At 47.4% G+C, this 72,089-nt stretch overlaps 1 pseudogene; it reads left to right on the top strand.

The window, feature by feature from the left end:
• Positions 1 to 30,460: 30,460 nt before the first annotated feature.
• Positions 30,461 to 38,625, top strand: LOC134968688 (homeobox protein OTX1-like; annotated as a pseudogene).
• The last annotated feature ends 33,464 nt before the right edge of the window (positions 38,626 to 72,089 follow it).

The following is a 72,089-nucleotide window of genomic DNA, read 5'->3' as shown; positions in this document are numbered from 1 at the left end:
CTCCCACAGACTTCAACAATCTTAAAATGCTAAAGCTCCCACTGATGGTAATGGCATGTGACACAAGCGGGAAGATGTCATATTGGATTGCTCTCAATACAGATCTTTATGGCATTAGACCAGCCCTGCCAGAGGGACATTAGTGAATTATTTGTTTTTATTTAACATGTATTAGTTTTTGGGGTGGTAATTTCAAATGTTGAAAGGAGAAGAACAATTGCATTGAAAATCCTTTCAGTATTAGCGCACACACCTAGCCGCATGATAACGTGTACATGTCATTATCCCAGCTGTGGGAATTCTGTTATCCATCAGAGCAGAGGAAGAATGAGACCTTGAACTCTCCTGCTGTGTACTATCATATAACCTTCACTAACAGGCACACACATGTGACATCTAGCATGCTGGGATGGGATGCCCTGGTGAAACAAACTATTTCCCTTTTTATGCGATGCATGGTTGCTGCAGATCTTCCATTTGGAGAATAGTGAGTGAAAGTGTACAGGATAGACTATGCAGTGGGCATATGGAGCAGGATGTAATGAAGGCAGATGAGTTACTGTATATGGAGCTATATGTATCAGTTTTGCAGCTGGTGCCTTGTCCTGGTCAGTTGGCATGGGAATGGATATTGGGGGTCATTCCGAGTTGATTGCTAGCTGCCGTTGTTCGCAGCGCAGCGATCAGGCTAAAAATCAGCATTTCTGCGCATGCGTATGCACCGCAATGCGCAGGCGCGTCGTACGGGTACAATGAGCATCGTGGGTTTACACAGAGTCTAACAAGAGATTCCAGTCGCATGGCTGAACGCAGGAAGATTGACATGAAGTGGGTGTTTCTGGGTGTCAACTGACCATTTTCAAGGAGTGCTTAGAAAAATGCAGGCATGCCTGGAAAAACGCAGGCATGGCTGGGCGAACGCTGGGTAGGTGTGTGACTTCAAAAGCCGTCCCTCTGTCATTGGAATCAACGCACACGAAGAGTAACTACAGGGCTGGTCTTGTTTTGCACAAAATGATTTCGCAGGAGCTCTGCTGCACAGGCGTTCGCACTTCTGCAAAGCGAAAATACACTCCCCGGTGGGCGGCGACAATGCGTTTACACGGCTGCTAAAAGTAGCTAGCGAGCGATCAACTCAGAATGACCCCACATTGTGTTGCATCGAGAGAATACTTTTGCTATTGGATAATAATAAATCGCTTGTTGAGAAACATTTATAAAACTTAGGGGCAGATATAACAACGAGTGATATTCTTGTTATCACTTGTTACGAATGTTAAATGGTGCCCAAGACAATAAGCTCCTAACTGTCATATTTCAAATACATGACACTTAGGAGCTGATTGACTGGAACACCTATTATTGGTAACGAGTGTTAACAAGAATATCACTCTTTGTTAAATCTGCCCCTCATAGTCTAAAAGCATTTTAAACTTCCAACTGTAACATTATCATTTGATCAACGTGTAATACTTCCGCTCTTTTGTCTCTGGGGATGATGTATTAAGCAGTGAGAAGAGTGGAGAAGTGGTCCAGTGGAGAAGCTGCCCGTAACAATCAACATAGCACTGATCAAGATAATAGCAGCTGATTGGTTGTTATGGATAACTTTTCCATTGGTCCATGTCACTCTTTTCACTGCTTGATACATCAACCCCGCTATCTGGTATTTCCACTCTCTTTGGCTTAGCTATCCAATTTAAAGAAAACTGATCAGCTGTTATCAGGGACGTAGAGATCTGTGCCAGACCTGGTTACCATGGGGGGATGTGGCGCTACACACCACACAGGGAGGTGCCATGAGCCCTTGAGCTAGGGGCAGATCCAGTCTGGGCGCAGACAGAGGAAACTCAGGAGACTGCTGCTGCGCTCAGCGTCAGCAGCCTCCCTGGACCCATCACAGTCCAGCAGACAGTATCGTGAGGCGGGCTACGGAGAGAGGCTGCTCCCTGCCGTAAGAGGGAGACTTACCCTGCCTCCCGTTGTGCCCCTCTATCAAGCCTGGGTAATTAGTACCTGCCCCCTACTTGGCACCCCTGGCTGCTATACAGACACCGCAGTTTGCTCAAACTAGGCTGCATATTCTTATGTTTAAGGATAATTCTACACAAAATTTAAAAGGAGTATCTCATTTGCAACCTAGTCCAAAACAATTACTTACACACAAATGACAGGCATTGTGTGCAGTTACTTACCCACAGCCCTCACCCTGAGAATATGGTGCCTGTGCAGAAGATAACTAAGACTCTATAACACTGATGCCAGAGCATTTACTATCTTCTGCACCAGAGACATATTTATGAATACATCAGTGGAAATGGCGAGAGTCCCTCATTACCTAGAAGTAGCAGCGATAGCACTAATATGGTAATGCAGCAGGACTTGTCAGGCCTCCTGCAGCATTACTGATTCAGTATCAGATCATCTATGACACCAGTAGCCGGCTGCATGACCCATGGGGTTGCGCAAGCCAGCCGCTGCATTTGCTACACAGAGATCAGGAGATCTTTGTACTCTGACGGAGATCTTGGCCCCTTCCTTACCTGCAATGCCAGCAACACACCTCCATTTTAATTAACGGAGGCCAACGTCATCACCTCCCCATCCTCAAATGGCATCAGACTGTCCATCACTGACAGTCTGATGCCGCCCTGTGTCCGCTGTCGCAGACCCGTACTGCACAGGCGCAATACGAGTCCAGTGCATGTACAAAGTACCGAGCATCTGTACTTTGCTGCATGCGCTACAGATCCGTCGGGATCTGAATGAATGAGCTGTGGAAAGTGTACTGAGTGGCTGAAAAAAGGCCAGGCCAGCAGTACTGAGTGTAACAAACAATGCTGGACGCAAGACCCCTGGTAGTAACCTTTTGAGACCGAGCACTCATAACTAGTGGCAATACTTAACACACAGAACTCGGTCACATCTCCACTTGTGGCCGAAGGCCGTAACTGGGTAGTAATGGGACATTCGCACATAAGCTAAATTCAGGGACAATGTGTTGATGCAATGGTGTGCTAAACAGGGTTGTGCATACATGTATATATTATACACCTGTGTTCATACATACTTTTTGCACCAAGAACAAGATTGTGCATGTGTCCACTGATGATAGTTACAGATATAACACCAAGCATACGTATCAAGGCTGATGTGCCCTACATCTGAGTAAATATAGACATTTAATTCCGTGCTTGCAGTTTGTTAGTAAAGTTCCTGCACCTCTATTCTTATTATTTTATTTATATTTTATTAGAATTATTGACGTTTACATCTGCAATCTTTTCCTTCTCTATATCTCCTGCATGACTGCCATGCCTGTGTAAAATAATTACCTGGCTGTAGAACAAATCCTTCTCATATGTCACCATTGCCTGGGGACAGAACATGTATTGCCAAATTCTGAGAACTTCCTTTCATCAAACTCCTAAAACATTTTATTAGCCTTGTCGCATTCACCTGCCTTTATATAATCAGAGCTCGGTGATGTTCTTACATTCTAATAATCTTGTAACAATAGTGTGTACCCAGTGTCAGAACTACGGTGCAGCTTCTATGGGCCCTGGAGGGTGCCCGGCAATGCTGGACCTTACCTTCATTCCCACTTCTGCTATTCTGAGCATGTATGGGGGCCACTTGGGGCTTCATTGTATTTGTCTCATCTAGCATGTTCTTCTAAAAGTGTGTTTCTGACACATACTGTGTGCTCTCAGTTGAGAGAAATGTCAATATCCACTGGCCAGCTATTATATTAGAAGCATGTTATATATATATATATATATATATATATATACAATAGGAGACAGAGTGCGCTAAATATATACACAGATCAAATAATATTCGATTCAGTTCACGAATCGTGATTGAAGATTCTCTTGAATACCGTTCCTCTTAGTGATTTCCCATTCGGGGCCTATAAAAAAAAACCACTCACCAAAGAGAACTATTCACCCGACAAAAATTACAGTCAATTAATGACAGAACTTGATTAAAAACGTCTTTAATACATGATTTTACATAACATGTCTTTTTAAAAACATATACAGTCAATTAGACCCACATCAAAATGCTTGGATGGTACAGTAGAATAGCCTCCTCACCTTAACGGTGTGAGCTCAAGGGAGGGTATTCAAAGCAAGATGATAGTGTACAATAATCGATAAACCTTACGTGTGGCTTAGAAGTCCCGTTGGTGACGCGTGCGTCTCACTCTTTGTAGAGGCGCGCGCGATCACCATGTATACCAAGCGGTGACGCAGGCGCTCCACTGGAGGTGCTGCACGCGCAAACTTAGGGAGGGATTGTTCTTCAGTGCGGTGCGGACCTCCCATTGTAGTTGGAACGCACGCGCCATGCAAGGGTGGAACGCAAACGGGAAGCACAATCTCGTGCTCCTGTTTAAAGCCCAATATGTAGTTTTTCATACTTTCGAATTAATATTCCAACTTTTCACTAAATGTAAGGGTATGGTAGAGCCCCACATTTTAGTGAGACGCAATCTAGAACATTAGAAGAGCTAATTAGACTCCATCAATTTTTTGCTAAACAGGAAATTATGTAATATATCAATCTCAGTATAAGGAGCTTTTTTGAGCTCCTAGATCATTCCTCTCTTCCTGGCTGATGTGAATGGCCGATCCAGTGATATGCTGCAGTAGAGTAAGTCTCTTCCAATGCTGTTCTATTTTCCATTTTCTATTCTGACCTCACTCGTGGCTATTTGTGATATATATATGATTTCCAGGTCTTCTCTTGTTGGTAGACTTAACTATATGTAGACAAAGTCTTCGGTCTAATTGTTATTATCCCTATTGGGTTTAAATATGTCATAACAATACTTCTGTATAAGATGCAGCTGATGCATTATTATAGAACCTTATGCACTGAAAAATATTGTTCTATTTTTTCATTCTTAATAATATTATCCTATAGCCATGTATTCAAAGAAATATTGGCTAAATATTTCATGTTTATATATAACACTGATTAATATATAATAACATGGAATTGGATGTCTTTAAAGTGACCGTGTTAAGATTTCTACTATTGAATTAAAAAATATATATTGTTTGTGTTTTTTAAGGTGCTAACCATTGGACTGTTGTTCTTGTACACACTTCTGTATACAAAACTTTAATGCTGTGGTATGTATGTTATGACTTGAGTTTTTCAATTGGTTTATAATAAATCGATAAACCTTACGTATAAATGTTTCTGTTATAGAGAAGAGAGGTTTTTGCCATAGAGTCCCCAAGATTTTCGATTGGGTATGGTTTTGACCTTCTATTGTAGATACAGACCTTGGAATATCTATTGGTACGGTCATTCATTTATTATTTTTTCACACACATTTATATATTTAAAAAAAAGAAAAAAAGTGTCCTTTGAATCACACACAATTCATTTATTATCTTTTTTTGTTTAGTGAGACTCTCCACTTTTTTATACTGGTCTAATCTTAGACCCACTATTAGAGATGTCCGCTTTGGATCTCCTTTAGGTATGGATACACTATATTAACTTCAGTACACACTTATGTAATACACTTATTTATATATATTTTTCCTCTCTTTTAGAGGTAGGAATTACTTCCAAAATCACTACAGGTTGGGACTTCTAGTGGGTTATAAGATTCGAATAACCCTTGTCCCAAATCTTTAGGTTAGTATGAAATTCAATTATTATTTTTCTAAACTATTATCAGTACCATTAGAGATAGAGATATCATGAATTTACTTTTTTTTATTACAGAGGTGGTCATCAGTCTCAATAACAAACTAGGTCTGAACCACACAACTAATTCTATTTGAGTCCGATTAATTCAGACCGGACTCGCATTGGAATATTTTAGGTTAGTATTAATTACTGCTATTATTGCTACAACAACATACGTATTTACACATATTAACTAAATCCATATTTATTAGATCTGTCTATATGCACCATATCGGTCATCTTTGAATAAAAAAACTGGGGTTTTCCTTTATGGATCTCCATCTATAAGGCTTTAGGTGGGTACTGGTTCCCTAGACACATCCTCCATTTCCCCTTTCTGTATAACAATTTTTTAATTATAATTCATATTTTTTATTCCTTCACCCAGACATTATTTTATCCCCTGAAGAAGTCCGTTAGGACGAACCGCGTAGGGTTTATCGATTATTGTACACTATCATCTTGCTTTGAATACCCTCCCTTGAGCTCACACCGTTAAGGTGAGGAGGCTATTCTACTGTACCATCCAAGCATTTTGATGTGGGTCTAATTGACTATATATGTGTTTTAAAAAGACATGTTATGTAAAATCATGTATTAAAGACGTTTTTATTCAAGTTCTGTCATTAATTGACTGTAATTTTTGTCGGGTGAATAGTTCTCTTTGGTGAGTGGTTTTTTTTATAGGCCCCGAATGGGAAATCATTAAGGGGAACGGTATTCAAGAGAATCTTCAATCACGATTCGTGAACTGAATCAAATATTATTTGATCTGTGTATATATTTAGCGCACTCTGTCTCCTATTGTATATAGCTATTTCTAAATCCCCACTAACAGGGGTATTTTCAGTAGTGCTGCTCACCATCAGCGCAGGAAAGGTATTCCCTTTTTTTGTCATATATATATATATATATATATATATATATATATATATAGTGGTGATTTGTTTACATTCTGTTGGGATTAGCCCCCTCCAAAAAAACAAGTCCTGCACATTCTGCATCTGCAGAAATAATTTGGAACTCCAGGCTTTCTGGATTGCACTGCTCCAAGTAGAAAAATAGAGGTCTGGGTTTTCCAGCTCACCCAGAGATAGCAGGAAGTCAGAATCAGGAGAGGAGTTTAAAACTCCCATACACCCACTGCATGGTGCACTGATGCCTGTTAGAGACCAGCGAGTAGACTGAAGTGCCAGGGACTGTGGACGTTGGCTTTGACAGGAGATCATGGCAGATGGTGGCTGCAGGTCATTGTAGCAGAATTACTGTTGAGCACAGGGAGTGCTAAGACTTTACTTTCGTTTGTTAATTTTGAGTTTAGTACCTGTGTGACCAGGCCCAATCCTGTGTATACTATTTCCAGTTTCTGATACCAGTAAAGAGTTTACTGGAAAACTGGAGAAATGACCACAGATCTTCGGTGTATGTAGGCTTACTCAAATCTTTCTATCTCTTCATGTAATTCCAGACAGACTCGATGATGTTGAGGTCAATGCTCTGTGGGGGCCATATAATCACTTCCAGGACTCCTTTTTATCCTTTACACTGAAGATAGTTCTTAATGACATTGGCTGTATGTTTGGAGTCATTTTCCTGCTGCAGAATAAATTTGGAGCTAATCAAATGCCTCCATGTTGCCTCTCACCTGAATTACCCACATTCCTGTGGGATCAGCTCCCTCCAAGTCCTGTGCAATCTGCAACAGCAGTGGAGGTTTGGAACTCTGGGTTTTCTGGATTGCACAGGTCCAGCTGGAAGTCATCACTGAATGGCAGGAAGGGTTTAAAATCCTCATCCGCCGGTGCTCTGGGCACTGATGCTGAATAGTGGCCAGCAAGTAGGCCAGAGTCTCATTAGTACCAGGGACTTTCTGAACTAGCTGTAATATGGAATGCAGCAGATTGTTGCTTCATTCTACCATAGCAGACTGAATACTAAATACAGCACTTTAGTGCTGGGACATTTACTTACACCCGCATGTCTTATTAATGTGCCTGTTTGTCCAGACGGGTCCGGTATGTAATACCAGCGGTCAGGATCACGGCGGTCAGAAGACCAACATCCAGAATCCCGGTGGGGTGGGAACTCTGGGCTTTGGTCGGGATTCCGACCGGCGGCATTTTGCCAGCTGTCAGGATTACGGCGTCGGTCTCCTGACTGCTAGGATCCCGACAGCAGGTAAATTACCTGCATCCCATCCTGGCTTCTGTGTGTGTATATTAAAGTGCAGTGTCTGTTACAATTAAAAGGCACTGCTTTACAGTGAACCTGTCTATCGTGTGTCTATTTTCTACAACCCTGTTACATATGGTTGCCCGTGTGGGGATCCTACGCTGATGTGTCCCAACACAGATGCCAGACGCCTCCTGTGTGGCTAAGGAACTAACAAGGAAAAATGTTCCTGTATATGTGAGTATGGTTGGTGAGCCATATAAACCACAGTTGTATCAAGAACCTTGTATGAATTTCCATGCACTGTGGGAAAACATGTTGTGTTTCTTTACTTTACAGTGGTGCTTAATTCATGTTTTACTGATATTCAGCTAACCATTGCACTGCTGAAGAGGAAAAGGTCAGTACTTTTCTTTTCCCTAATATGGTGCTTGAAATATGGTGAAAAAATTGGCAAGTATCATACGACCTTAGACCTCATGAAGGGGTATTGGAAAATCCCCTAAGTAATACTGCCAAGGAGAAGACTGCCTACTCAATGCCAGATGGCCTGTATCAATATAAAGTACTTCCTTTTGGACTTCATGTGACATTCCAACGCGCCATAGATCGCCTACTACGGCCATTTCAGGGGTATGCCATAGCCTATTTAGACAACATTGTCAATTGTCATATATACCAAAGATTGGGAAACTTACTTGCCCAAAGTCCAAAGAGTGCTGGACAGCGTAAGACAGCACGGGTTTAAGGCTAATCCAGTCAAGTGTACCATCGGACATTCAACAGCCAATTACATCGGGTAATGGACAAGTGAAACTATGGAAATTGGAGGCAGTTAAGTTCTGGCAAAGATCCTAAACCAAGAAACAAATGAGAACTTTCCTTGTGCTATTAGGCTATTACCTCCATTTCATTACGCATTTCGCGGCTTTACCTTCGACTAAGACCCTTAAAAACGCTCAGCCAGAAAGAATCCTTTGGTCCTAAACAGCTGAGGCAACCTGGGTAGATATGAGTATGGCTCTGTGTTCCAATCTGGTTCTACAGGTACTTGATTTCCAGAAACCCTTTGTCCTGCAAACTGACGCCTATGCAACAGGCTTTGGCGCTATTTTGTCACATTCCATTGTGGGTGAGAAGAAGATCCTTTACTTAAGAAGGAAACTGGTGCAACGCGAAACAAAGTACGCTATAGTCGAGCTAGAATGGCGATAAAATGGGCAGTAGAAATCTTAAGGTATCACCCAGTGTGGGACTGGGTCGTGAAGGGCCCACCGAGGAAATGACGTGATAAGGGTCCGTGCTTAGAGGCTTGGCTAACCAGTAGTGCACAGTGGCGTAACTAGAAATTTTTCTCCCCCAAGCCAAAACATTCTCTGGCGTCCCCCCCCCCACCTCCCTCCATAATTGCCACTAGTAAAGCGGCAATAAGGGGCGTGACCTTGCTGAAATGGGCGTGGCTTTGCATAAAGGGACATGGCGTTGCAGGAAAAGACTACCTTATGCCCCAGTTTTGCAACCTGCATGCCCAGACTTTGGCCACCACAGGAAAAAAAATTATCCTGATTCATGCCCCTTACATTATTTGTAATTTTTCCTCCTTATAGTAATGCCCAGTATACATTATGACACATACTGCAATGGCGCTTAGACATTATGCCACACACAATAATGCCCATGACACAATATGCCACACACCATAATGCCCCAGATACATTATGCCTGTGACACATTATGACACGCATTGCAATGCCCGTTATACATTATGCTACACACTGCAATGTCCCTGATACATTATAGCACATACAATGCCTGTGACACATTATGACACACACCGCAATGTCCGTGATACATTATGCCACACACTGCAATGACCCTGAGACATTATACCACATACCACAATGCCCGTGATATAGTATACCACACACCGTAATGCCTGTGACACATACCACAATGCATGTTATACCCTATGCCACACACCGCAATGCCCATTATACATTATGCCACACACTGCAATGCCCCTGAGACATTATACCACATACCACAATGCCTGTGATATAGTATGCCACACATCGTAATGCCTTTGACACATTATGACACACACCACAATGTCCGTGATACATTATGCCACACACCGCAATGCCCATTACACATTAAGTCCTACAGTAAGGCTTCTGATTACTTTTAAATTACCTGCTCGTTGCCAGGGGTTTCATGCTTTTGGTTCCATGCAAGGTGCCAGGGGTTTTCATGCTGAGGGTGTCATGCTCGTTGCCAGGGGTTTCATGCGGTAGGTGTTATGCTTGTTGCCAGAGGTATCATGTGCTGAGTTTCAAGCTTGTTGCCAGGGGGTAATATTTGTTGCCAGGGGTTTCATGCACTGGGTGTCATGCTTGTTGCTAGGGGGTAATGCTTGTTGCCAGGGATTTCATGAGCTGGGTGTTGTGCTTGTAACCAGGGGGTAATGCTTTTTGCTAGGGCTGTGCTTCCAGTGGCACATATGCCCCCAGTGCCACATATTCCCCCACAGTGCCAGATACACATATGCCCCCAGTGCCCCATATGCCCCCCCAGTGCCAGCTAAACACATACCCCTAGTGCCAGGTACATATATACTCCCAGTGTCAAATATGCCCCCCCAGTCAGAGCCGGATTAAGGGGGGGGGGACATGGGGTTCAGTACCACGGGCCCCCGCCCAAAGTACACATATGGCTCACCAATTTTTTTAATAATATATAATATATAAAATAAGAAATTATATCAAATAAACAAAGCATGATGTGACACCTGGTGCTACAGTGGCCAGGCAAGATGTGAGTAGGAGGGCAGTGAAGCAGCATTTGCGGTGAAGGTCAATCTGTTTGTCCCTGTGCCCGGGAGTTTTGACCATCGGCACCTGATACATGTGGCACTGTGACCTGTTGATGTGCGCTGTCCGGCATTAACGGAGAACACTGAGCCGGTGATCTTTTATTAAGATGTATGTGAGCTTTTGCTCGTATAAAAAGTGTATATGTCAGTTACTCTTACTTGCGCCCTCCATTTTCTTTATATAGATATATGTGTGTGTGTGTACACACACAATGTAGGTCAGACGTCACTCACAGTAAACACGTTTTAGGTGCCCAGTGCCTTCGACAGTTACTCACATACATTTTGGTGTATTTGCATTACTTAAGTGCCGCGTTACTGCGGCCTGTGGCTGGGAAAGGCACAGGGCAGGCTGCTTTTAAGGTGATTATAATAGCTGTTACATATCTTTCCCCCCCCAATATATTTTATTAAGTTTACAATTGGGGGCGAGCTGAATGACGAGGGGAAAGTCCGAAGGAGTATGGATGGGCCCCCTTATCTTAAGTTCCCCGGGCCTCCCCAAGGCTTAATCCGGCCCTGCCCCCAGTGCCAGGTACACATGTACCCCCAGTGCCAAATATGCCCCCCCATTGCCAGGTACACATATACCCCCAGTACCAAATATGCCCCCCCAGTGCCAGGTACACATATACCCCCAGTGCCAAATATGCCCCCCCCCCAGTGCCAGGTACACATATACCCCCAGTGCCAAATATGCCCCCCCAGTGCCAGGTACACATATGCCCCCCCAGTGCCAAATATGCCCCCCAGTACCAAATATGCCCCCCCTCCAGTGCCAGGTACACACCCTCCCGAGTCCCCGGCTCCCCCGCTGCTGTACGTTTTGGGAAGGACACGGAGGGCACAGTGCGCGCCTCTCCTGTGTATACCTCCTCTGTCTCCAGCGGCGTTTGTCAAATGAAGTGCTGGTTCGTGAGCCAATCAGAGCTCACGAACCGGCACTTCATTTAACAGACACGCCGCTGCCGCTGGAGACCCAGGAGGGACACACAGGAGAGGCACGCACTGTGCCCTCCGTATCCTTCCCAAAACAGCAGCAATCAGTGGCGGCGGTGCCCCCGCAGCCCTGTGCCTCCAAGCGACTGCAGTGGCTGCATGGCCTAGTTACACCACTGGTAGTGCATGTTCTGGGCCCCTTGATAAATATATATATAGCAAATACTGCCAGTGCATGTTTGATAATGTACCAGATTAATAATGGCAATGCACTGTAGAAAGTACACCATAGTCCTGTGCAGTATAATATAACATATGCATAATGTGTAATTCAAGTGCAAAATATGATCCCTAGGGGAGGGGGTGGGGCCGCAGGCAGTGTGGCCCACCGAGGGTTTTCCTATGAGCCCCTGTGGGTCAGTCCGACCTTTATATCATCTCCTGTGAAGAGAGTTTGTCCTAGTCACAGATCACGTACCCTTGAGGTGGATGCGCCTCCACAAAGAGGTCACATTGGTTCTTGACCATTGAACAATATAAATTGGTCATACAACATTGGCCACATTAACCTCTGTGATTATACTTTGATGAGAGGGAGGGAGTGTCACATGTTGAGTTGCTACCTGGGAAGGATACGTTTGTGAAACCATGTTGTACACACCCTTTTGTAGCAATGCTAACCTGCTAATCCAATATACTCCTTCTCAGAACCCGTTCTTGCTCATATGTGACACTGGCATCCTTCCAGCCTAAGGTCATGATCTCTTGTTCTGTCACTTTTGTTTTTCTGCAATATGTTTTACTTGTTTGTCTCAGACAGGACATGAGTCTTTCCTGAAAATGACTGTGCTTCTTTCTAATAACTGTTACTTGTACAGTCTCTATTGTGTAACTATCCAATCCCCTCCACTCTCCAGTACTTCTAAGTTCTGGTGATGGATTTTGCATTTATCTTAAATATCCCAGTGGGAAGAGAATATATTTTCTGCCTTCCAGATGGATATTTTAGATCTGAGCTAATCTAGGGGGTTATTCAGGTCGCATTGCTTAGCGCCACCTAGCAATGCAACCGCAATAACCCCATCCTCGGCGGCAGTGCGCACGCGCAGGTACCGTCCTGCATTTACACAGCTGCAGAATGCGTTTGGGTCAAGTTAGTGCGAACGCCTCTGCCTGATTGACAGGCAGAGGCGTATGCGGGGCAGTGTGGCGACAGAGCATCGTGTGGCAGCTGCGTCATGGGGGAAAATGGGGGCTGGTTGGCGGCAGTTGCGGGGCAGCTGCATGACATCAGCCGCTCCAACAGGTAAAATGGTGGTTGACCACCTGCATATGCAGCCTAGCTGTAGCTGCAGGGGGTTGTCCACAATTGCTGCGATCACAATGTAAATTGCTAAATGGCAGCCTTGCACTGCGATGGGCAGCCCACAACATGCAAAAGAACGGATTACAAATTCTGCTTTTTAGCAGAATTAGCAATCCGTACTGAATACTCCCCCCTAGCCTTAACTCATCAGCTGCCACAGCAAATGAGCCACTGGAATCAGCCATTCATTTTAACCTTTGTAATGCCAAATCGCTTACAGCACTTCCATAGAGAATCACTATATGGGTCGGTAGACGATAAGGTTGTACGACACATGCTACACATAGTCATTATTACATGGCAGGAAGTGACAGAGATACAGCCCAGGGCATAAGGAAGTAAGTGTCAGAGTGCAGTCTCAGCGAGACTGCATGTGTCGTCACATGAGGGAGCAGATCAAAGGGCCCTCTGTTACATATTATCCCTGTGTCTCTTACGTCACTCTCAGCCTGGGGCTCATCTTATTAAAGAGAGCTCTATTGTCGTGTGAACAAATACTGGGGAATAAAAAGAATGGAGAATTTCACACATTTTTAGAACATGAGCTCTTAAATTAAGAAAATGCAAGCAAATCAATTGGACTCCACAATTTTGAACTGTATTGATTATGTAACCTCTAGTGTCTGGATGGAGTCATAGAGAGTCACTGCTGTAATGACTGCTATTCCATGAATGTGTGCAAGAGAAGGAAGGAGGGTATATACAAACTACAGGTGAACCATGGGCAGGGGTGTAGCGAGGGTGGCTCTAGTGGAGCGCGAGCTCCGGGCGCCGGTAAAGTTAGAGGGCACACCACCACCTGCTCACCCCCTCCTTCTGCCCGCTATAGCACGGGCCGCTGTACAGGAGGAGAAGCAGAGGGGCGCACACTGACTCGGGCTTTGAGACTAGGTAGGGACCAGGGCAGGTCAGAGGAGACAACAGGAGACAATCACAGCCAGCACATTCCGGAACTCTGCCCACCTTCTTTATGTCGCACTGTCTGCTTGTAGCTGTGCAGCAAGGTTACTTCTGTCCTGCAGCACCACTCTCTGTCCTGGCTGCTGCAGCACTTCTTTCTGCCCCGGTTGCTACAGCACCTCTCTTTGTCCCAGCTGCTGCAGCATCTCTCTCTGCCTCAGCTTCTGCAGCACCTCTTTCTGCACCAGGTGCTGAAGCACCTCTCTCTGCCCCGGCTGCTGCAACACCTCTTTCTGACTCAGCTGTTGCAGCATCTCTCTCTGTCTCAGCTTCTGCAGCACCTCTTTCTGCCCCGGCTGCTGCAGCACCTCTTTCTGACTCAGCTGTTGCAGTACCCTTCTCTGCCCCAGCTGTTGCAGCACCCCTCTCTGCCCCAGTTGCTACAGCACCTTCCTCTACATTGATGCTGCAGCACCTCTCTCTGCATTAGAAGCTGCAGAGTAACATGTATAAGCGGCTCTTCTGTGGTGCTCCTTTGGCGCGCACTGTCCCTGTTTTAAACATGACGGGCATCCCAAAAAAACTTTCACCTTGAGGTCCACAAGGTCTATAACTGACCCTGTCGCCAATTTCGGATTTTTCAGTATTTTTTATTTTCAAATGTAACATGCCCCCAATTCAGTACAGGAGAGGGGGCACCGAAACATGCCCTTGATCCAGGCACCATGGCACCTAGCTACACCTCTGACGATGGGTGGGTTTTGGCAGATCAGACTGGTTATATCTTGATGTCTTGATGAAGCTTAAAGACGTAGATTCTAACCTGCTGATGCTTTGGCTTTGGTCTTTTCTTGCCGTCTTGTCACCAAGGTGCTACTTTTATCTACGCTTGCCATGGGGGTGACACAGTTATAAACACTGTACAAAAACCTACTGTAATTGAAAAAAACAAAACAAATAACCAACAACAATAGCAGAAGTGCAATCAGTGGCTGAGCGTCTGATGTCAGATGTCAAAATAATGGATTTCTGTCGATAGAATCAGAAGCAACACAAAATGCATACAGTATGTGCCACATTTACTACAGGAACACTTACCCCTAAGTAGCACATTTACTGGCATGGGCCCTCATTCCGAGTTGTTCGCTCGGTATTTTTCATCGCATCGCAGTGAAAATCCGCTTAGTACGCATGCGCAATGTTCGCACTGCGACTGCGCCAAGTAACTTTACTATGAAGATAGTATTTTTACTCACGGCTTTTTCTTCGCTCCGGCGATCGTAATGTGATTGACAGGAAATGGGTGTTACTGGGCGGAAACACGGCGTTTCAGGGGCGTGTGGCTGAAAACGCTACCGTTTCCGGAAAAAACGCAGGAGTGGCCGGGGAAACGGTGGGAGTGCCTGGGCGAACGCTGGGTGTGTTTGTGACGTCAACCAGGAACGACAAGCACTGAACTGATCGCACAGGCAGAGTAACTCTGGAGCTACTCTGAAACTGCTAAGTAGTTAGTAATCGCAATATTGCGAATACATCGGTCGCAATTTTAAGAAGCTAAGATTCACTCCCAGTAGGCGGCGGCTTAGCGTGTGTAACTCTGCTAAATTCGCCTTGCGACCGATCAACTCGGAATGAGGGCCATGGTTTCAGTGTTGTTATTTCCTTTCAAAGCCCTTCATGTATGGAGCTTTTTAAATAATTTTATTAGAATTCTTTTACATATAACATTTTTTATTAAAGACTAAGGAGTTGATGTATCAAGCAATGAACAGAACGGAGAAATGTGATAGTGGACAAGTTGCCCATAGCAACCAACTTAGAGGCATAATCTATCAAATACATTCTTTAAAATGATAGGCTTATTTGTTGCTATGGACATCTTCTCCACTATCTATAAGTAGTAAAGGCTGCGTTATGATCTCCCATTTATTATTATTGTTTATTTACATATAAATATTAATTATGCAGTGCAGTTAACCATCCTGCAAAATATAAAGTTGACTTTCTTTTTATCATGAGCACTATGTACTAACATACTTGTCGATTTCTCAGTAGCATGCCACTACAGGGGCATGGGACTATGATCACATCATTGTAGCCCCGCCATTGCTATAAAAAGGCCAACTAAGATAAAGCAGGGGTGGGCCAAGATGCGTCAATTTGGCTCAAAATGCGCCATAAACCGCCTGGACCGACCACTTTCTTCTTGAGGTGGGTGGTCAGAAGTGTATTCCAGGAGACTTGCCTGCTCCTCCCGGAGTCCGGGAGACCCACACAAGATTCTGGAGTCTCCCATACGTTCCAGGAGAGGAGGCAGGAAAGACCACCTTAAATGTCTCATTGATTCTTACTTGTGCCAAGTCTCTTTGCTGTACAATTATGTATTTTATCAAGGAGATAATTCTTGAAAGGTAGGTATTGTCATAAATTGTACATATGATCTACTCGATATTTGCCAATGTTTTTAGGCTACACTGGCAGAGTAGGGTGGACTGCTGATCTCAACTTGAAGTGTATTTGTCACTATCATTACATTTGCCTGCTTGAACTACTTTTCAGTAAACCATTACAATGTGATTATATTATTACAGAAGGCCGAGGCTCACAAAAGTAGACTGCATCCTACATTCTCAAGAAACCAGTAAAGGTTTCCATAAGGACAAATTATGCTACATAGGGTTCATTACATATTTTTTTAATTGGAAGACTTAAAGTTTAAAGCTTGAGCTGCATTTATAATTAGGACTCATGGATAAGAGCTGTGTCTAATATTAGTTAAGGGTAAATTTGGAGCTCATCTGCATTTAGGATTTGGGCACTGGAAGGTTAGATATGGCTCCATGTGGCCCTCAGAGCCTTCACCTGCAGCCTCAGTTTATTCCTGATTTATTCCCTATCAGGTCTAGATTAAATAAGAACTACAGCAGGTCATAAAACAGAGTATAGACTAAACGTGATATAATTCTTGCCTGGAGCAGTCAACTGCCACATCATGTATCTTCCTATGTACAATGCAGGGAGGTCACACAGTGCCAGCGGCACATTAGAGATGAAAGAAGGAGTGATGTGTTTGTCATCTGATCCAAATGAGTCTCTCCTTCCTCCGTGGGAAAGAGCTGTGTGATTCCTGCTTACTTTATTAAAATAAGGTTAGGAATTATTTAGCAGGTTCTCGTATGATCAGTGTGCTGCAAAGTTGTCGCCTATTGCTATTTTTGGTTCCACAGACATTCTCTATCATTGGAAACAACAAGCTCAACAGATTGACGGATGGAAACATCCCTGCAGAATTGTGTTGTACCTGTTCCAACACTTAACTTTCTAAAGCTGCCGGACAATCTGGTCACCCAGAAGTAACACTAAATTGTTAGATATTTGTTATAGCTTTTAACACTTATCACACATTAAATTAGTAGTTATATGTTTCTAAAGATTTGTGTCCATTTTATTAAATGTATTGCTTTAACTTAATAGTGAAACTAAGGGCTCTCTTAATAGAGATCTTCTATCGCCACAGTTTAACAAAAAAAGATCATTAGAGTAGCAGAATAAAAAAAGACAAAGATAGATAGATAGATAGATAGATAGGTAGATAGATAGAAACATAGAATTTGACGGCAGATAAGAACCACTTGGCCCATCTAGTCTGCACCTTTTTTTTTATCCTTTAGGCAATCTCAACCCTTTTTGAACCTTTATTCTTTGTAAAGATATTCATATGCCTCTCCCAAGCATGTTTAAATTGCTCTACAGTCTTAGCCTCTACCACCTCTGATGGGAGACTATTCCACCTATCCACTACCCTTTCTGTGAAGTAATTTTTCCTTAAATTTCCGCTGAACCTCCCCTCCTCCAGTCTCAGTGTATGTCCTCGAGTTCTAATATTTCTCTTCCTTTGAAGAATGTTTCCCTCCTGAACTTTGTTAAGACCCTTGATATATTTGAAAGTTTCTATCATGTCCCCCCTTTCCCTTCTCTCCTCCAAACGATAGATAGATAGATAGATAGATAGACAGACAGACAGACAGACAGACAGACAGACAGACAGACAGACAGATAGATAGATAGATAGATAGATAGATCTGGCAATGGTGGTAGGAGGGAAGTCAGCAATACAGGCATACAGCAGTACGTTTGCCAGTGTCACCTGGCTGATGATGTTTAAGCTCATTTATAATTGATTTTATTGCAGTTCTATTGGGCAGTGGCCCCTATGTTTATCGTGCCAAGGGCAATTCCTTCTTTGGACTGTTAATAAAAATATATTTGGACTATGTTTTATGATTGTCACAATACATGTTCCTCAAATCATATTTTCTAGAGTTACTATCCAAGAGTTTCAGAGCAGTGAAATAAAAATGATCTTGCTAAATTAAGTATTTCTCTAACGTCCTAGAGCAGGGGTGGGGAACCTCCGGCCCGCAAAGCCGTTTGGTCCGGCCCACCCGCTCCTCTCAGTGAGACACGCCGCCGCACAGTCCGGCGGCAGCGTGTCTCAGCTGTCACCACACGGAGGAGAACGCGGCTATTGTCGGGCGGCGGCGGCGTGTAGGACTTGAAACCAGCCGCCAGTTCGTGAGCCAATCAGAGCTCGCGGACCTGCAGCCAATCAGGAGCCGTGGCTGCCGGTCCGCGAGATCTGATTGGCTCTCGAACCGGCGGCTGGTTTCAAGTCTTACACGCTGCCGCCCAACATAGCCGCGCTCTCCTCCGTGTCCCCGCCAAAAGGAGCGGTAAGCGGGACGGGGGGAGGGGAGGGGGGGGTCATCTGTATACCTGGCACTGTGGGGGTCATCTGTATACCTGGCACTGTGGGGGGATCTGTATACCTGGCACTGTGGGGGCATCTGTATACCTGGCACTGTGGGGGCATCTGTATACCTGGCACTGTGGGGACATCTGTATACCTGGCACTGTGAGGGGCATTTGTATACCTGGCACTGTGGGGGCATCTGTGTACCTGGCACTGTGGGGGCATCTGTATACCTGGCACTGTGGGGACATCTGTATACCTGGCACTGTGGGGGCATCTGTATACCTGGCACTGAGGGGCATTTGTATACCTGGCACTGTGGGGACATCTGTATACCTGGCGCTGTGGGGACATCTGTATACCTGGCACTGAGGGGACATCTGTATACCTGGCACTGTGGGGACATCTGTATACCTGGCACTGTGGGGACATCTGTATACCTGGCACTGTGTGGACATCTGTATACCTGGCACTGAGGGGCATTTGTATACCTGGCACTGTGGGGACATCTGTATACCTGGCACTGTGGGGACATCTGTATACCTGGCACTGTGGGGGCATTTGTATACCTGGCACTGTGGGGGCATCTGTATACCTGGCACTGTGGGGGCATCTGTATACCTGGCACTGTGGGGACATCTGTATACCTGGCACTGTGGGGGCATCTGTATACCTGGCACTGTGGGGACATCTGTATACCTGGCACTGAGGGGCATTTGTATACCTGGCACTGTGGGGACATCTGTATACCTGGCACTGTGAGGGGCATTTGTATACCTGGCACTGTGGGGACATCTGTATACCTGGCACTGTGGGGACATCTGTATACCTGGCACTGTGGGGGCATCTGTATACCTGGCACTGAGGGGCATCTGTATACCTGGCACTGTGAGGGGCATTTGTATACCTGGCACTGTGGGGACATCTGTATACCTGGCACTGTGGTGGCATCTGTATACCTGGCACTGTGAGGGGCATTTGTATAACTGGCACTGTGGGGACATCTGTATACCTGGCACTGTGGGGGCATCTGTATACCTGGCACTGTGGGGACATCTGTATACCTGGCACTGTGAGGGGCATTTGTATACATGGCACTGTGGGGGCATTTGTATACCTGGCACTGTGGGGGCATTTGTATACCTGGCACTGTGGGGGCATCTGTATACCTGGCACTGTGAGGGGCATTTGTATACCTGGCACTGTGGGGGCATTTGTATGCCTGGCACTGTGGGGGCATCTGTATGCCTGGCACTGTGAGGGGCATTTGTATACCTGGCGCTGTGGGGGCAATTGTGGATCTGGCACTGCACTATTGGGGGCATATGTGTATCACGTCCCATTTTAACTGGCCACACCCATTTTTTTGGCGCGCGTGGGGGCAGACTTGTATGGCCCCCGAAGGATTTTATAAATATCCAAATGGCCCTCGATAGAAAAAAGGTTCCCCACCCCTGTCCTAGAGGATGCTGGGACTCCGTAAGGACCATGGGATAGACGGGCTCCGGAGGAGACATGGGCACTTTAAGAAAGACTTTGGATCTGGGTGTGCGCTGGCTCCTCCCTCTATGCCCCTCCTTCAGACCTCAGTTTGATACTGTGCCTAGTGGAGACTGGGTGCTTTCAGGGAGCTCTCCTGAGTTTCCTGTAAAAGAAAGTATTTTAGTTAGGTTTTTTATTTTCAGGGAGCCTGCTGGCAACACACTCCCTGCATCGAGAGACTGAGGAGAGAGAAACAGACCCACTTCTCTGAGTTTCAGGGCTCTGTTTCTTAGGCTACTGGACACCATTAGCTCCGGAGGGATCGGTACGCAGGTCTCACCCTCGCCGTCCGTCCCAGAGCCGCGCCGCCGTCCTCCTCGCAGAGCCGGAAGAAAGAAGCCGGGTGAGTATGTGAGGAAAAGACTTCAGAGGCGGCAGAAGACATCTTGATCTTCATAGAGGTAACGCACAGCAGTGAAGCGGTGCGCCATTGCTCCCATTCACCTCACACACTTCAGTCACTGTAAGGGTGCAGGGCGCAGGAGGGGGGGGGGGGGGGGGCGCGCTGGGCAGCAATAAACACCTCCTGTGGCAAATACACATATATACATGTACAGCTGGGCACTGTACATGTATAAAAAGAGCCCCCAGCATGTTATTAGAGAATTTGAGCGGGACAGAAGGGGCGGGGCTTCTCCCTCAGCACTCACCAGCGCCATTTTTTCTCCACAGCACCGCTGAGAGGAAGCTCCCCGGACTCTCCCCTGCTTGACACACGGTGAAAGAGGGTTTTAAAGTAGAGGGGGGGGGGGCACATAATTGGCGCATATACATGATACATAAGCGCTACTGGGTAAACATTCTGTGTTTTTTCCTGGGTCATATAGCGCTGGGGTGTGTGCTGGCATACTCTCTCTCTGTCTCTCCAAAGGGCCTGGTGGGGAACCTGTCTTCAGAAAAGAGCTTCCCTGTGTGTGTGGTGTGTCGGTACGCGTGTGTCGACATGTCTGAGGTTGAAGGCTCACCTAAGGAGGAGGGGGAGTGTATGAATATTAGGTCTCCGTCGACAGCGCCGACACCTGACTGGATGGATATGTGGAATGTTTTAAGTGCTAATGTTAATTTATTGCACAAAAGATTAGACAAAGCTGAAGCTAGGGTACAGTCAGGGAGTCAACCCATGTCTGTCCCAATGTCGCCGAGACCTTCGGGGTCTCAGAAGCGCCCACTATCCCAAATAGTTGACACAGATACCGTCACGGATTCAGACTCCAGTGTCGACTACGATGATGCAAAATTGCAGCCAAGGGTGGCTAAATGTATTCGATATATTGATTATCGCAATTAAAAAAGTTTGGCATATTACCGAGGAACCCCCTGTCCCTGACACAAGGGTACACATGTATAAGGGAAAGAAACCTGAGGTCACTTTTCCCTCTTCACATGAGCTTCACATGAGCTGAACGATAAAGCGTGGGAAACTCCAGACAAAAAACTGCAGATTCCCAAAAGGATTCTAACAGCGTATCCTTTCCCGTCACAGGACAGAATACGGTGGGAATCCACCCCTAGGGTACACAAAGCTTTGACACGCTTATCAAAAAAGATAGCGCTCCCGTCCCAAGATACGGCTACCCTCAAGGATCCTGCTGACCGCAAGCAGACTTCCTCAGCAGACACGACCTGCATCCAGGAGAGTGGGGACTTCATCAGGAAGTCTTCGCACAGATTGCAAGTCTGTGGGGATTGCCCCAAATAGACATGATGGCGTCCCTTCTCAACAAAAGCTACAAAGGTATTGCGCCAGGTCAAGAGATCCTCAGGCGGTAGCTGTGGACGCCCTAGTGACACCGTGGGTGTTCCAGTCGGTCTATGTATTTCCTCCTCTTCCTCTTCCTCTCATACCCAAGGTGTTGAGAATAATAAGAAAAAGAGGAGTGAGAACAATACTCATTGTTCCGGATTGGCCACGAAGGACCTGGTATCCGGATCTGCAGGAAATGCTCACAGAAGATATCCGTGGCCTCTTCCTCTAAGACAGGACCTGTTGCAACAGGGTCCCTGTCTGTTCCAAGACTTACCGCGGCTGCGTTTGACGGCATGGCGGTTGAACGCCGGATCCTAGCGGAAAAAGGTATTCCAGATGAGGTCATTCCTACGCTAATAAAGGCTAGGAAGGACGTGACATCTAAACATTATCACCGAATATGGCGAAAATATGTTTCTTGGTGCGAGCCCAGGAATGCTCCTACGGAAGAATTCCATCTAGGCCGTTTTCTTCACTTCCTACAGACTGGAGTGAATTTGGGCCTAAAGTTAGGCTCCAATAAAGTTCAGATTTCGGCCTTATCCATTTTCTTTCAAAAGGAATTGGCCTCTCTGCCTGAAGTACAGACTTTTGTGAAGGGAGTACTGCATATTCAGCCTCCTTTTGTGCCTCCGGTGGCGCCTTGGGACCTTAACGTGGTGTTAAGTTTTCTTTAGTCACATTGGTTTGAACCACTTAAAACAGTGGAGTTGAAATATCTCACTTGGAAGGTGGCCATTTTGTTAGCCTTGGCTTCGGCTAGGCGAGTTTCGGAATTGGCGGCTTTATCACATAAAAGCCCCTATCTGGTTTTCCATATGGATAGAGCGGAATTGCAGACCCGTCCTCAATTCCTACCTAAGGTGGTCTCATCCTTTCATATGAACCAACCTATTGTCGTGCCTGTGGCTACACGGGACTTGGAGGATTCCGAGTCCCTTGATGTGGTCAGGGCTTTGAAGATTTACGTGGCCAGAACGGCTAGGAACAGAAAAACAGAAGCACTGTTTGTCCTGTATGCAGCCAACAAGGTTGGCGGCCCTGCTTCAAAGCAGACTATTGCTCGCTGGATCTGTAACACGATTCAGCAGGCGCATTCTACGGCTGGATTGCCGTTACCAAAATCGGTTAAGGCCCATTCCACTAGGAAGGTGGGCTCGTCTTGGGCGGCTGCCCGAGGGGTCTCGGCACTACAGCTGTGCCGAACTGCTACTTGGTTGGGGTCAAACACCTTTGCAAAGTTCTATAAGTTTGATACCCTGGCTGAGGAGGACCTCCTGTTTGCTCAATCGGTGCTGCAGAGTCATCCGCACTCTCCCGCCAGTTTGGGAGCTTTGGTATAATCCCCATGGTCCTTACGGAGTCCCAGCATCCTCTAGGACGTTAGAGAAAATAAGATTTTAAACCTACCGGTAAATATTTTTCTCGTAGTCCGTAGAGGATGCTGGGCGCCCGTCCCAAGTGCGGACTATTTCTGCAAGACTTGTATATAGTTATTGCTTTCATAAGGGTTATGTTATAGTTTCGTCGGTTTTGGACCGATGATATGTTGTTGTTCATACTGTTAACTAGATTGTATATCACAGGTTATACGGTGTGATTGTTGTGGCTGGTATGAATCTTGCCCTTAGATTAACTAAAATCCTTTCCTCGTACTGTCCGTCTCCTCTGGGTACAGTTTCTCTAACTGAGGTTTGGAGGAGGGGCATCGAGGGAGGAGCCAGTGCACACCCAGATCCAAAGTCTTTCTTAAAGTGCCCATGTCTCCTGCGGAGCCCGTCTATCCCATGGTCCTTACGGAGTCCCAGCATCCTCTACGGACTACGAGAAAAAGATTTACTGGTAGGTTTAAAATCTTATTTTTATGAATTGGTGAAGTTTATGCAGGAATGTATTCTTTCTAATGGTAACCCCTGCTACTCCTTAACCTCACTTCAGATCTGTATGTAGTGGTCCATGTCCAGGGATTAACTTTACACCAGTCAGACAAATGGTTATGTCCTATTCTCACCCGTTAGTGGAAAGTTACAGGAAGTACTGTACATAGCAATAAAAGTGGAACCATCACCTCAGCTTTTGTACAGAGCACAATTTAGTATGCATCCTGTCTGGCTGGGTGTAATGGTCACTGTCAATTCAATAATTAAAAAATAGGCAAGCTCCAACCCATAATTGTCCAAGAGCAGTGCCGTGACTAGACATTTCAGCACTGTGTGCAAGAAACAGCATCGGCGCCCCCCCCCCTGCTTATTTACAATAGGGCCAGGGGTGTGGCTTCATGGGGAAGGGGAGTGGCCACAAATTAATACCAATTCATATCACGCTGCACAGTAGTCTCCATTGTTCAAATTACAACGCACAGTAGCCCCACTACACCATGTAGAGCCCCTTTTACACATTACACCAGGTAGAGTCCCCCTTTTACACATTACGGCATGCAGAGCACCCTTTTACACATTACGGCAGGTAGAGACCCATTTTTATACATTACGGCTGGCACAGTCCCCTTTTTACACATTACGGCAGGCCAGGGGCGTAAGTACATACCAGGTGCCCGGAGGCGAAAGAGACAATGGTGCCCCCCCTCCCCCGAACACATAACCACATATATGCACCCAGCCACATATATACATATACACACACAGCCACATATATACATATGTACACACAACCACATATATACATATATGCACAGTGCACACAGCCACATATATACATACAGTATACATACACACACCCAGCCACATACTGTACACACACAGCCACATATAAACACACACACACAGCCACATATAATCATATACAGACAAAGCTACATATACAGTATATATATATATATATATAGAGAGAGAGAGAGAGAGAGACATTCAGCACTCCGTCATATTAAAACATTTGCCCGGTGCCTTCTCTTGCGGAGACAAAACCCTGGTAAACAACAATATTGCTGAGCGGCACTCACAGGACTTCACTTAGAAATAATGTGACCTCAAGCCATATATATATATCAACAGATGTAAGCAACCGTGCGCACCCTCTTGGTAACCGGGTAAAAAAAGGATGACAGATTCAAATACCACAATGTTACACTATTCCCTTTTTCTGCTGGGATCTCTAGTGTTCCAGTCCAAATACAGTCTCAACAGATGGACTCAAATGTAGGTTATCTTGTTTCTTGATCTTGATTCTCTCCTTTCTCCCAATAGGAAACCAATTCCACGTGAACCCAAAAATTGGAAGAGAAAGGAGGATATAGAGTAGTATTGTTTTTATTCAATAATTTCACAAAAATAATGTTAAGTATTCCCACAAAGAATTAAAAAACTGAATATCATATACAGCAATCCACCACAGATTAGGCTATAATGCGTACCGGATTTCGTGGGGTGTCATGAAAAATCCACCCAAAACAGCATATTAATATACCAAGGATTCCCCTCGATCTTTCCAGGTGCTGTATCCGTCTCTGGATCTGCAGTATCCAGGAAGTTAGATACCGGTTCAATGCAGTCTCCCCAATCAGATCACCAACGCGTTTCTGCTCTCTAAGGAGCCTTTTTCAAGGTGTGAGGTGGAATATACTGCTCTGGGTATTTATGCCCCCCAGAGTGATCTGATTGGTTAGAATTGTGCAAGGCCTGTTAGGTGTCTATGCTCGTTTGTATTCTATTATTCTTCTTCCACTTATACTATAAGGGTGCATGATGTTTATAGATAATCCTAATGGATATTAAGAAGGTCGAAACAACCATTAAAATGTATTAATTTAGCTCATTTGCGGCGTGCGTTCCAAACCCTGGAACGCACGCCACTTCCGCTTCCGGCCTCGGACTTTTAACCCGGCGTGCGTTTCATACCTTGAAACGCACGTTACTTCCGCTTCTGCCCGTACTCTCACATCCCGGCGTGCGTTCCAACCCCGTGGAACGCACGCCGCTTCCTGTACCAGTCTATTTGGTTTTTCATCGCGGCTCACTATAGCGGAAGTACGTCATTGAAACGCACACTTCCGCATTCCATCTTATACTGTATAGTGCGATCACCCTTAATAGACCTGGCAAAAATCAAATAACAATGCATACAAATACAAAGACTGGGCAAGCAAACATATAAATAGCATCGATACATAATAAATATACTATACTGATAAAACATTGTCATAATCAATAAAAGGATATATTAATAATGTAAAACTTGTCATTTAAACCACAGTTGATGATAAATTATTTTAAAAACATTTGAAACAAGGTCATAAGAGCACGTGATCATCAGATTCAAGGGGAATTTTATAAAAACCATTTGAGTTCAAATTCTAAATTTAAACCTTTAGGTGCTAATGTCCCCATGTCAAAAATACATTTCATTTCCGCCTGTGCTAATGCTTCCTCTATATTTTGTTTCCTCCAATGATTACTTACTGTTTTGATCCCTATTACACTTTTTAGAGATTTGTGGTTGCAGGCATGTATCTCTTTAAAATGATTAGATACTGAATGGTTAGGATAACCTTTTTTAATATTCCGCAGGTGTTCTGCCCACCGCTCTTTTAAAGGTCTGGACGTACGCCCTATGTATTGCAGCCCACAACTGCACTCTATCAAATAAATGCAATTCTTTGTATTGCATGTTATAAAATAAAGAATGCGGTGCATTTTACCCGTGGATTTCGATTGTACCTCTTCCACTTTACTAATTTGCATGGTGTGGTGTCTACACATATTGCAGAGTCCACACCTGTGAAAACCCTTTGTCTTTATTCTTCCTGATTTTTTCGGACCCATAGCACTCTTCACTAACTTCTGTTTTAAGTTCGGGGCCTTCCTATAAATAAATTTCAGTTTAGACGGTAAAATACTTTTTAAAATTGGATCTCTATTCAATAAATGCCAATGTTTATAAAATATTTTTTCTACTTCTTTATGTTGGCTGTTAAAAGATGTAATGAAAGGTAAAACCATATCCTCTTTTTTATCCTTAATATTTGTTTTTAAAAACTCTTTTCTTTCTATAGCTCCAATTTCTGCAATATATTTGTTCAAGGTTTCTTTATCGTATCCTTTTGCCATAAATTTTTGTTGTAAACTTTTTGACTGGTCCTGGAACGTGCTCTGATCTGTACAGTTACGCCTCATCCAGCTGAACTGACCTTTAGGTACGTTTCTTATCCAATTATGATGGTGATTACTTTTTGTAGAGATGTATGAATTACTGTCTGTTGGTTTAAAATAGGATTTAGTTTTCAATACTCCATTCTCTATATATATCAGGAGATCTAAAAATTGTATCTCAAGAGGGCTGGTATTAAATGTTAAAATTATATTAAAATCGTTAATATTTAAAGAAGTGCAAAAGGAATTCAGAGATGGGTCATCACCTTCCCATATAAAAACAATGTCATCGATAAAACGATGCCAAAGCCTGATATTCTTCAAAAAGGGATTGTTTTCCGACCAAATGTATTCGTCCTCCCATAGTCCCATGAACAAGTTGGCATATGCGGGAGCAAATTTCGTGCCCATGGCAGTTCCTTTCTTTTGTTGGTAGAACTTCCCGCTGTACCAGAAAAAATTGTTATTTAAAATACATTTTATGCTATCTAAAATGAACTGGATTTTCTTTCCCTCCAAATTACTCTTCGAAAGATGGTGTTCTGTAGCTTTTACTCCTTTATTGTGATCAATAATAGTATATAAGCTACTAACATCTGCAGTACCTAGTATAAAATTTGGCTGCCATTTTACTTGTTCTAATCTTTGAAGGATATCCCCTGTGTCTTTAATATAGGATCTTAATTTTAAAACTTCGGGTTGGAGGTGATGATCCACATAATGAGACAAATTTGATGTTACTGAATTAATTCCCGCTACAATAGGTCTACCAGGGGGATCTTCTAAATTTTTGTGGATCTTCGGTAAGACATAAAAAACTGGAAGTATCGGATCTTTTACGTTAATAAAACTTTCTTCTTTCTCTGTTAAAACTTCTTCTATCTTGTACTTCAAAGAAAAATTCTTCAGTTCTTTCTGGATCCGTTCGTTGGGGTTACTTCTTAGAGCAATATAGGTGTCTTTATCATTCAATTGTTTCTTAATCTCGTTGTCATATTTGACAGCATCCATAATGACTACCCCACCCCCTTTATCTGCGGGTTTAATGACTATATTTTCATTACTACTGAGGGATTGAATTGCTTCCCTCTCCTTTTTAGAGAGATTCTGACTATTACTCCATTTTGATGGAATCTCTTCTAAGTCCGCCATGACTGCCTTGCCGAAACTTTCTACGAAACACCCCCTTGCGAAGGTCGGGTTAAACGTGGACTTAGGACGAAATGGATCTCTATTGACAGAACTTTCACATTTCTGATTGATGAAATATTTTTTCAGCGATATTTTCCGGATGAACTTCTGAATATCTATATAAGTTTCAAACTTATTCAGTTTATTATCTGGGGCAAATTTTAAACCGCGTTCCAATGTATTAGTTTCATCCGTTGACAGGATATGTGTACTCAAGTTGAATATTTTGGTTTTTTTCAACCTCCATTTCTGTACTTTGAAGAGATCTGTCTTCCTTCTTATTTGTTTTCCCCTTCCCTCGTTTCCCTCTTTTCTTCTTTTCTCTTTTAAAGACTAATATCTTCTGTAGCGATTCCTGTTCCGACCTAAAAAATCCTCATTGTTCATGGCTGCAAATCTATTTCTTGTATTCGGTGGGGAATAGTTTCTTTCACGTCTATTCTCATTCCACTCATCTTTAATATAAAAACCTCTTGTTCTATAGGATCTTTGTTTCTGTCCTCTTTCTCCATTCGGTTTTCTCCAATTTCTCTGATAATTTCTTTCTCTTGAATGAGATGTTTTTCTTGTTCTAAAAGTGGCTTCATTCCGTCTACTGTTATAATTCTTCCGTCTCAATATCGGACTAGGTCCATATTTGCGCAGGATTTCTTCTGTTTGTTCTATTTGTTCTCCGTTAACACTTCCTTCCTCTTCTATATCCTCTATATTATCTTCTCTTTCTTCTTCTTCTTCCTTTACCCTTTTGTCCCTAATATACTTCCTCTTTTTTCTTAAAATAATATCTTTTTCTTTTCTAATAATTCTTGATTCCATTTTCCTTTCCAGCTCACTATATTCCTCCATATCTCTGTAAGGTATAAGGTCTTTAGTAAATGTATCTATCTGTCTTTCTAATTGCTCTAAATTCTTCTTTCTTTCTTGTATAATTAATCCCATTAGAGACATTGAACAATCTTCTAGTATTTTTTCCCACTTAAGGTAAAATTCATTACTTTCGTTATCAGAGGAGGGTTTTTTATCTAATTTCAAATCTTTCGGGATAAGTTTTTCCGCTACATATTTCTCTAAAGTTGTGGCTTCCCACCATACTTTACTCTCTCCAATAAGCACATATTCTAATTTCCTCATAATAATTTCAGCTTCCTCTATAGTTCCTAAATCCGTTTTTTCTTCCCCTTCATGTCTATTTACATCAAATTATTGAATAAAAACAATACTACTCTATATCCTCCTTTCTCTTCCAATTTTTGGGTTCACGTGGAATTGGTTTCCTATTGGGAGAAAGGAGAGAATCAAGATCAAGAAACAAGATAACCTACATTTGAGTCCATCTGTTGAGACTGTATTTGGACTGGAACACTAGAGATCCCAGCAGAAAAAGGGAATAGTGTAACATTGTGGTATTTGAATCTGTCATCCTTTTTTTACCCAGTTACCAAGAGGGTGCGCACGGTTGCTTACATCTGTTGTTATTGTCTTGTACTTTTGGTGATTGGGATCACCTTAGCCACTGCTGCTGCACTTTTGAGTTGGGGCGCTGTTTTTTGCAAACTTGTATTCTACCATATATATATATATATATATATATATATACTAGCCACATATGTACTCTCTCTCTTTATCCCCACCCCGGCATTTTCCCTTGTCAGTCACCTCTCTTCTCATCAGTTTCTCCTCATGCAGCTACTGCTGCCGCTGCTGGACCTGCCTCTGCGTGCGGGAGCTGGTATGTAAGGTGGCGGGAGCCAGAGGGTGGGTGCGGGATCCATATACCCAGAGTGTAAGGGCTGGAGCCGGGCAGCGGAGGGTCAGGAGGCGGGAGCCGGAGTGTAAGGGTGGGAGCCGGGCAGCGGGGGGTCAAGAGGCAGGAGCCAGCAGCTGGAGTGTAAGTGCGGGAGCTGGGCAGCGGCGGTCAGGAGGCGGGCACACTGCAAACATCTCCCCTTTGGATGCTCGCTCCGGCTGCAGCACACAGTACAGGCTGCTTGCAATGAGTCAGTCTGACTCATTACAATGCTGCAGACTTTGGGGATGCGGGCAGTTGCACCCTCAGTGCGACTGCACTGTGTGCCAGGGACTGCTGGCACACACGCAGTTATGGCACTGTCCAAGAAACGACCTTATTTCAATATCCAGCAGCAGGTGTACAACAATCATGTGCAAAATAAGCAAAGATAGAGCTACAAGTACCTTCAATGGTAATAGCAGTCGGGATGTTCAGGTCTAGTTACCAGCACTAGTCCAGATAGATGTATTACAACACTTCACAGGAACAATATTCCCTCCTGGTAGATGAATTGCGCCTAGTTGTATGATGCTCCATGACATATCCCTTTCTCCTATTTGGCAGATAACCACCCTGCAACACTCCACATTAAAGATTGGTTAAAAAAAGGGTGACCCGGGTCTTGTTTAAAGCCTATGGAGAGCTGGATCACTGACGCTTGGAGATGATGCCATCTCCAAGCGCCAGCAGAACAGAAACACTACACAAAGGTGCAGTGTGAAAGTTGTCAACCCAGGAATCACGCGAGTTGAATATGCATCGTAAACGGGGGTTTGACCTAGCTCAGACCATGTTCAAAAATCTGGGTTCGGCCCAGTTCGTTGGTGGAAAAAGGGTATTAATATGCAGCCGAATAATACTGATACTGGAGAAATGCATCACAGGGGCAAATGCAGTATTTCAAGAGGGGGGTTTACAAAATGTATTCCACAATCTCCCACTCGGCTGAATATCGGAGCAAGTGCAGGAGTTTGGGAAAGTGGTAGTGAACCTTACCGACCCTTATATATACATTGCTCTTTTTATACACTGAATATATAGATGGTCTATAGTATAGGCTGTATCAAACATACTTACAGGGATATTCAATTTGGCCCGGGGTGCCGGGTGATAAGTATCGGCCGGCGGGGGCTATTTAATTGGCGCGTGCCGCGGCTTATGGGGGGTTTTGCTTCACCTGCCTCAGGCAGGCGAAGCAAAATGCCTGATAACAGCAAAAACGGGGCTATTTCACCCGAAAACACACAGGTTTCACTGAACCTGTGTGTTTTCGGGTGTAAGAAGACTCGTTACCGGCCGAGTGAATTAAATAGCCCGACCAAAGCACCTGAAGAAACATCGGGGTTTTTTACTCCCAATGTCTCTTTGGGCCAAATTGAATATCCCCCCAAATATAAATAATGTAACTGGTCAGGAAAAGGTTAAACATCCCATAATATATAAATAAACATACATAATAGAACGTGAAGGAGACAGACCTGAGCTTTACAAGCTCACATTCTCCCATCTCATGGTAAGGCTCCTGTCTCTTCTTCCTGGCAGCTACTGTCTTGTCCTGTGCTCTAATTGAGAGCTCAGACCCCCCCCCCCCCCCACACACACACACACAAACAGCAAATGGTATCCGGTCTATAAATCTACACTAAAGAGGTCTACAGTCAATAGGTCGACCACTAATGGTAGACATGCATTACTTCAACAGCGTCAAGAGGTCGACATGTAAAAGTTAGACAGTTCAAAATGTAGACAGTTCAAAAGATGGATTTAATCCAGAAGAGTGCTAGGCTTTGAATCAAATTTATTTTAATTTTTAAAATCCACCCATTTTGGGATGAAGATGATGGTGGTGCTTCACCACTCATGAATTCTTTAATGCCTCAGAACATATAAACATTTCTTCAACTTCATTTTTTTCTACCTTATCCTGTTTTGCTTTAAGGAGAATAAAAATTATATGGTAATTTATGATCCCTGGTGCTTTACTATTGATCTGTTTTACCTGGGTTGTTCTCCCTGGAGTATATTTCGTAGAAACTCGGTAACCAAGGTACATGAAGATTTCTTTTAGAAACTGGAAGAGATAGCTCATAAGGACACTTGACATTTCAGAACAATAGAGTCTCTCACTCGTTCCATGCCATTAATACAATAACATGGTCCATTTGCTTTTGTACTGTAGTTTTTAAGGCTGAGCAATTTTGTAAGTTACTGTATGACTTAGAACAGACCCTCGAATGTTTCCAACAATGTACTCTTTTGTGTGAGGAGTAATAATAATAATAATAATAATAATACCTTGTCACTTGGGGCAAATAAATGGGACCGTGCTTTCCAATTATTGAATTATGTAAATTATTTTGAGTCAACTGACCAATTAAATCTAGTCCAAAACATATTGCAAATCTTTTTCCTCTGGGGAGCTTCTCTTGCTATGATTCTGGCAACAGATCAAGAATGTCCCAAGGCTTCCTGCCATATAGAAGTATATTTAAAGGGACAACATAATAAAGTTTGATCTACAAATTAAGTTGAAGTTACCACAGAAGTAAATGATTATTTCAGACATATGTTCCAAACGGAATACAAACGATATCCTTACAGATGGGATGATGGCAGTCAATATACTGACAGCGGCATCCCGTCTGCTGGATGAGTCCCTTCGCTGGAACGTTGCGCTCGCCACACATCGAGCCCAATGGTTCGCTGTGCTTGATACAGGTTCTATTCCCACTTGGTTTTTGGCATGAATCCACCAACCAAGTGGGAATCGCGGGCCAGTGTTGGGGTTCTGACTATAGGTTTATCTTCGGTCTCCTGATCCCAACAGCCGGTAAACTGATTGGATTCCGTTCCATACACTGCCTAAACAACAAACAATAAATGCAGGTGCAGCACAGCTGCAATTCTGAGAGTCTGACCATATTTTTAAAGTAATAATTATTTAAAAGGAAAAAACAGTTTTTGCATCTCGCAGACTACTACATAAGATTCTATAACTAAGTGGTGCTTTTTAAACACAGCTGAAATATCCTATATAATAAAAGGCTAACACTATTTCTCACTGCTATGTGGGGAATTCAAGTGTTTTGTGTGACTGATGGAGCAAATCAAGTGTCGCGGGGTGGCAATGTGGTGGTATGGGGGAACGCAGATGAGTCTGGGACTTTTTCGGGGCAGGGAAAAATGGCAGCGGCCAGAATGCACAGGCAGGAGGGCTTCACTTATTCAATTTAATTACAGTCACATTGCTGGTGACCATTAGTATGCTGGGCGGCCTGTCCTGTGATGGGCAGCCCCGAGCATGCGACCGCAAGCACTTGCAGTTTTTCTAATTTAGCAAAACTGCATCTGAAGATGAATAGGGTCCATAGCACACAGAGGCTGATTTATCAAAGGGTGAAAAGCCCTTTTCTTGGATAAAATGGATAGTGTTTTTTTTTTTGCTGGCAGTAGAGCTTATTTTTCACTTTGCGCTATATGATGCTGCCATAAAATATAATCCCTACTGAGGGCACTTAGATTTCAAGCATCAAGGCAGTTCTCCTTATACTGCTTTCAGATCAAAATCCACGGTCCAACCCGAGATTTTGAACACTAGGCCTAATTCAGACCTGATCGCAGCAGCAAAATCTTTCTCTAATGGGTAAAACCATGTGCACTGCAGGTGGGGCAGATATAACATGTGCAGAGAGAGTAAAATTTTGGTGGGTTATTTTGTTTCTGTGCAGAGAAAATACTGGCTGCTTTAATTTTACACTGCAATGAAGATTTCAGTTTGAACACACCCCACCCAAATGTAACTCTCTTTACACATGTTATATCTGTTGGCAGAGTATACTGGGCTATCTGGTACAGTGACACCAGTCCACACACTTGATGACTTAAACAGTAATGCAGGTTTATTTAGTGTACACAGGTGACTCAGATGTAACAATGATAGCGGTAATCAGGAGCCCATATATCACACAAGGTAACAGCATTAGGTAGTGGTACTTATCAGGAGATGTCTGTGGTGGTGAAGCATGGAGGACTGCACAGCTGTGCAGTCTGACTCCCACTGTAGAGAAGATGATGCATGCACTGGAACACTGTGAGTCTCTGTAGCTGAGATCTGCTCCCAGTCTCAGCTCTGCACACTTGTACCCTAGGACTCTGTCTCTCAGTCTGTGTGTGTGTCACACACACGCCTCACTCTCTCTGAGATGGAGGAACAGGAACTACATCATATAACTTCACCTCCGAGTGACTCCTGGCACTAGAGGTCTGACACTAGGGGATGCACTCATAGACCAATACACAGAAGGAGACAGGTACAGAGTGCACAATATCCTAACAATATCTCCAACACCTGCAGTGCACATGGTTTTGCCCATTAGAGAAAAATGTTGCTGCTGCGATCAGGTCTGAATTAGGCCCAGTGGGGCAGATGTATAAACCTGGAGAAGGGATAAAGACGGGATAAAGCAGTGTTAAGTGCAAGGTGATAACGCACCAGCCAATCATTACGCATTTGAAAATGAGCTGACTGGCTGGTTTTATAATTTCTTTATCCCTTCTCCAGGCTTAATACATCTGCCCCACTGTTTGAAGCTGGGTATCAAGCCATGTTCAGAAGTACATATTCCTTTCACACTGCAGGATGGACCTGGGTTATTCTTGGGTCAACGCCTTTCACACTGGACCCATGTCTGCCAGTGTAGCTAAAGAGGATGCCTGGAGATGACATAGGCCCAAATGTAGTAAGCCTTAAAAAGTGATAAAGTGGTGAAGGATAAAGAGTGATACATGGCCAGCCAACCAACTCCTGTCATGTAACAGGCTGTGTTTGAAATATGACAGTTAGGAGCTGGTTAACTGGTCATTTATCACTCTTTATCCATCACTACTTTATCTCTTGTTAGGGCTTAGTACATTTGGACCATAATCCCTAAGTGTTCCTGAGCCACCAATCCGCTCATTTTAGGCATGATTCGGGTCATGCCTTTCACACCGCAAGCTACCTGGGTCAGTACCAGGATTAACCCTGATCTTGACCGGTGTCAAGATCCTGGGACACACAACCTTTTCACACCAAGCGAGGACCGGGGTTGCGCCGACAATATCCCGGGTCAGAGGCTTGGTCTGAAAGAGGTATTACTTTGGCAAAAGTACCCAGAATAGAAGCATTAACAAAAATGTTCTATTTATGGAAAAAGGGGCCTAATTCAGTAAGGATTGCAAATTCTACTAATTAGCAGAATTTGCAATCCTTTGGAGCGCAAGCTGGGGGCCGCCCATTGCTGGGCAAGGCTGCCCAGCATACTGACCGGAGCCTCCCCCGTTGAACAAGCAGAAATTGTGAACGCATCGCAATTTCTGCTTTTTAGCAAAAACTAAGGAAGCCTCCTGCCGGCGCAGGAGGCCAGCCGCCATCTCCCTGATTGCGATGGCTGCTTGTGTCGTCACGCAGCCGCCGTGATCACGCCCCTGCCATGCCCTCAAATCACTGCCTTCTCCCCCGCTAGTGCCGCACCGCCCCAGCAACGCTCCGTCTCCCCCCTGGGAACGTAGCATTGCCCGCCCCGCAAACGCCTCTTCCTGATTGACAGGCAGAGGTGATTTCATTTTCTGCGCCCCCCCCCCCCCGCAGAAAATGCGAGCGTATGCGCAGGATGGGTGCTGTGCATGCTCCCTCATCTTTGTCTCAATAATTCCGGTTGGATCGCACACTGCAATCCAACCTGAATTAGGCCCAAAGATTTTTTATTTATGCAGTACTGTTAAAATAATATTTATTCATTTATAAAAAATAAATATTTACTTGATCATTTATTTTTTTACTTCCCAACAGGTACTAAAAGAGTTACCAATGCTCGCCATATTAATAACTGCCCCCCCCCCTCCCCCCCACAATAGTTATTTGAAGACTCTGAACAAGGGACGGATTGGGAATTGACGTTTGAGAAAAATCTGAAAGTGACCTCATGTAGCCAAACTAACTGTAGACAGGGCTAACATAAAGTAGGCAGGGTTAGCAGACCATTATTGCGTGTATCACAGGGGTTTTCAACATGCGCCCCTACAGTTGCGGTGGAAATACACATCCCAGGATGCCATGCCACAGATTTAGCATGCCTGATAGCAAAAGTGTCAGGGCATGCAACAAAGTGAAGTTTCACAGACGCTGGAGGGCCAAATGTTGAATACCCATGGTGTATCGAGTAGCAGAAATGGTAGGCATCTTTGGTATCTACAGGCGTATACAATACAGGAAGCATACTAAAAAACATTTTTGCCACCTATATACTGTAGAGTTTTTGTGGCCGCCACAGAAATCAGAAAGTTGTCTTTAACCTGCACTACTATTGTTATGTGTTTTATTATTTAACACCATGTGGTTGGAACCATGGGAGTATCTATAATGGGTGCAGGGTAGGTTGTACAGACAAGCAGGCTAGCCTTCAGGGGTGTCCTGGGCACAGCCTCTCTAAAAGAGAGGGGAGGGCCCGGGTCGCTCATGCCGTCACCCGCCCACCACCATCTTTGTGCCTGTCCACCCGCTGCCGCTGTCATCCGCCCGGCACTCTCAGGCTCTATTGAAAATGTCTTTCAAGATGACCGCCGTCTCAGAGGAGACAGTTATTAAAGATAATAGAGGAGGCTATAGTATCTTTAATAACTGTCTCCTCTGAGGAAGCGGCCATTTAGGGAGGGTCTTTTTCAATAGTTTTTATTTGAAGCAGACTGGGTCCAGGGGGTCCACATTGCACACCCTGTAGCCATAGTCATCGCCACAGGTATCACCGGAAACAAAGCACAAACACCATGTTTCCAGAAACCTGCGCCGCACATATTACTGGAAACAAGACACAGACACCATATTTCCGGAGATCTATAGAAATCACTGGGGAAATGGCTGCACACGGGTCCTCCTCTGTCTTGATCCGCCCCGTTAGTACACGCTGCAAGACCTTAGTCCATAGTAAACACAGTAGTGCTCAAGACCAGGGCCGTAACTAGGTGTGGGCGGAGTTTGCCACCACACATAGTGCTGCTGGCTAGGGGGCACTGTTGGCAGCACCTGTCAGTTATCTGTTTTAATTACTTTCACATGTAGCTTATCCCCTTTTTGAAGCCCAGAATCTCCTCTACCGCTTCCATCCCTAACACCTATACCACATTCATGAACTTAACTTGAGAGCTCAGTCACACTTTCCTTTATTACATTTCAAGCTGATGATGACGTATACCCAGGGTTCGTACCCATTGGCTGTGGCATTGCAGACAGACACTTTATTGATTGAGCTATCTGCCCTTACATAGAAAACTAGAGAATTCTAACTATTTGAAATTTTCATGTACTTAAGTTATCAATGAGTTGGATGTAAATCGACATTTAAAAAAAATAATTAATAGTATTTTTTTTTTTTGGGGGGGGGGGGTGTCCCCAGTAGCCCTAATCCCCAGCTATCCTTTCTGTTAAATTATATTGGGTTATATTTCTCTGTGCAGGGTAAATACTAGCTGCTTTTGCATGTAACCCACAAATATTATACAGCTTTATTCGACTTACACTGCAATTTAGATTTCAGTTTGAACACACCCCACCCAAATCTAACTCTCTCTGAACATATTACGTCTACCCCACCTGCAATACAGCATGGTTTAGCCCAGTTGCTTGCTGTTTTGCTTTACTTACAAACAAGAATCAGGCCCTTTGTCTAGTCCCACAAAGGGCCTGCACAAAAAGTTCCGGCTGTAATCTTGCCAGTTCTCATGCATGTGTTACCTCAGACAAGGGAGAAAGCAGTGAAAGCAGGGGCTTCGGAACTGGGGGGGCAAGGGGACAGCTTGTCCCCTCCAAATATGACAGAGGCGCAGGGGAGCGCTTACCTCCGAATCCCTGCAGGCGGCATCTCCTTTAAAAACATCCTGCTTCTCTCCTAGCTCCCCGGGATTATACAACAGGGCAGGGCAGCAGCGGTGCCGGGGGAAAGTGCCGTCCGGCAAAGAAGAAGTGCCGCACGCCCTGGGAGAGCTCGGGCTCGGAGAGCAGCGGCCAGTTCATCCCGCCGGCGGCCGTGTCCAGCTCCGGCGGCTCCTCCAAATTCAGCCTGGGCGCGGCGCTGACCTGTAGTGCACCCTTTGCCTCCTCCATCTGGAGCCTGGCCTCCATCTCCCCGGGCACCGCCCCGGCCTCTGGCGTAGATCCCCTGGGCCCTGACAGCGCCTCTTGCATGCAGCGCTTACAGCCACCTCCTACCCCATGTCCTGTCCTAAGGCCAGGCCGCCAGCTACAGCCAGAGATACCCGGCCCCTTCCTTCTCTTACTTTGGGGATGTGAACTGTAGCTCGTACCTGGCCCCCATGCACTCCCACCACCACCCCCAACTCAGTCCCATGGCCCCCCCTCCTCCATATCCGGCCACCACCTGAGCCAGAGCTCCAGTCACCACCCCCATCACCACCACCACTAGGGCTATGCCGGCACAGCGCTACCCTTCAACTCCTCTGACTGCCTGTACTACAAGGATCAGGCTACCTGGAAGTTCTAGGTGCTGTCAGCCCTGGTGCTAGCGGGAAGGTCAGGGCATGGCTCCCCTGTGGCTCTGCCTGGTTCCCAGTAAATTGTGCCTTGACCAGTGGTCGAAGAGGGGTGGTATACGGCGCCACTTCTTCCACTGACCCGGAAAAGCGGAACTGAAAGTGCAGCAGGAGGCGATGGAAGTGGCCATCCTGCTGCACATGTTGCTCCCCGTCCCTGCGCGGCGGCTGGCGGCTGTGTAGAGCACTGTACTAGTTCACAACCAACCACCGCCCGCCGCTCACTGCCGCCAGCAGCCCACCGCTCACCGCCGCCAGCCGCCCACCGCCGCCAGCAGCCCACCGGTCACCGCTGCCAGCCACCAGCAACAAATGAGGTAATGTTCCCCTGCTGTCACGTCTCTCCCTGTCATTACCGTCCCTGTCCCTACTGTCACTCTCTCTCTCCCAGCTGTCACTGTTGTCACTCTCTCCCTCCCTGCTGTCACTGTCGTCACTCTCTCTCCCTGTCGTCACTCTCCCTCCCTGTCGTCACTCTCTCACTGTCGTCACTCTCTCTCCCTGTCGTCACTCTCTCTCTCTCCCTGTCGTCACTCTGGCTGTCCCTGTTGTCACAATTTCAGCTCATTCAGTGTGCTACAATGTGAATTTCTGCTCATTTAGTCAGGGCCGGTGCAAGGTTTCTCGGCACCCTAGGCAAAATTTCTGCCTACTGCCCCTTCCCCCTAACCGGCCTTCAGGTGAAAAGCATACTGCTGCCCTCCCCCAACCCCAGTCTGTTGCATGGCTGCTCTCTTCTCTCCATCTCCATAGTCTGTGTGGATTCCTGCTGCTCTCACCCCCCTTCCCCTACTCTTTTAAATGTCTTCTGTTCTATCCCCTCTACTATCTGTTTGCATGTTGCTGCTCATCCACCCCAGATAGTGTGCATGCCTGCTGCTCATCTCAGCACCCGCCCCCCAAGACTGCTGCTCTCCCCTCTTTCCTCATCAAATGCGGACAGTGCACTGTGTAGCCACCCAGGGGTGTATCTTCCTATTGGCCAAGATGGCACTTGCCAGGGGCGCCGGCCGCAGAGGGTGGGGGTGGGGGGGGGGGGTTGGGGGGGGGCGCCTGGCAGTGCCACCCGCGCCAGGGGGTAGAATGACATAGTAGTTCTCACTGTGTACATCCCTTAGCAGTACTCATCCACTGCCGGACTCTCAGAAGCGTATTGCACTCTGACACTCTCTGTGACTACGGTCACAATGATGGTGAATATAGCCGGGGAGCGGGGCACTTCCAGGTATGGGGAGGGGCGAGGCACCTCCTCTTCCTCATCCACTCCCCTTCTCATTGGTCCAACGCGGTCTGTCACCAAACAGCAGCCACTACAATCAGCACCAGTCTGCAGTGCAGCATGAGCATACCTGTACATTTTCTGCAGTACCGTAGCTGCACTGCATGGTCTCTCCTGGCAGTCTGGATCACAGGTTACAAAGAGCTCTGTATGGAGAGGTATCTAGACCAGTGACTGCCTGTCCAGCTGTGTTGAGACTACAAGTCCCAGCACTCCTTGTCTACTGGATTTGCTGGGACATGTAGTGCCATCACACCTAGAGAGGGGTTTTTAACTGTATGTATGTATGTGTGCATATATCCCCTCGGTGTCCCTGTCCGCATCCTCCTTGTAATTCCCACTCAGTGTCTCTGCCCGCACCATCCCTGTAACTGCTCCCTCAGTGACCCTGGCTATACACTCCTGTAATTCCCTCTCAGTGTCCCTGCCCGCACCCTCCCCGTAATTCCCTCTCAGTGTCCCTACCCGCACCCTAACCGTAATTCCCCCTCAGTATCCCTGCCTGCACAGTCCTCATAATTCCCTCAGTCTCCCTGCCTGAACCCTCACCATAATTCCATCTCAGTGTCCCTGCCAGCACCCTCGTCGTAATTCCTCCTCAGTGTCCCTGCCTGCACCCTCCCCGTAATTCCATTTCAGTGTCCCTGCCCGCACCCTCATCGTAATTCCTCCCCAGTGTCCCTGTCTGCACCCTCCCTGTAATTCTCCCTCAGTGTTCCTGACCTCAGCCTCCCTGTGACTCCCCCCTCAGTGTCCCTGCCCGCACACTCCTGTAATTCCATCTCAGTGTCCCTGCCCGCACCCTCCTCGTAATTCCTCCTCAGTGTTCCTGTCTGCACCCTCCCTGTAACATACCTCCCAACTGTCCCTATTTTCGCGGGACAGTCCCGTTTTTTGGGGACTGTCCCGCTGTCCCACCCGCGGGCCGCAGTGTCCCACGGTGGAGGGCTCAGTTGGGAGGCTCTGTCTCTCGCTGCCCTGCTTAGCATGTCTATTCAGGGGAAACAGGAGGAGAGGGGGCATGCCAGCAGCTCACAGAGCGCTGGGCATGCCCTCTCAGTGATGAAAACAGGGGCGTGGCTAGCGACCGCGGGTCCTCCTGCGAAGCCACACCCCTTTTTCATAGGCCACACTTCCTTTTCGGACGGGGGGGCGCGTGTGTCCCTCTATAGAACAGAAGAAAGTTGTGAGGTATGCTGTAATTCTCCCTCAGTGTTCCTGACCTAAGCCTCCCTGTGACTCCCCCCTCAATGTCCCTGCCCGCACACTCCTGTAATTCCCTCTCAGTGTCCCTTCTCGCACCCTCCCTGTAATTGCCCCTCAGTGTCCTTGACCTCAGCCTTCCTGTAGGCCCTGCCTCTCATTTTCCCTACCCGAACCCTCCCTGTAATTCCCCCTTAGTGTCCCTGACCTCAGCCTCCCTGTGACTTCCCCCTCAGTGTCCCTGCCCGCACACTCCTGTAATTCCACCTCTGTGTCCCTGCCCGTACCATCCCCGTAATTCCCCCTCAGCAGAGCCGGCCATAGGCATAGGCAAACTAGGCAATTGCCTAGGGCATTTGATATACCTAGGGGCATCAGCAGCTTCTGCTGATTAAAATATGCGGCATGCCTATATTCTGTGTGTAGCATTTCATATGTAGATACAGCCACAGTCTCACACAGTATATAGGCATGCTGCATATCATTTTAATCGGCAGAAGCGGCTTGTGCATCCTAGCCACATAGCAATGCAAATAAGATGAATTTTCATTACAAAAAAAAAGGTGCCTGACGTTAACATTGAGGCAAGATTTATGAGGACACATCTGTATCCACGCAGAGGCAGAGGTCACAGTGTTAGTGGCAGTGTGAGTGCTGTGTGCATGTGAGTGGGTTGGTTGTGCAGTAGTGTTCAGAATATGTGTAAGGAGCATTATGTGTGTCATGTAAAAATGCATTAATAATGTGCAACATATGTGTAAGGGGCACTATGTGTGTCATTATGTGTATAAGGGCATTAATAATGTGCGGCATATGTGTAACAGGGTACTACTGTATGTGTGTCATTATGTGTATAGGGGCACTAATAATGTGCAGCAAATGTGTAGGGGCACTATGTGTGCCACTGTGTGTATAAGGGCATTAATAATGTGCGGCATATGTGTAAGGGACATTATGTTTAAAAGGGCATTAATAAAGGTTGTCATAATGTGTAAGGCGCATTATGTTTATAAGGACATTAATAATGTGTCTCATATGTGTAAGGGGCATTATTGTGTGGTATTATGTGTAGAAATACATTACTAATGTGTGGCATTATGTGTATAAGGTGCTCTACTATGTGGCGTTTCGTATAGAAAGGGCACTACTGTGTCGTCTAATGTGAATAAAGAGCAATAGGGTGTGGTGTAATGTGAGTAAGGAGCAATTCAGTATGATGTTATGTTAATAAGGAGCTCTACCATGAGGAGTAAAGTTTATAAGGTAAAGTGATACTACTGTGGGATGTAATGTGAATTATGGACACTATCTCATGATTAAATGTGAATAAAGTTGCAGTACAGTGTGGCGTAATTTGAATTGGATGCACTATTGTGTGGCCATGCCCCTTGCCAGCAAAAACGCACACCTTTTTGTGCTGTGCACCAAATGTGCGACCTATTCCTATTTAAAATATAGGGGTACAAACACCAAAATAAGGACTTTTATGGGTGAACAGTGATGGTGCTGGGAAAGAGGTGCAAGGTCAGAGGTGGTACCAGCGGTGGTGCTAGGGGGCACCAGACAAAATCTTGCCTAGGGCATGTTGGTTAGGTCCGGCTCTGCCCCCTCAGTGTCCCTGCTTGCACACTCCTGTAATTCCCCCTCAGTATCCCTGCCCACACCCTCCCTGTAATTGCCCCTAAGTGTCCATGATCTCAGCCTCCCTGTAAGCTCTCCACCTCATTGTCCCTACCCGCACCCTCCCTGTAATTCCCGCTCAGTGTCCCTGACCTCAGCCTATCTGTAACTCCCTCCTCTGTGTCCCTGGGTGGGGGAGGTGGGGGTTGCCAGTTCACTACTTTGCCAGGGGCGCTCAGACCCCTAGATACACCCCTGTAGCCACCTCACCTGCAGGCTGCGATGCAGAGATGGGACTGAGTAGTCTGTGAAAGAGCCTGGAATGAAGAGCAGCATCGCATGTCACCTTGCAATACAGGAGCTTGGCAGTCGTGGCTACTGTAGATATGAGTGCTGGGGGGATTGCGGCGGTTGTGAGAGGTAGGACCACGCTACCTTTTTCATGTAGCTGTAGCAGGCCGCCCCCTCATGTCCCGACGCCCCTAGGCAGCTGCCTAAAGCTGCCTAGTGGAAGCTCCGGCCCTGGATTCAGTGTGCTACAATGTGAGTTTCGGTTCATTCAGTGTGCTACAATGTGAATTTCGGCTCATTCAATGTGCTACAATGTGAATTTCGGCTCATTCAGTGTGCTACAATGTGAATTTCGGCTCATTCAGTGTGCTACAATGTGAGTTTCGGTTCATTCAGTGTGCTACAGTGTGAATTTCGGCTCATTCAGTGTGCTACAATGTGAATTTCGGCTCATTCAGTGTGCTACAATGTGAATTTCGGCTCGTACAGTGTGCTCTAATGTGAATTTTGGCTCGTACCGTGTGCTACAATGTGAATTTCGGCTCATTCAGTGTGCTATAATGTGAATTTTGGCTCGTACCGTGTGCTATAATGTGAATTTCGGCTCATTCAGTGTGCTACAATGTGAATTTCGGCTCATTCAGTGTGCTACAATGTGAATTTCGGCTCGTTCAGTGTGCTACAAGGTGAATTTCGGCTCATTCAGTGTGCTACAATGTGAATTTCGGCTCGTACCGTATGCTACAATGTGAATTTCGGCTCGTACCGTGTGCTACAATGTGAATTTCGGCTCGTACCGTGTGCTATAAGGTGAAAGGGGCACCAGTACTAGATAGTATAAGATTATGAAAAATAGTTTCTATAAGATCGTCCTGGGTGACCATATGTTGTGGGACTTGAATGGTGGTATTGTCGTTGAAATTGGGGTTTGGTGGGAGGGTTCCAATTCCAACTTGTAGAAGCCATGTATTGTGTTCCTCGTCTCCCTCTGTGCGCATGTTGGTTGTAAGAGTGAGTTGAGCGAAATGTTTCCACAGGTGGCTTGCTTTAATGCAGCATTCAAGAATATCAGTTTGGGTGCCTCGTGGAACAACTGGAAGTGTTTGTCGGAAATCCCCCCCCCCAAGACGATAACTTTGTTGCCAAATGGTATGTTTATGTTCATGATGTCACGTAGGAGTGTGTCAATACAGCGTAGTCCATGTTTTGGGAGCATAGTAATTTCATCAATAATGATAAGGGTTGCTTGACGTAAGATTTGTGCTTCCGGTGAAGTTAGGCGCAGGGAAGAAACGGAGGTATCAAGCAGTGGTACAGGAAGTTTGAATCCGCTGTGAACAGTGCGTCCTCCTTTGAGTAAGGTAGCGGCAATTCCAGTGGTTGCAAATGGCAGTACTGTGTTCCCCTTTCCTCATATGTATGCTATGAGTGTGGTGTAGAGGAAGGTTTTTCCGGATCCTCCAGGGCCATCCAGATAAAATTGGTGGTTGGTAAAATGGCTGTTATCCACTGCCATGATAATTGTGTTGAAAGCATGTAACTGTTGGGGGTTGAGCATTGCAAGGCGTTTCTGAGCTTCCTGTGACTCTTCAGTGAGATTATAGAGGTCTTCAGGTGGTGGCTGGCCCTGTGGAATAGGCAAACCAAGCACTGTACATGAAAATCCATGTTGTTTTAGAATAGTGTTAATTTGGTGTAATGCTTTGTTTTGTGCAATGTTTGCAGAATTGTGTTGCATAAAGTCAAGAGTAAGATCCAGTATGTGATCTTCCCACAATTGTAGTGGTTGTGTTGGCTGACAAAAGCAGCAGATGTATGAGAACATTTCCCTTAACTGTTTAGGCATAAGGTAGGTGGCTCCATCTGTTAAGCAGTGATGCCATTCGTCATCGGATGCAAGTAGTCCGCGAGCAAAAGCAGCGGCTTTAAAGGTTTCATAGTCGACATTATTGACTGTGCGCAATGATTGAAAACTGATTGCACCGGGAACGTGCAGAAGTAACATGCGTAGGTAGAAGCGTTCTTCATTTTTGAGACTGACGGTATACATTCTTGCCACGATTTTATCACCTCCTCGTTTTCTTTTTTGCCAAAGTCCATGTGTATAAACGTAGTAATGTGGAATGTCAGTGTACAGCCATTGTTGTGCATGGGGGTCATGTGCATTGAGGTCAAACCAGGATTCAAGTTTAGTTTTGCCAATTTGGGCTGCAAGGAGTGCTTCTTCCTCGTGTCCGTGTTCAAAGATGATTGTTTGCTGGTGAGGTAGATGTACTGGAAGTCTTATTACAGCGTGTGATCGTTTGTGCATGACATAATCTCGTAATCGCCAAATAGCTTCAGGAGGGCTTACATAGCGACAGTCAATAAAATGTTGTATTTCATTGTACTGCTGCTCTGGCTGACCATGTGGATTTATGACCACATTAGCACAATCAAAACCCTTAAAAATGTACTTGTAGATGTACTTAATAGCGTAAAGGGATGTGCAAACTTCCACATTTATGTGTGCATTGTACTTTCGGGCTAAGTATGGATTGTATGGTGCAACATTTTGATTGGACATAAGTACGCCTTGAACTTTAACAGTTTGTTGAGATCGACGTTGGTACACAGGATATGTATGACGGTGTATGATGGTGTTTTCATTGAAATCTTTTGAAAATTGCTTGGTACATTTGCCATCTTTCATGCAGGGTGCTCGTGGATTAGATGTGCCGCATGGACCATGTAGCATACAGCGGGTAATGATTTGTCTTAAAATTGGAGTGTGCACATGTGGTATTTCTGCGGAAACAAATTTTCAATTCTTTCTGCAGTGGTAAATTTATCTTCAGCTCTTAGTGCAAGCAGTATGTGAGCGTGTGGAAGGCCTCTTTTCTGAAACTCTATAGTATAGACAAAGGATTTTGTTTGTCCAAAAAGGCAATGCTTGGTGAGGTCATCCATAAGTGCATCAAGTTTGATTTTGAAGATGCGTGCAACTAAGTCAGGTCTCTCCGAAGTTTGTTCACCTGGTTTTAAGTTGTCTATTATTTCCGTCCATGTTGGATTAGCAGTGAAAGTTATGAAAACATCTGGTGCTCCCCATTTAGAGAAAATAGACATAGCGTCACAGCAACGTTCACGCATATGTCTTGGGGATCCCTCAAAGGTTGATGGTAGAATAATGGGAACACCAGGTGGTATGTGATTATAGTCTGCGATGTTTGCAAGGTGGTCAGCTAGTCCTTGATACTGTTCTGCACGTAATCTTTTTTGATTGTGGCGAATGTAGTTTAATCGATTTGCCTCAACCTGAAGATAGTAATCGACTAACCACTGTTGTGTTAATTTGCCTGCTGACATTATGGGGCTGAATTCATCTCGAATAGCTGTTAAAGCGGCTTTGTATTGCAACATGCTAACATACTTGCGAACTTGATTGAGTTGTGCTCCACTGTAAGAATGACATTGCCAATTCGGTTGCCATCCAGGTTCCCCATAAGGAAAAAAAAGTGCATATGTCATAGGATCCATGTTTGGGCTTAGAATGTTAAGGTTAATGAATGGCTGGTTTGGATCTTTAGGATTCGTAGGATATATTCTTATGTCTCTTTGGAAAGGTGGTTCCCCATCTTCGTTGACAAAGATCATGGCAACTTCGTGGGAGTGTTGTATCGTCTGTAATCAGAGTGGCGATCACGTCTGAGGGCCATGCTAACGACTGGAACTTGTTCTCCTGTTTGAGCTGCAAGTAGCAGGTGGTGTTTATGAATGTTACTAATGAGCTGGTAGCTATGTGCAAGGCGATTGTGTTTGCGAAAGAATCTATCAATTTGGTCCATGATTTGTGGTCGACAGTCATCATTAGCGGCATGTTCCTCACGAAAGTTGGTAGCTTGTGTGCTGTCTATAACATATAGCTGTGCAAATTGTGGAGCTTGATTGTTGATGGGTTGTAGGTGTGAAGTGCGATGATATGTTTGTCCGTGTACTTTGAAAACGTAAGGGCCTTTTCCTGGTAAAGTAACAATTATAGCTCCCATTGAAGCAAAGGAAACAGCACTGTTGTAAGAGCGTATGTTGTCACGAAAATGAATGCGATTGGGGTTAGCTATGTCAGACAGTAATTGACATAGAAAATGTGGATACTGTAAATCAACGTCATTGATGTCTTTTGGCTTTGGCAACTTAACTTTCCCTTTTTGGCAACAGCTTGTAAATTTCCCATCAGATGGGCGTTCGCTTAGAAAATTGTGAGCTCCACAGAAGTGGCACATGACGTTAAAAGGTCCACAAGTGTGTGAGGTGACCTGATGGTGTTGTAACGTAATGTTTTGATAATGTATAATGGGAGTGTTTAACTGCGGAGCGTGTAAATGGATTTCAGAATGTGTGAAAGGTGTTGGTGTAGTTGGGGGTATAGTTTGGGGAGTGCGGCTAGGCTGCTGATCATGTGCATGTGCATTGTGGCGTAAAGTGGCTGTTTCTAAAGTTTTGTCTTGGAGTCTTCTTTTGTGATGTAGTGCATCTGTAGTCCGAAGTGACTGAGCCTGTATTGAAGTTTGTTTGTGACGTTGAAGGCGTTGAGAGTTTGCATGTCTAGCTCTTTGGAGTGTAGTGGTCTCCAATGTCTGGCTTAGTACTCTGGCTCGTTGAGATGCAGCTTTGGTTTGTCGACGTGTTGTTGCTTGTTCCACTGTTTGAAGATTATGTATTTGTTGGCGACATAGGGGCAGATGTATTAACCTGGAGAAGGCATAAGGAAGTGATAAACCAGTGATATGTGCAAGGTGATAAAGGCACCAGCCAATCAGATCCTAACTGTTAATTTACATAATGGAGCTGATTGGCTGGTGCCTTCATCACCTTGCACATATCACTGGTTTATCACTTCCTTATGCCTTCTCCAGGTTAATACATCTTCCCCATAGTGCTTTATTGGCTAAAATGGCACTGCGCGAGGCTTGGCTTTGTTTAGCTAGCCATCTTGCCTGGCGTTCTTTGTTTTTGCTTTTTTTTCGTAATACGGGATCCTCATCTGCATCCATAGTAATCTACTGTTGAGTACATAAAAATGTTAGTGGTGAAAAAGATTTGTGTGGGCTTAGATGTGTGTAAAGTAGAGTGTTTTGGATGTATTTATTTTGTGTGAACTGCTTGATAATGGGGAGTCGAAGGGGAAATGTAGACAATAGAGGGATACACACAATTTACTTGGTAGTACAGTGTGAAGAATTGAGGAAGGTGCAGAGACATGGTATGTAGGATTGTTGGAGTAGCATGGTGATTGGCAGGGGTATGGAAATGGCAAGAGAATAGACAGAGACAACTTGTAAGGCAGTGAGGTGGGTTACAGAGGGTGACATGGATAGTAGCAAGTGAAGGTGAAAGTGAAGGAGTGGAGAAAGATATTTGTGCTTGTGAAAGAGGACATAATGGAAGTAGGTTAGTGTTTTTATGGGGAGACTGAAAGTGGGAATAATACTGATGTGATATAAATGCAGGTTGTTATTGCAAGCATAGTCTTGACCTGTTAGGAAGTGTAAAGATTGGAAAAGTTGTGATGCTTAGGTGATGTTAGGAAGATGCATTGTGGAAAGTAGTGTTATAAGGTGTTACAGTCGAGAGGTTATAGGTTATTGTGTGTGTTATATTACTGTGTGTATGGAATGGTTTTGTGGGTGTTAGTGTAAAAATGAGATGACTGATACAGTGTTATTTGTGGATGAATGAGAGGGAGGGCAGTAGAGAATGTAGTGGAAAAGGAAGGCTATTAGCTAGGGAAGGAAAACATAGGGTTACGAAGGTACATATGGAGAGTTGGAGTATGTTGGACATGGTAGGTGCAGTAATGAAAAGTATGGGGTAATGGGTAAGGATAGGTAGTGGGTTGTAAAGAGTGTAAGTAAAAGAAAAGTGGGACAGAAATGTTGAGGTGTGTAAAGTATGTAGACGTATATGATTGTGGCTTAGGTTTACATTTATGGGCAATATTAGGGATATAGAGGGTCATTCCGAGTGGTTTGCTAGTTGCCGATTTTTGCAACGGAGCGATGATGTCACACCTCGCGGGCAGCGGCGGCCACGCTTGCCTCTGCGGGTGTCCTGGATGGCCTGGCGCCTCTCTCCTCCGGCGGTCTCGGGGATCCGGCGTCGGGTCAGTGGGTCTCCCCGGTGGCTTCCCGGAGCGAGGGCGCCGCCATATTGAGTGAGGTCAGGTAGGCGGAGCGGGGCTGACGTCACCTGCCCGCTCCGCCAATCAGGCAAAGGCGGGAGGTTCAAAGCCAGACGCCGGGCAGAGATCCGGCGCCTGTGTATCATCAATTCTGCCTGTCAGAAACTGTGATCTTCAGAGCTCCCTCGTTCCTGCTACTACCGTGTTTCCAAGCATATCCGTGCCTCCAAGCACATCAGTGCCTTCAAGCGCCCGAGCGCCACCACACACCTCAGTGCCTACAAGCGCCCGAGCGCCTCCACGCACCTCCGTGCTTCCACGCACCTCCGTGCCTCCAAGCACATCAGTGCCTCCAAGCGCCCGAGCGCCACCACGCACCTCAGTGCCTACAAGCGCCCGAGCACCTCCACGCACCTCCAAGCACATCAGTGCCTCCAAGCGCCCGAGCGCCACCACGCACCTCAGTGCCTACAAGCGCCCGAGCGCCTTCACGCACCTCCGTGCCTCCACGCACCTCCGTGCCTCCACCCACCTCCGTGCCTCCAAGCACATCAGTGCCTCTAAGCGCCCGAGCGCCACCACGCACCTCAGTGCCTACAAGCGCCTGAGCGCCTCCACGCACCTCTGTGCCTCCACACACCTCCGTGCCTCCACGCACCTCAGTGCCTCCAAGCGCCCGAGCGCCTCCAAGCGCCTCCGCGCCTTCAAGCACCTCTGTACCTCTAAGACTCCACAGTGTCTCCAAGCACCCAGTGCACGTCAGCACAGTTTGACCCTCCAGCACCGGGTATTCTTCTCAGATTTCTCAGCCTCTTTCAAGCTTTGTCTTTCAGGAGACCTTTAGCGTCTACACGTGCCACCTGATTACTGATCTAATACTGCATGAGGAAAACTTACATTCGACCATCCCTGCTGCGGCCCAGTTGCGGTTCCTCTTCCCGATCACCGGAAGAAAACCCGAGTCCACAACACTCTCAACCCAGGTCAGTGATAGTATACACAGGCCACATGGACCCGGGGGATCGGAACCCAGAGGCGAGTGCCATCCAGGATCTGGTTTCCCGTGTTCAGAGTCAAGAGGCGGCGCAAAGCCAGGTGATGCGGTATCTCCAAGAACTATCCGGCAGGCTGGATCAAATTCAGTTTTCCCTGGCTTCAGTAGTTCCGGTTCCAGCTCCGGTGCCCGCTCCGGTAGTCGCTCCCGATAATGCTCACGCTGTGTCCGGAACCAGGTCACGCCTTCAGCTTCCCACTCCCTCTCGCTACAACGGCAATCCGAAGAATTGCCGTGGTTTTCTTAACCAGTGCGAGGCACAGTTTGATCTCCTCGCACACAACTTCCCCACGGATCGGTCCAAAGTAGCATACATTATTTCCTTGCTTGAGGGCTCAGCGCTGGAATGGGTGTCTCCGTTATGGGAGCGATCTGATCCTTTGGTTTCCAGCTACACCAATTTCATCTCATCTTTCCGCAGGATATTTGATGAGCCTGGCAGAACGACCGCTGCCTCTTCAGATCTACTCCGAGTTCGACAAGGCTCCCGTTCAGTAGGTCAGTATGTGATTCATTTTCAGACCATAGCCTCCGAATTGCGCTGGAATAATGATGCCTTACGGGCCGCTTTCTGGAACGGGCTGTCCGACCGTCTTAAGGACGAACTGATTACAAGGGATTTGCCAGATTCTTTGGAACAGTTGATCTCGCTCTGTGTGAAAGTGGATCTCCGCATGCAGGAACGAGTCGGCGAACGTACTCGGTCTGATCGATGCAGATTCAGGGCTCTTCCGGCTAAACAATCGGTTACGACAGGTCCAGACAAACCCATGCAGATTAATCGGTCTTGGCTGTCTCCAGAGGAGCGGCAGCGTCGGCGTGAGAACAGACTTTGCCTCTACTGTGGAGCCGCGGATCACTTTCTCAAGTTTTGCAAGTCTCGCCCGGGAAACGGGCAGTCCTAGCCTGTTCCGGGGAAGTCAAGCTGGGTGTGGTTTCTCAATCTTCTCCAGTAGTGGACTGTTTACTCTCAGTATCTTTGTCTACTGAAACAGAAGTCAAAACTGTTATGGCTCTATTGGATTCGGGAGCTGCGGGGAATTTTATTTCTCTCTCCTGCGCCCAGAGTTTGGGCTTGAAGTTACAGTTGGTCGAGCGACCTATTACGATCACAGCTATTAACGGTGTCCAAATTCCTAACGCCTTGATTACGAGTCAGTCTGAGTCAATTCAGCTACAAGTGGGGGCTTTGCACCGAGAACAATTGGAGTTTCTGGTTATTCAGGAGATGTCTCATGATCTCGTTTTGGGTCTTCCCTGGCTCAGGCTTCACAACCCTCATGTCGACTGGGGGTCGACACAAATAATTTCTTGGAGTCCCTTCTGTCAATTAAATTGTCTTACTCCTGTCGTTCCACTCCGTGCATCGGCCAAGTTGGACGTGGAGTCTATTCCAGAGGCTTATCGAGAATTTTTAGATGTCTTCTCGGAACAGGCGGCTGATAAATGACCTCCTCATAGGCCCTGGGACTGTCCTATTGAGCTTATTCCTGGAAAAATGCCGCCCCGAGGTCGCACTTATCCTTTGTCGGTTCCAGAGACACAAGCTATGTCAGAGTACATTAAGTCTAATTTGCAGAAGGGGTTCATCCGTCCCTCCACTTCCCCAGCGGGAGCTGGCTTCTTCTTTGTAAAGAAAAAAGATGGAGGCCTGAGACCATGTATTGACTATCGTGGTTTAAATGAAGTCACCATTAAGAACAAGTATCCTCTGCCGCTCATCACAGAGCTTTTTGATAGAGTGCGTGGAGCTCGAGTATTTACTAAGCTTGACTTAAGGGGAGCATACAACCTGATACGTATCCGACAAGGGGATGAGTGGAAGACGGCTTTCAATACTAGAGATGAGCATTACGAGTACCTGGTAATGCCTGGCCTCAGCAACACCCCCGCCGTCTTTCAGGGATTCATTAATGAAGTCTTTCGGGACATGTTGTATCTGAATGTAGTAGTCTATTTGGATGACATTCTGATATTTTCGAAGAATCTTTCTGAGCACCGACTACAAGTTAAGGAAGTACTCCTTCGGTTGCGCGAGAACCATCTTTATGGCAAAATCTCCAAGTGCACCTTTGAGGTTCCTTCTATTCCATTTTTGGGCTACATTATTTCTGGAACTGAGTTGCGTATGGATCCGGAGAAACTCTCGGCCATCCGAGATTGGACTCAACCTCTTTCCTTGAAAGCAGTGCAACGATTTCTAGGATTCGCAAATTATTATCGAAAATTTATAAGAGGTTTCTCTACTATCGTGGCACCTATTACTGCTCTGACTAAGAAAGGGGCTGACCCAAGCAATTGGCCTGCTGAAGCAGTAGCAGCGTTCAAACAGCTGAAGACAGCCTTTATGTCCTCTCCCGTACTTCAGCAGCCAGATTTCCTAAAACCATTCTTTCTGGAGGTTGATGCTTCCACGGTAGGCATAGGTGCCGTACTTTCGCAGTACGCCTCAGACGGGAAGTTGCATCCATGTGGTTTCCATTCTCGCAAGTTCTCCCCTGCTGAATTAAATTACACCATTGGAGACAAAGAGCTGCTGGCAATTAAATCTGCTTTAGAAGAATGGAGATATCTTCTGGAAGGTGCTAAACACTTAATTACAATTTTTACGGATCACAAGAATGTACTGTACCTTAAGACGGCCCAATGTTTGAATCCCCGTCAGGCAAGATGGGCGCTATTCTTTGCCAGATTTTCCTTTATCATCAAGTATCGGGCTGGAACTCTTAATACCAAGGCGGATGCCCTATCCCGTTCAGTGATGGCTTCGGATGAGGAGAATACAGTAGAAAAGGCATTAATCCTTAGTCCCATCTCTATTTCTGCAGCTCCCACTGGGTTGGGCCCTTCTCCTGGAAGAATGTCGGTGCCAGTTAAATTTCGACCAAGACTGTTGCAGTGGGCTCACACTTCTAAGTTTTCTGGTCATCCGGGAGTTCAGAAAATGTGGGAATTCCTGCGAAGATCGTACTGGTGGGACACTATGAAAAAGGATGTTCAAGAGTATATCAATTCGTGTCCTCAATGTGCTCAGCACAAAACTCCACGTCTGCCGCCTGCGGGCTTGTTGCATCCTTTATCCATTCCTAAAAGGCCTTGGACTCATATCTCGATGGACTTTGTTACTGAACTACCTCTCTCTAAGGGTCATAACACCATTTGGGTGATTATTGACCGATTCTCTAAGATGGCACATTTTATTCCGTTGACCGGATTACCATCCGCTTCCAAGCTGGCCCTGTTATTTATCCAAGAACATTTCCGCCTGCACAGGTTACCTCTAGAAATAGTCTCAGATCGAGGGGTACAGTTTACAGCAAGATTCTGGAGAGCCCTCTGTTCAGCTCTACAACTTAAACTCAAGTTTTCTTCTGCTTACCATCCACAGACTAATGGGCAAACTGAACGCGTCAATCAAGATCTAGAGACTTTTCTCCGTGTTTACCTTTCCCCTTCTCAAGATAACTGGGTGGAGTTGTTGCCTTGGGCCGAGTTTGCCCACAACCATCTATATCACTCTTCAACTGGTGAGTCTCCATTCTTTATTAATTACGGATTTCATCCCCAAGTTCCGGAGTTGCCCATTTGTCCTCCAGAAGAAGTTCCTGCTGCAGCCTCTACTCTCCGACACTTTAACCAAGTCTGGAGTCGAGTTCATGCCAATCTCAAGAGAGTTTCCGGTCGCTATAAATTCTTTGCGGATAGGAAGCGACGAGCAGCTCCTCAATATAAGGTTGGCGACAAGGTATGGCTCTCTACCCGCAATCTTCGTTTAAAAGTGCCTACTATGAAATTTGCCCCAAGGTTCATTGGTCCTTTCCCAGTGTTGCAAGTCTTGAACCCGGTCGTCTGCAAACTAGGGTTGCCTTCCCACCTTCGAATTCCGAACTCCTTTCACGTCTCTCTCCTCCGTCCCCTCATTCTGAATCGGTTCCACTCAGCATCCCCTAGGCCAACTTCTATAGTGACTGAAGCTGGGACAGAATTTGAAATCAAAGCTATTCTTGACTCTCGTTATCTTCAAAAAAAACTACAGTACTTGGTAGAATGGAAAGGTTATGGTCCTGAAGAGAGAAGTTGGATCAATGCTACTGAGGTAACGGCTCCCCGACTGGTTCGGATCTTCCACTCCAGACATCCAACTAAGCCCGGAAAGTGTCCAGGGGCCACTCCTGGAGGAGGGGGTACTGTCACACCTCGCGGGCAGCGGCGGCCGCACTTGCCTCTGCGGGTGTTATGATTCCAGTACTCCTGACCGGAGGAGATCTTATGACAATGGCCAGAGTACTGGAAGGGAATGCTGGTTACGGGAGCAGGAAAGACTAGTTGCCCCTGGCGCCCTAACTCTATTGTCTCACCCGTGCTATCGGAAATCCCTTGCGAGACTATGGTTTCTTGAGCCCCTGGCAGCCACGTTTGAAAGGCGGATTATGTCTGCCCAACTCCGGTGCCCCCCGTCTAGTGAGAGACAAAGGGAAATCCGAGGCAGGATGATGACAAGAGGACCTCTGGCTACAACAGGCCAAGGGCAACAAGCTAACTAACCAAACTTGAAGTATGCGCGGAAAAACCGCCAGATAAAAGGACAACCAAAATCCACTAGTCCATTACTCCTACCCAGCACCGCTGGATACCGGAGTGGATCTGTGGGAGCGGAATCCTCCGCAAAAGCTCCGAAACACAAATAATAAATAATAAGTAATAAAGCGGCCAAGCCGCAACAAACGGCTACGCCGCGACTCACGAACACCACTGGATGTTTAACGGTGCTCAGTCAGGACTCTAGGAACAGATGACGACTTCCGAGTGCAGGACAACTGAGGACAGGAACGACCGGATACAGCAGGACTGGAAACACTCTCAGCAAACAGATACAGCATGCAGGAAGCTATTACCGGCGTCTGTATGAGGCACTGCAAGAGCATATAAACCGAAGCCCTCCAATCAACTGCTGCCAGTGCTGATTGCATGAATGCCGTGCAGCTGCCTTGCTGCACGGCCAGGAAACAGGTGCCCTTACTAATTTAAATGGACCCAGCAACGGGGAACGCGGTCCGCCAGTGGCGTCCCCGTTGCTAGGGTCCGTGCGGCTCCGTGCGCCCGGCGTCTAGCGTTGCCAGGGAGCCGGCGGCTGTACGCGCACGGCGTCCCTGGTTGCTAGGCGCCGGGCCGCACCGACGAGCGGACCCCGGCGCCTAACAGTACCCCCCCTTGAGGAGGGGTCAAGGAACCCCTAAAGCCAGGTTTCCGAGGAAATTCCCGAAAGAATGCCCTCTTGAGCCTTGGGGCATGGAGATCCTTATCCAGGACCCAAGACCTTTCCTCTGGACCATAGCCTCTCCAGTGCACCAGAAAATAAAGCCGACCCCGGGACAATTTGGAATCGAGAACCTTCTCCACCAAGAACTCCTGTTGTCCCTGTACATCTACTGGTGATTTCCCCTGAGAGATCTTCCGAGGAAATCTACTGGAAGAAACGTATGGTTTCAACAGGGAGCAATGGAACGTATTTCCGATCCGGAGAGCTCTTGGTAAACGTAACCGGAAAGCAACTGGGTTGATTTTTTTAATAATATGAAATGGTCCAATAAATTTGGGGCCCAATCTAGCTGAGGTTTGTCGAAGTCTAATGTTACGAGTCGACAACCATACCCTGTCTCCCACCTTAAAAGTGCAAGGACGTCGGAGCCTGTCCGAAAAAAATTTCTCTCGAAATGCCGCTTTTCTGAGGGCAAGATGCACTTTTTTCCAAATGACTTTGAGATGAGAGGTTAAGGTTAGCGAGGAAACAGAAGAATGTTGAAAAAAAGAATTAGCTCTGGGGTGAAAACCAAAAACTGAAAAGAATGGAGACACATTAGTGGAGGAATGACAAGAATTATTGTAAGCAAACTCCGCCAAAGGAAGAAACTCGGACCAATCATTCTGGAGTTTGGCTGAGTACAAACGCAAATACTGTTTTAATGATTGATTAACTCGCTCGGTCTGCCCGTTGGATTGGGGATGATAGCCGGATGTTAAAGACAATTTCATCTTTAATGAGGCACAAAAGGACTTCCAGAATTGTGCAATGAATTGTGGACCCCGATCAGAAACAATATCAGTGGGCAACCCATGAAGTCTGAAAACATGGCGGAGAAACAAAACAACCAATCCCTGGGCAGATGGCAGTCGGGGAAGAGCAATGAAATGAGCCATCTTGCTAAAACGGTCCACTACCACCCATATGACTTGGAATCCGGCTGACAGAGGGAGGTCTACCACAAAATCCATGGAAATGTGAGACCATGGCCTGAGAGGAACATTTAAGGGCATAAGTTGCCCGATAGGCAAGGAACGGGGAACCTTATGCTGTGCACAGACCTGACAAGAAAAAACAAACTCCTTAATGTCTTTAGAAAGACCAGGCCACCATACTGAGCGGGAGACTAATTCCAAAGTCTTAGAGATCCCCGGATGCCCGGCAACTTTGCTATCATGAAATTCAGTCAAAACAGTAGCTCTCAAAAACTCAGGGACATAAAGACGACCAGCAGGAGTATTTCCAGGAGCTTGATGTTGAAGCTGCTTTAACTGGGTAAATAAATCTTGTGTGAGGCCTGCCCAAATGACTGAAGACGGAAGTATGGGAGTAACAGGACTGTTATTATGAACTGGAAGAAAACTGCGTGACAGGGCATCCGCCTTGGTATTCTTGGAACCTGGCCTAAAGGTGATAATAAACTTGAAACGAGTAAAAAATAAAGCCCAACGAGCCTGCCGGGCATTCAGCCGCTTAGCTGATTCGATGTACTGAAGATTTTTGTGGTCAGTCAATACTGAAATGGTATGTGTTGCTCCCTCAAGCCAATGTCTCCACTCCTCGAAAGCCCATTTAATAGCCAGTAACTCCCGGTTACCAACATCGTAGTTGGATTCAGCGGATGAGAATTTTCTGGACATGAAGGCACAAGGATGTAGTTCCAGAGACTCCGGATCCTTTTGAGATAGGATAGCCCCCACTCCAACCTCCGAGGCATCAACCTCAACAATGAAGGGCAATTCTGGGTTGGGATGTCTGAGGACTGGAGCTGAGACAAAAGCTTGTTTCAAGGCCTGAAAGGATAACTCAGCTTCACGTGACCAGTTGGTAGGATCCGCTCCCTTCTTAGTCAGTGCCACCATGGGAGCAACCAGGTCGGAAAAAGAATGAATAAATCTTTATAATAATTCGCAAACCCTAAAAAGCGCTGAATTGCTTTTAAGTTGGTGGGTTGCGCCCAACTAAGGATGGCTTGGAGCTTCTTAGGTTCCATGTAGAATCCCCGAGGGGAAATAATGTACCCTAAAAAGGATACCTCCGTGACATGAAACTCACACTTCTCCAGCTTGGCATATAGATGATTTTCACGTAATTTTTTAAGAACCTGACGCACCTGGGTAACATGTTGTTCAATTGAGTCAGAATAGATCAGGATGTCGTCTAAGTAAACGACCACGAATCTTCCTAGAAAGTCACGGAGCACATCGTTAATGAGATCCTGGAAAACTGCCGGAGCGTTAGACAAGCCGAACGGCATCACCAGATACTCGTAGTGACCCGACTGAGTACTGAAAGCCGTCTTCCACTCATCTCCAGACTTGATTCGGATGAGGTTATATGCTCCCCTCAGGTCAATTTTAGAAAAAATCACAGCCGAACGCAGCTGATCAAAGAGGACAGAAATCAGCGGCAGAGGATAAGTATTTTTAACTGAGATCTTATTCAGGGCTCTAAAGTCAATGCAAGGTCTGAGTGATCCATCTTTTTTCTCCACAAAGAAGAAGCCTGCACTTAAGGGGGATTTAGATGGCCTGATAAATCCTTTCCCTAGACTCTCCTTAACATACTCATTCATGGCCGCAGTTTCTGGCCCGGATAAAGCATATAACCTTCCCTTTGGCAATGTGGCACCGGGAATTAGCTCAATAGCACAATCATAAGGCCGATGGGGAGGCAGAATGTCCGCATTGCCCTTGGAAAACACATCAACAAAGTCCTGGTATTCCACGGGAATGAGTTCGGGAATGGCAGCAGCTATTCTAACGGGAAACGTAATACATTCCTTATTACAGATGGTACCCCATTGTGAAATCTCCCCCGACTGCCAATCAATGGTGGGATTATGAAAGGCCAGCCAAGGGTGACCCAGAACCACTGGAACTGCTGGGCAATGGGTAAGGAAGAACTCGATCTTTTCGGAATGAAGAGCTCCTACCGTAAGTAGTACAGGAGGTGTACAGAGGGAAATAACCCCATTGGACAAGGGACTCCCATCTAAACCATGCATGGTGATACACCTACCCAAGGCTAACTGAGGAATACCTAAGGCCTTGGCCCAAGTTAAGTCCATAAAGTTCCCTGCAGCTCCACTGTCGACAAAAGCCGACACCGAAGAACTGAGGCTGCCAAAGGAAACTTTAGCTGGGACTAAAAGGGAGTTATTCAAGGAGATAAGCTGCAGACCAAAGTGAACCCCCTCACAATTCACTTGGTCGAGGCGTTTCCCGACTTGTTCGGACAATTACGGGCAAAATGTCCCTTACCCCCACAGTACAAATAAAGACCAGAGTTTTGCCTTCTGGCTCTTTCTTCTGGAGACAGTCGGGAGAAACCCATCTGCATGGGCTCCTCTATGTCCTCAGGAATGGAAAATACATATGGAGTAGTCCTGACTGGCAGAGGCGTCACTAGGGTTGGTGTCACCCGGTGTGGTAACTCATGGTGTCACCCCCCCATGGACCTCCTACTGTATCACACCACACGGAATCCTTAGTTATGTTTTTGCACTAGTTTTACTTGTAAATCATAAATCACTGAATGTAGTGGCAATAGTAGTGACATAAACTACTAACAAAATGAACATTATACAGATGGAGCCTCCGTTATTATTGCTCCGTCTGTCTATTTATATATTATATCACAGTGGTCAAAGTGGGGCAGTGTCCACTCGAGGGTGTACTGTGGCACACGCCGATAAAATGGGTATAGGAAATCAGAAGGGGCATGTCCTTAAAAGGCACTGGATGAGAGAGAGGACACATGGTGGAGGAAGGACTGAGGAGGACGGGGGAGATGCTGGGTGGAAGAGGACGCAGGGTGGGAGGGGACATACTGGAGATTGGGACGCTGGGTGGGAGAGGGACATACTGGAGATTGGGACACTGGGTGGGAAAGGACGCTGGGTGGGAGAGGGACATACTGGAGATTGGGACGCTGGGTGGGAGAGGGACATACTGGAGATTGGGACGCTGGGTGGGAAAGGACGCTGGGTGGGAGAGGGACATACTGGAGATTGGGACGCTGGGTGGGAGAGGGACATACTGGAGATTGGGACGCTGGGTGGGAGAGGGACATACTGGAGATTGGGACACTGGGTGGGAAAGGACGCTGGGTGGGAGAGGGACATACTGGAGATTGGAACGCAGGGTGGGGATTGGGACGCAGGGTGGGGATTGGGACGCAGGGTGGGGATTGGGACGCAGGGTGGGAGAGGACGCAGGGTGGGAGAGGATGCAGGGTGGGAGAGGACGCAGGGTGGGGATTGGGACGCAGGGTGGGGATTGGGACGCATGGTGGGGATTGGGATGCATGGTGGGAGAGGATGCAAGGCGGGAGAGGACGCAGGGTGGGAGGGGAACATGCTGGGGATTGAGAGATGCTGGGTGGGAGAGGATGCAGGGCGGGAGAGGACGCAGGGTGGGAGAGGGACATGCTGGGAATTGAGAGATGCTGGGTGGGAGAGGACGCAGGGCAGGAGAGGACACAGTGCAGGAGAGGACGCAGGGCGGGAGAGGATGCAGGACGGGAGAGGACGCAGGAGGGGAGAGGACGCAGGGTGGGAGAGGGACATGCTGGGAATTGAGAGATGCTGGGTGGGGATTGGGACGCAGGGCGGGAGAGGATGCACGGTGGGAGAGGACGCAGGGCGGGAGAGGACGCAGGGCGGGATAGGACGCAGGGTGGGAGAGGGACATGCTGGGAATTGAGAGATGCTGGGTGGGAGAGGACGCAGGGCGGGAGAGGATGCAGGGTGGGAGAGGACGCAGGGTGGAAGAGGGACATGCTGGGAATTGAGAGATGCTGGGTGGAAGAGGATGCAGGGTGGGAGAGGGACATACTGGAGATTGGGACGCTGAGTGGGAGAGGGACATACTGGAGATTGGGACGCTGGGTGGGAGAGGGACATACTGGGGATTGGGACGCTGAGTGGGAGAGGGACATACTGGAGATTGGGACGCTGGGTGGGAGAGGGACATACTGGAGATTGGGACACTGGGTGGGAAAGGACGCTGGGTGGGAGAGGGACATACTGGAGTTTGGGACGCAGGGTGGGGATTGGGACGCAGGGTGGGGATTGGGACGCAGGGTGGGAGAGGACGCATGGTGGGAGAGGACGCAGGGTGGAAGAGGGACATGCTGGGAATTGAGAGATGCAGGGTGGGAGAGGACGCAGGGTTGGAGAGGACGCAGGGTGGGAGAGGATGCAGGGTGGGAGAGGATGCAGGGTGGGAGAGGGACATGCTGGGAATTGAGAGATGCAGGGTGGGAGAGGACGCAGGGTGGGAGAGGGATATGCTGGAAATTGAGAGATGCTGGGTGGGAGAGGACGCAGGGCGGGAGAGGATGCAGGGTGGGAGAGGATGCAGGGTGGGAGAGGGACATGCTGGGAATTGAGAGATGCTGGGTGGGAGAGGACACAGGGTGGGAGAGGACGCAGGGTGGGGATTGGGACGCAGGGTGGGAGAGGATGCAAGGTGGGATAGGACGCAGGGCGGGAGAGGACGCAGGGCAGGAGATGGACATGCTGGGGATTGAGAGATGCTGGGTGGGAGAGGACGCAGGGTGGAAGAGGGACATGCTGGGAATTGAGAGATGCTGGATAAGAGAGGACGCAGGGCGGGAGAGGACACAGGGCGGGAGAGGACGCAGGGTGGGAGAGGGACATGCTGGGAATTGAGAGATGCAGGGTGGGAGAGGACGCAGGGCGGGAGAGGATGCAGGGTGGGAGAGGACGCAGGGTGGGAAAGGACGCAGGGTGGAAGAGGGACATGCTGGGAATTGAGAGATGCAGGGTGGGAGAGGACGCAGGGTGGGAGAGGGACATGCTGGGAATTGAGAGATTCTGGGTGGGAGAGGACGCAGGGTGGGAGAGGACGCAGGGCGGGAGAGGGACATGCTGGGAATTGAGAGATGCAGGGTGGGAGAGGGATATGCTGGGAATTGAGAGATGCTGGGTGGGAGAGGACGCAGGGTGGGAGAGGGACATGCTGGGTATTGAGAGATTCTGGGTGCGAGAGGACGCAGGGTGGGAGAGGATGCAGGGTGGGAGAGAGACATGCTGGGTGGGAGAGGACGCAGGGTGGGAGAGGATGCAGGGTGGGAGAGGATGCAGGGTGGGAATTGAAAGATGCTGGGTGGGAGAGGACGCAGGGTGGAAGGGGGAGACACTGGGGATTTTCATTTAATTTTAGAGCCTACCAGCTCCAGTGGTGGCAGGTACAGGAACCAAGCGCCTGGCTCATCTTCTGTGTGCGCCCGGCGGTGCGCTCCGGCGGTGGCAGGCAGGGATGAGAGTGCCGCCAGCTGCAAAGACGAGAGCCGGGCGCACCCCACGTGGGCCCCGTGCACTCGACTCAAGTCTCCTCACATTCTCCCTCCCAGAATGGCCTGCGGTGCCGGCGTATAGAGATTGCGGCAGTACGGACCCGGCGGCGCCGCACGCGGTGAACACAAGCAGGCCAGGCGGGTGTGTGAATTACTTGGTGCCTGGGAGTGAGTGTGGGTGCGGACGTGGATGGGATTGAGGTGCAGCTCTTTTTGGTGTCACCCCATTGAAGGGTGACACCTGGGTGCGCGCCGCACCCCCCGCACCCCCGTCATGACGCCACTGCTGACTGGTGCTCCTTTTTCAGCCCTCCGCTCTCTGAGACGTCGATCAATCTTAATAGAAAGCTCCATGAGTTTATCGAGTGTCTCAGGAGCGGGATACTGAAGGAGACTGTCCTTTATAGACTCAGATAAGCCGAGGCGAAACTGACTGCGCAGGGCTGGGTCATTCCAGCCACAGTCGTTCGACCAACGGCGAAACTCTGTACAATAAACCTCTGCAGGATTTCTACCCTGTCTGAGAGCGCGTAACTGACTCTCAGCGGATGCCTCTCTATCAGGGTCATCATACAAAAGCCCTAAAGACCCCAAAAAAGCGTCGACTGACAACAATGCCGGATCCTCTGCTTTTAAACCAAATGCCCAGGTCTGAGGATCCCTCTGGAGCAAAGAAATAATGATTCCTACCCGCTGAGATTCAGTACCTGAGGAGATCGGTCTTAAACGAAAATAAAGTTTACAGGATTCTTTAAAATTAAAAAACTCCTTCCTATCACCAGAAAAACGGTCAGGCAAGTGCATTTTTGGTTCAGGGACTACCCTCGGGGAAGTTCGTAAAAGATCTTCCTGCGACTTCACCCGCAGGGAAAGATCCTGGACCATCTGAGTAAGTTCTTGAATCTGGCTGACTAGGAGCTGACCAGGATTTGGCCCTAAACCTGTGGGATTCATGAGGCCGATAACTCTTAAAAAACTGAATAAGGAAAAAATCAAACCCTGTTTAATTTTAAGTTTTGGTTTGGCCGGTAATAATGTTATGATTCCAGTACTCCTGACCGGTGGAGATCTTATGACAATGGCCAGAGTACTGGAAGGGAATGCTAGTTACGGGAGCAGGAAAGACTAGTTGCCCCTGGCGCCCTAACTCTATTGTCTCACCCGTGCTATCGGAAATCCCTTGCAAGACTATGGTTTCTTGAGCCCCTGGCAGCCACGTTTGAAAGGCGGATTATGTCTGCCCAACTCCGGTGCCCCCCGGTCTAGTGAGAGACAAAGGGAAATCCGAGGCAGGATGATGACAAGAGGACCTCTGGCTACAACAGGCCAAGGGCAACAAGCTAACTAACCAAACTTGAAGTATGCGCGGAAAAACCGCCAGATAAAAGGACAACCAAAATCCACTAGTCCATTACTCCTACCCAGCACCGCTGGATACCGGAGTGGATCTGTGGGAGCGGAATCCTCCGCAAAAGCTCCGAAACACAAATAATAAATAATAAGTAATAAAGCGGCCAAGCCGCAACAAACGGTTACGCCGCGACTCACGAACACCACTGGATGTTTAACGGTGCTCAGTCAGGACTCTAGGAACAGATGACGACTTCCGAGTGCAGGACAACTGAGGACAGGAACGACCGGATACAGCAGGACTGGAAACACTCTCAGCAAACAGATACAGCATGCAGAAAGCTATTACCGGCGTCTGTATGAGGCACTGCAAGAGCATATAAACCGAAGCCCTCCAATCAACTGCTGCCAGTGCTAATTGCATGAATGCCGTGCAGCTGCCTTGCTGCACGGCCAGGAAACAGGTGCCCTTACTAATTTAAATGGACCCAGCAACGGGGAACGCGGTCCGCCAGTGGCGTCCCCGTTGCTAGGGTCCGTGCGCCCGGCGTCTAGCATTGCCAGGGAGCCGGCGGCTGTACGCGCACGGCGTCCCTGGTTGCTAGGCGCCGGGCCGCACGGACGAGCGGACCCCGGCGCCTAACAGCGGATGTCCTGGATGGCCTGGCGCCTCTCTCCTCCGGCGGTCTCGGGGTTTCGGCGTCGGGTCAGTGGGTCTCCCCGGCGGCTTCCCGGAGCGAGGGCGCCGCCATATTGAGTGAGGTCAGGTAGGCGGAGCGGGGCTGACGTCACCTGCCCGCTCCGCCAATCAGGCAAAGGCGGGAGGTTCAAAGCCAGACGCCGGGCAGAGATCCGGCGCCTGTGTATCATCAATTCTGCCTGTCAGAAACTGTGATCTTCAGAGCTCCCTCGTTCCTGCTACTTCCGTGTTTCCAAGCATATCCATGCCTCCAAGCACATCAGTGCCTTCAAGCGCCCGAGCGCCACCACGCACCTCAGTGCCTACAAGCGCCCGAGCGCCTCCACGCACCTCCGTGCTTCCACGCACCTCCGTGCCTCCAAGCACATCAGTGCCTCCAAGCGCCCGAGCGCCACCACGCACCTCAGTGCCTACAAGCGCCCGAGCACCTCCACGCACCTCCGTGCCTCCAAGCACATCAGTGCCTCCAAGCGCCCGAGTGCCACCACGCACCTCAGTGCCTACAAGCGCCCGAGCGCCTCCATGCACCTCCGTGCCTCCACGCACCTCCGTGCCTCCAAGCACATCAGTGCCTCCAAGCGCCCGAGCGCCACCACGCACCTCAGTGCCTACAAGCGCCCGAGCGCCTCCACGCACCTCAGTGCCTCCAGGCGCCCGAGCGCCTCCAAGCGCCTCCGCGCCTTCAAGCACCTCTGTACCTCTAAGACTCCACAGTATCTCCAAGCACCCAGTGCACGTCAGCACAGTTTGACCCTCCAGCACCGGGTATTCTTCTCAGATTTCTCAGCCTCTTTCAAGCTTTGTCTTTCAGGAGACCTTCAGCGTCCACACGTGCCACCTGATTACTGATCTAATCCTGTATGAGGAAAACTTACATTCGACCATCCCTGCTGCGGCCCAGTTGCGGTTCCTCTTCCCGATCACCGGAAGAAAACCCGAGTCCACAACACTCTCAACCCAGGTCAGTGATAGTATACACAGGCCACATGGACCCGGGGGATCGGAACCCAGAGGCGAGTGCCATCCAGGATCTGGTTTCCCGTGTTCAGAGTCAAGAGGCGGCGCAAAGCCAGGTGATGCGGTATCTCCAAGAACTATCCGGCAGGCTGGATCAAATTCAGGTTTCCCTGGCTTCAGTAGTTCCGGTTCCAGCTCCGGTGCCCGCTCCGGTAGTCGCTCCCGATAATGCTCACGCAGTGTCCGGAACCAGGTCACGCCTTCAGCTTCCCACTCCCTCTCGCTACAACGGCAATCCGAAGAATTGACGTGGCTTTCTTAACCAGTGCGAGGTACAGTTTGAACTCCTCGCACACAAATTCCCCACGGATCGGTCCAAAGTAGCATACATTATTTCCTTGCTTGAGGGCTCAGCGCTGGAATGGGTGTCTCCGTTATGGGAGCGATCTGATCCTTTGGTTTCCAGCTACACCAATTTCATCTCATCTTTCCGCAGGATCTTTGATGAGCCTGGCAGAACGACCGCTGCCTCTTCAGATCTACTCCGAGTTCGACAAGGCTCCCGTTCAGTAGGTCAGTATGTGATTCATTTTCAGACCATAGCCTCCGAATTGCGCTGGAATAATGATGCCTTACGGGCCGCTTTCTGGAACGGGCTGTCCGACCGTCTTAAGGACGAACTGATTACAAGGGATTTGCCAGATTCTTTGGAACAGTTGATCTCGCTCTGTGTGAAAGTGGATCTCCGCATGCAGGAACGAGTCGGCGAACGTAGTCGGTCTGATCGATGCAGATTCAGGGCTCTTCCGGCTAAACAATCGGTTACGACAGGTCCAGACGAACCCATGCAGATTAATCGGTCTTGGCTGTCTCCAGAGGAGCGGCAGCGTCGGCGTGAGAACAGACTTTGCCTCTACTGTGGAGCCGCGGATCACTTTCTCAAGTTTTGCAAGTCTCGCCCGGGAAACGGGCAGTCCTAGCCTGTTCCGGGGAAGTCAAGCTGGGTGTGGTTTCTCAATCTTCTCCAGTAGTGGACTGTTTACTCTCAGTATCTTTGTCTACTGAAACAGAAGTCAAAACTGTTATGGCTCTATTGGATTCGAGAGCTGCGGGGAATTTTATTTCTCTCTCCTGCGCCCAGAGTTTGGGCTTGAAGTTACAGTTGGTCGAGCGACCTATTACGATCACAGCTATTAACGGTGTCCAAATTCCTAACGCCTTGATTACGAGTCAGTCTGAGTCAATTCAGCTACAAGTGGGGGCTTTGCACCGAGAACAATTGGAGTTTCTGGTTATTCAGGAGATGTCTCATGATCTCGTTTTGGGTCTTCCCTGGCTCAGGCTTCACAACCCTCATGTCGACTGGGGGTCGACACAAATAATTTCTTGGAGTCCCTTCTGTCAATTAAATTGTCTTACTCCTGTCGTTCCACTCCGTGCATCGGCCAAGTTGGACGTGGAGTCTATTCCAGAGGCTTATCGAGAATTTTTAGATGTCTTCTCGGAACAGGCGGCTGATAAATGACCTCCTCATAGGCCCTGGGACTGTCCTATTGAGCTTATTCCTGGAAAAATGCCGCCCCGAGGTCGCACTTATCCTTTGTCGGTTCCAGAGACACAAGCTATGTCAGAGTACATTAAGTCTAATTTGCAGAAGGGGTTCATCCGTGCCTCAACTTCCCCAGCGGGAGCTGGCTTCTTCTTTGTAAAGAAAAAAGATGGAGTCCTGAGACCATGTATTGACTATCGTGGTTTAAATGAAGTCACCATTAAGAACAAGTATCCTCTGCCGCTCATCACAGAGCTTTTTGATAGAGTGCGTGGAGCTCGAGTATTTACTAAGCTTGACTTTAGGGGAGCATACAACCTGATACGTATCCGACAAGGGGATGAGTGGAAGACGGCTTTCAATACTAGAGATGGGCATTACGAGTACCTGGTAATGCCTGGCCTCAGCAACACCCCCGCCGTCTTTCAGGGATTCATTAATGAAGTCTTTCGGGACATGTTGTATCTGAATGTAGTAGTCTATTTGGATGACATTCTGATATTTTCGAAGAATCTTTCTGAGCACCGACTACAAGTTAAGGAAGTACTCCTTCGGTTGCGCGAGAACCATCTTTATGGCAAAATCTCCAAGTGCACCTTTGAGGTTCCTTCTATTCCATTTTTGGGCTACATTATTTCTGGAACTGAGTTGCGTATGGATCCGGAGAAACTTTCGGCCATCCGAGATTGGACTCAACCTCTTTCCTTGAAAGCAGTGCAACGATTTCTAGGATTCGCAAATTATTATCGAAAATTTATAAGAGGTTTCTCTACTATCGTGGCACCTATTACTGCTCTGACTAAGAAAGGGGCTGACCCAAGCAATTGGCCTGCTGAAGCAGTAGCAGCGTTCAAACAGCTGAAGACAGCCTTTATGTCCTCTCCCGTACTTCAGCAGCCAGATTTCCTAAAACCATTCTTTCTGGAGGTTGATGCTTCCACGGTAGGCATAGGTGCCGTACTTTCGCAGTACGCCTCAGACGGGAAGTTGCATCCATGTGGTTTCCATTCTCGCAAGTTCTCCCCTGCTGAATTAAATTACACCATTGGAGACAAAGAGCTGCTGGCAATTAAATCTGCTTTAGAAGAATGGAGATATCTTCTGGAAGGTGCTAAACACTTAATTACAATTTTTACGGATCACAAGAATGTACTGTACCTTAAGACGGCCCAATGTTTGAATCCCCGTCAGGCAAGATGGGCGCTATTCTTTGCCAGATTTTCCTTTATCATCAAGTATCGGGCTGGAACTCTTAATACCAAGGCGGATGCCCTATCCCGTTCAGTGATGGCTTTGGATGAGGAGAATACAGTAGAAAAGGCATTAATCCTTAGTCCCATCTCTATTTCTGCAGCTCCCACTGGGTTGGGCCCTTCTCCTGGAAGAATGTCGGTGCCAGTTAAATTTCGACCAAGACTGTTGCAGTGGGCTCACACTTCTAAGTTTTCTGGTCATCCGGGAGTTCAGAAAATGTGGGAATTCCTGCGAAGATCGTACTGGTGGGACACTATGAAAAAGGATGTTCAAGAGTATGTCAATTCGTGTCCTCAATGTGCTCAGCACAAAACTCCACGTCTGCCGCCTGCGGGCTTGTTGCATCCTTTATCCATTCCTAAAAGGCCTTGGACTCATATCTCGATGGACTTTGTTACTGAACTACCTCTCTCTAAGGGTCATAACACCATTTGGGTGATTATTGACCGATTCTCTAAGATGGCACATTTTATTCCGTTGACCGGATTACCATCCGCTTCCAAGCTGGCCCTGTTATTTATCCAAGAACATTTCCGCCTGCACGGGTTACCTCTAGAAATAGTCTCAGATCGAGGGGTACAGTTTACAGCAAGATTCTGGAGAGCCCTCTGTTCAGCTCTACAACTTAAACTCAAGTTTTCTTCTGCTTACCATCCACAGACTAATGGGCAAACTGAACGCGTCAATCAAGATCTAGAGACTTTTCTCCGTGTTTACCTTTCCCCTTCTCAAGATAACTGGGTGGAGTTGTTGCCTTGGGCCGAGTTTGCCCACAACCATCTATATCACTCTTCAACTGGTGAGTCTCCATTCTTTATTAATTACGGATTTCATCCCCAAGTTCCGGAGTTTCCGGTCGCTATAAATTCTTTGCGGATAGGAAGCGACGAGCAGCTCCTCAATATAAGGTTGGCGACAAGGTATGGCTCTCTACCCGCAATCTTCGTTTAAAAGTGCCTACTATGAAATTTGCCCCAAGGTTCATTGGTCCTTTCCCAGTGTTGCAAGTCTTGAACCCGGTCGTCTGCAAACTAGGGTTGCCTTCCCACCTTCGAATTCCGAACTCCTTTCACGTCTCTCTCCTCCGTCCCCTCATTCTGAATCGGTTCCACTCAGCATCCCCTAGGCCAACTTCTATAGTGACTGAAGCTGGGACAGAATTTGAAATCAAAGCTATTCTTGACTCTCGTTATCTTCATAAAAAACTACAGTACTTGGTAGAGTGGAAAGGTTATGGTCCTGAAGAGAGAAGTTGGATCAATGCTACTGAGGTAACGGCTCCCCGACTGGTTCGGATCTTCCACTCCAGACATCCAACTAAGCCCGGAAAGTGTCCAGGGGCCACTCCTGGAGGAGGGGGTACTGTCACACCTCGCGGGCAGCGGCGGCCGCACTTGCCTCTGCGGGTGTCCTGGATGGCCTGGCGCCTCTCTCCTCCGGCGGTCTCGGGGTTCCGGCGTCGGGTCAGTGGGTCTCCCCGGCGGCTTCCCGGAGCGAGGGCGCCGCCATATTGAGTGAGGTCAGGTAGGCGGAGCGGGGCTGACGTCACCTGCCCGCTCCGCCAATCAGGCAAAGGCGGGAGGTTCAAAGCCAGACGCCGGGCAGAGATCCGGCGCCTGTGTATCATCAATTCTGCCTGTCAGAAACTGTGATCTTCAGAGCTCCCTCGTTCCTGCTACTTCCGTGTTTCCAAGCATATCCATGCCTCCAAGCACATCAGTGCCTTCAAGCGCCCGAGCGCCACCACGCACCTCAGTGCCTACAAGCACCCGAGCGCCTCCACGCACCTCCGTGCTTCCACGCACCTCCGTGCCTCCAAGCACATCAGTGCCTCCAAGCGCCCGAGCGCCACCACGCACCTCAGTGCCTACAAGCGCCCGAGCACCTCCACGCACCTCCGTGCCTCCAAGCACATCAGTGCCTCCAAGCGCCCGAGCGCCACCACGCACCTCAGTGCCTACAAGCGCCCGAGCGCCTCCACGCACCTCCGTGCCTCCACGCACCTCCGTGCCTCCAAGCACATCAGTGCCTCCAAGCGCCCGAGCGCCACCACGCACCTCAGTGCCTACAAGCGCCCGAGCGCCTCCACGCACCTCAGTGCCTCCAGGCGCCCGAGCGCCTCCAAGCGCCTCCGCGCCTTCAAGCACCTCTGTACCTCTAAGACTCCACAGTGTCTCCAAGCACCCAGTGCACGTCAGCACAGTTTGATCCTCCAGCACCGGGTATTCTTCTCAGATTTCACAGCCTCTTTCAAGCTTTGTCTTTCAGGAGACCTTCAGCGTCCACACGTGCCACCTGATTACTGATCTAATCCTGTATGAGGAAAACTTACATTCGACCATCCCTGCTGCGGCCCAGTTGCGGTTCCTCTTCCCGATCACCGGAAGAAAACCCGAGTCCACAACACTCTCAACCCAGGTCAGTGATAGTATACACAGGCCACATGGACCCGGGGGATCGGAACCCAGAGGCGAGTGCCATCCAGGATCTGGTTTCCCGTGTTCAGAGTCAAGAGGCGGCGCAAAGCCAGGTGATGCGGTATCTCCAAGAACTATCCGGCAAGCTGGATCAAATTCAGGTTTCCCTGGCTTCAGTAGTTCCGGTTCCAGCTCCGGTGCCCGCTCCGGTAGTCGCTCCCGATAATGCTCACGCAGTGTCCGGAACCAGGTCACGCCTTCAGCTTCCCACTCCCTCTCGCTACAACGGCAATCCGAAGAATTGCCGTGGCTTTCTTAACCAGTGCGAGGTACAGTTTGAACTCCTCGCACACAACTTCCCCATGGATCGGTCCAAAGTAGCATACATTATTTCCTTGCTTGAGGGCTCAGCGCTGGAATGGGTGTCTCCGTTATGGGAGCGATCTGATCCTTTGGTTTCCAGCTACACCAATTTCATCTCATCTTTCCGCAGGATCTTTGATGAGCCTGGCAGAACGACCGCTGCCTCTTCAGATCTACTCCGAGTTCGACAAGGCTCCCGTTCAGTAGGTCAGTATGTGATTCATTTTCAGACCATAGCCTCCGAATTGCGCTGGAATAATGATGCCTTACAGGCCGCTTTCTGGAACGGGCTGTCCGACCGTCTTAAGGATGAACTGATTACAAGGGATTTGCCAGATTCTTTGGAACAGTTGATCTCGCTCTTTGTGAAAGTGGATCTCCGCATGCAGGAACGAGTCGGCGAACGTACTCGGTCTGATCGATGCAGATTCAGGGCTCTTCCGGCTAAACAATCGGTTACGACAGGTCCAGACGAACCCATGCAGATTAATCGGTCTCGGCTGTCTCCAGAGGAGCGGCAGCGTCGGCGTGAGAATAGACTTTGCCTCTACTGTGGAGCCGCGGATCACTTTCTCAAGTTTTGCAAGTCTCGCCCGGGAAACGGGCAGTCCTAGCCTGTTCCGGGGAAGTCAAGCTGGGTGTGGTTTCTCAATCTTCTCCAGTAGTGGACTCTTTACTCTCAGTATCTTTGTCTACTGAAACAGAAGTCAAAACTGTTATGGCTCTATTGGATTCGGGAGCTGCGGGGAATTTTATTTCTCTCTCCTGCGCCCAGAGTTTGGGCTTGAAGTTACAGTTGGTCGAGCGACCTATTACGATCACAGCTATTAACGGTGTCCAAATTCCTAACGCCTTGATTACGAGTTAGTCTGAGTCAATTCAGCTACAAGTGGGGGCTTTGCACCGAGAACAATTGGAGTTTCTGGTTATTCAGGAGATGTCTCATGATCTCGTTTTGGGTCTTCCCTGGCTCAGGCTTCACAACCCTCATGTCGACTGGGGGTCGACACAAATAATTTCTTGGAGTCCCTTCTGTCAATTAAATTGTCTTACTCCTGTCGTTCCACTCCGTGCATCGGCCAAGTTGGACGTGGAGTCTATTCCAGAGGCTTATCGAGAATTTTTAGATGTCTTCTCGGAACAGGCGGCTGATAAATTACCTCCGCATAGGCCCTGGGACTGTCCTATTGAGCTTATTCCTGGAAAAATGCCGCCCCGAGGTCGCACTTATCCTTTGTCGGTTCCAGAGACACAAGCTATGTCAGAGTACATTAAGTCTAATTTGCAGAAGGGGTTCATCCGTCCCTCCACTTCCCCAGCGGGAGCTGGCTTCTTCTTTGTAAAGAAAAAAGATGGAGGCCTGAGACCATGTATTGACTATCGTGGTTTAAATGAAGTCACCATTAAGAACAAGTATCCTCTGCCGCTCATCACACAGCTTTTTGATAGAGTGCGTGGAGCTCGAGTATTTACTAAGCTTGACTTAAGGGGAGCATACAACCTGATACGTATCCGACAAGGGGATGAGTGGAAGACGGCTTTCAATACTAGAGATGGGCATTACGAGTACCTGGTAATGCCATTTGGCCTCA

This window comes from Pseudophryne corroboree, chromosome 11 (genome assembly GCF_028390025.1).
Source record: "Pseudophryne corroboree isolate aPseCor3 chromosome 11, aPseCor3.hap2, whole genome shotgun sequence".
NCBI lineage: Eukaryota > Metazoa > Chordata > Amphibia > Anura > Myobatrachidae > Pseudophryne > Pseudophryne corroboree.
Note: the sequence above shows the minus strand (reverse complement) of the source record. Positions and strands in the feature narration are given on the sequence as shown.